At 42.1% G+C, this 72,089-nt stretch overlaps 1 protein-coding gene across 8 annotated transcripts; it reads left to right on the top strand.

Moving 5' to 3' along the window:
• Positions 1-30,803: 30,803 nt before the first annotated feature.
• On the top strand, positions 30,804-49,720 carry LOC147435177 (uncharacterized). 8 transcript variants are annotated; one of them, XM_086488280.1, is made up of 2 exons: positions 30,804-30,955; positions 49,268-49,720. In XM_086488280.1, exon 2 carries the CDS (start codon positions 49,273-49,275, stop codon positions 49,621-49,623), a length of 351 nt encoding a protein of 116 aa, XP_086344406.1. In that variant the 5' UTR covers positions 30,804-30,955; positions 49,268-49,272; the 3' UTR covers positions 49,624-49,720. The 8 variants fall into 8 exon arrangements, with proteins under 8 accessions (XP_086344406.1, XP_086344408.1, XP_086344410.1 ...); XM_086488282.1 differs by having other exon boundaries at positions 30,805-30,955; positions 49,223-49,720; XM_086488284.1 differs by having other exon boundaries at positions 30,887-31,042.
• The last annotated feature ends 22,369 nt before the right edge of the window (positions 49,721-72,089 follow it).

Raw genomic sequence — 72,089 nt, forward strand, 5'->3', positions numbered from 1 at the left:
GCATATGCATTGTGGGCAAGCTCTATGGCTTGCCATATTGCCAATGGCGATCCGTTTGGCAATACGACAAGCCATAAAGCTTGCCCACAAGGCATATGCATTGTGGGAAAGCTCTATGGCTTTCCATATTGTCAATGACTCGCCATTGTGTTGTCTATATGTCTGCGAGAAATTTTCAGGCCATAAAATCGCTTCGCAACTCTAAAGACAACACAATGGTGAGCCGTTTGCTAAATTGGCAAGCCATAGAGTTTGCCCACATCACATATGCATCGTGGGCAAGCTGTATGGCTTGTTGTTTTGCTAAACGCCTCACCATTGTGTTGTTTTTATGTTAGGTTAGGTTTAGGTTATAGGTTAGGTTATGTGAGATTATAGATCAGGTTAAAGCTATCGACAACATAATAGTCGAAAAAATATAAACGGACTTCGAATATGACTCGTGTACTTCTAAAAACGCAAAAACGGGCTTCGGTTAGGTTAGGTTATAGGTTAGGTAATGTTATAAGTTAGGTTACATTAAGTTAGATTAGGTATAGATTTGACGTTATGTTAGATTATAGGTTAGGCATAACGATTATAGGTTAGGTTAAAGCTAGCGTCAAATTAATAGTGAAAAAAACGCAATCGGACTTCGAAGATGACTCGTGTACTTCTAAAAACGCAAACGGACTTCGGTTAGGTTAGGTTATAGGTTAGGTAATGTTATAAGTTAGGTTACATTAAGTTAGGTTAGGTTTAGGTTTTATGTTAGGTTAGATTATAAGTTAGGCATAACGACTATAGGTTAAGTTAGAGCTAGCGTCAAATTAATAGTAGAAAAAACGCAAACGGACTTCAAAGACGACTCGTGTACTTCTAAAATCGCAAAAAAACTTTGATTAGGTTAGGTTATAGGTTAGGTTTAGGTTATAAGTTAGGTTACATTAAGTTAGGTTAAGGTTATGTTATAGGTTATGTTAGATTATAGGTTAGGTTAGAGCTAGCGTCAAATTAATGGTAGAAAAAATGCAATCGGACTTCAAAAGTGCACACAGACTTCAAGAATTTTAATATATAGTCATTGACCAATAAAGACAAGATTATTATCATGTGGTCCTAATCTCCATGCACCTCTAAACCGAGGTGTGCGGGGATCGGGCTTGGCTAGAGAATGTGAGGTTGTTAGAGCTAGCAAAAAATAGTTGAAAAAATGCAATCGGACTTCAAAAGTGCACACAGACTTTAAGAACTTTAATATATAGTCATTGACCAATAAAACGAGCTTAATACCTTGTGGTCCTAAGCTCCGTGCACCTCTAGACCGAGGTGTGCGGGGATCGGGCCTGGCTAGAGAATGTGAGGTTGTTAAAGCTTGTCATGTACTTAGTAGTGTGTAGCTATAATAACTAGAGTGTTTTAATTATTTGTTGCATCATTGGTAGATAAAGTATGGAAGATAGGATGGCGTGTCCTTGTGCGCATTGCAAGCATCACATCTTTCAAAAACAAAAAAATCTGTGACCAATACATACGCAATCACGGTCTCTTTTCGATAGAGCAAGTACAAGACCTACGTTATCGATCTCATGGTCTAGAGATTGAAGGTCAAAGTCCGCAAGTAGATATTGCTCCAACTTCATCCCAGAGAAGACGATTTTCAAACGAGCAGCCATCGACTGAGTCCTCCCAACGAATACCTGAAGCGGCATTTCAAGAAGTAGAGATGGAGCAGATGTTGGACGCGTTCTTTGACATGGATTCCAATATAAAAGGCGACAACATTGAACGCGGTACTGTGGACCAACCTTAGCCATCCCGTTCATATCGATGGCATGATAGCAACAATGAGGAGGGCGAGATGATGCAACGTCTTGCACGCATGCCGCTCTACATTGGTGCAAAAATCTCAATTCTCCATACCGCATTGGCAATGCTTAATTTGCAGTTTGTCTATGGTTGGTCTGACGCCTCAGTTCACATAGCTTTTTAGGTAAACATATTTATCATAAGCATGGTAAAGTGCAAATTACAGTTCATATAAAGTGATCAAAGGGTTGACTTGTTCATGTAACGTCAGGTTGCTAAATGAGCAAATCTTGCCAGAAGGGAATCACATGCCCCCTACCCGTCCAACCGTCGCTAAAAAGCTTCTTACTAATTTGGGCTTGGATTATCAGAAAATACATGCATGTCCTATTGATTGTATACTTTTTCGCAATGAGTATGCAAACTTGGAACAGTGTCCCAATTGTGGATCAAACAGGTACAGGGAGGACACACAAGGAAAATTGATCCCTGCAAAGGTCCTTCGACACTTTCCTATTATTCCAAGAATAAAGAGCATGTTCAGGTGCAAGTCCATAGCCGTTTTGATGACATGGCACTCAAATACTAGATCGACAGATGATGTTATGCGGGTACCTGCTGACTCTCGTGCATGCAAGCACATAGAAGAAAGTTGGCCTACATTTAAGAACGAACCTCGATGTATCAGCTTTGCTCTGGCAATGGATGGAGTAAACCCATTCGGATTACGGAGTGCATCATGGAGCACGTGGCCTATTTTTCTAGTTAATTATAATCTTCCACCATGGCTCGCTATCAAGAAGGGCCATTTGTTGTTGTCATTGATTGTCCCACGAAAGTACAAAGCAAAGAACATGGACGTCTATCTGGCACCATTTATAGAAGAGCTCCAAATCTTGTGGACAGGAATCGATGTGGTTGATATGTCCCAACCAATCGGACGACAGAATGTACATGTGCAAGGCATTCTCATGTGGACCATGCATGATTGGCCAAGCTTCGGTGAGTGCTCATGTAAGTGCCTTTAAAACCCTCACACACATGTGATTCATGGCTATGCCAATGCTTTTAAATATTAAGATGTGATGTTTCAGGTTTGAGTTACTCGGGCAATCATGCATGTCCGAAATGTGGTCCTCGACTTGGCTTCCGCCGCTCTAATCATTTGAGCAAGACAGTTTACGAGGAGCATGGTAGATTTTTGCCTGAAGGACATGAGCTACGTCGACCAAGCATATGCAAACATGACATGCATCCACTGAAAGCGAGCGATTGGAAAAACATGTGGCTGGAGAGGGGAGATTGGATGCCACCTGGAATGAAAAGACTTTCTATTTTCCATGATCTCCCGTACTGGAGTGACCTGTTGATTAATCATTTACTCGACCCAATGCACACCTTCAAGAATGTAGGGGAGATCATCTAGAAGACCAATCACTAGAAAAAAGGTGAGCAAGGCCCAAAGAGATGACCTGCAGGCTGTGGGTTGAATGCCAGAGATGTGGCCTCAACTTAAACCCAATGGAAAGTGGTCTATACCAAAAGGTCCATGGGTTCTGAGTCACACAGAAGAGCAACAAGTGAAGAAGACTATATCTTTATTCAAGACTCCCACAGGGTGCATGCGATGTTTGAAAATGGCTTTACGAGAGATAACAATCTCAGTGGTCTTAAGTCCCATGATTGGCACAATTTTTTATAGTTCATCTTACCAATTGCCATAAAGGGTTATTTGACAGATGACATTAGAAGAACAATCTACAAATCCAATGAGTTGGTACGCTAGATAAGTTCAAAAGAGATAAGAGAAGACAACATCAATGCAGCACGCTTAAATGCTATTGAAGCGGTGTGCATGGTGGAGAAGTACTTTCCAACAAACATTCTTACCATCCAAATGCATGTACTTGTGCATGTGGTCGATGAAGTTGTAGTTGCTGGGGTGGTCCATAGCAGGTGGATGTTCTTCTTGGAGAGATTTATGAAGACTTTAAAGGGGTTTGTTCGTCAAAGGGCTTGCCCCGAGGGTAGCATGGCCGAAGGATGGCTTGTACAAGAGTCTCTTGTCCTCATCAGTGAATTTTTTGTCTCAATTGATCCAGAGATGCCCCGAATGTGGACTACTGAGGCCAACGTCAAGGTGACAGGGGACGAGCCGCAGGGACAAGGCATCGTTAGGAAGATGGACATCACAATGCAAGAAAAGGTTATGAGATTTTGCCTTCTCAACTCAGACATCATGCAAAAGTGACTAGAGAGGTACGAAGGAGAAAAGCAACAACGTTTGAAACATCGCCTTCAATTCAATCACAACCGTGCAACTAGAAACCTTTCTTTTCTAGATCATCTTCAAAAATTGCCTGACTCGTGTGCCCCCTACACCGACGGGTGGTTCATCCTCGAGACGACGTAGGCGTCGTTCGGGAGGTGGTGGTTGTTGTGGTAGCGGTTCTACCGATGCGTCTGAAGTGCGTGAGCGAGAGCGTGTGTAAGTGTGTGCAACAATGGAGAAGAGAGGAGAAGAGGTGAGACCTTGTGTTTGCAGGGGCTAAGACTCACTCTCTACATTTGAGCCCCCTTATTCTATTATGTACATAATGAATAAGTATAGTGGGCGGACACCTGGCCTAACTGGCCACATGGGGTTTTACCCCAAAAACCTCCCACGTAAAGGCCAATGTGGCCATGAGAGAGAAAAGAAAACCATACAAAACCTGTACAAGGCCATCACAAGTATGAACTCAGCCAACGCCCACTGGCTCACTGAATCTGTGTGCATCCAGCTCTAATTGTAGAGGAAGTATAGAGCGATCAACACCATACTCCTCACCAAAGCCGCACACATCCTGTAGGTATCTCACCATACGCTGGAAAGTACCCCTATGCTCAAGGCCAATGTCAGTCACTGCATGACTAACTGCTCCCACTGCAAATGCAATGTCGGGCCTCAAGATGAGTATCTCGTACATGAGACTCCCGAATGCTGATGCAATCCTAGCAATATCTGCCAATTTGACCATCTCAGTCAAATTTGGCTCAGAACTCCACTCATGGAAATCACCCTGACACTCGAACTACGATCCTTGGAATCCATCCTCGTGTCTATTGCATGTCACATGCGCACCAAGAGCATCTGTCTGTCCTGAACCTTGTGTGGTAAGAGAAATGCCTAGCTCTAACTCACATACATCAGCCTCTGGCCTAAGCATATCCATGAATTACTGGATCAGGGTTGAATCCTCAGCACTCAAGCCATCCATATTTGTCATCGTATCCACAAATGACATGCCCTGCTGCACAAGTGTCTGCACAACTGGCTCAACATGCTCACAAACTGGAGCATCATGCAACCTATCCGCAAAGGAGACATGCCTCATCTCTCTGCATGGCTGCGTACTCACGAAAACTGTGTCGTCTCGCACATGACGTACTCACATCGCATGAATCGTGCCAACACTAGCACCTCTAGCTATGACTAGCTGTCCACGATGCAATCGAAAACTGTGCTCATCCAACACTACCTGGCATCCGCTGTCTCGTAAGTGACTCATAGAGATCAAGCTCTGCGTCAAACCTGGTACATGGCGTACATCTCGCAACACATATGATGCACCACACGGCAACGATAGTCTGACATCTCCTGCACCAACTATGTCATGCACTGAACCATCATCTAGACACACACGTCCAAGCATACCACTAGCATATGTGCTAAACCACTCACGACTCGGTGTGACGTGAAACCTAGCACTCACATCTAGTATCCAATGCGAAGGTAATGTGTTGTCAAAAACTGAAATAAGAAAGTCAAGAGTAAACATGGAACAAAGTCGACATCTCCGTCATGCGTAGCCACATACGCTACATCTGCTCCCACATCATCCAAAGTGATAGCATCCCTCCTGTGCTGTCTCTTGCGCTGTCTCATCCGTTGAAAACAATGCCTACGTACATGCTCTGTATGACCACAATGCCAACACACAACATCTCTATGTCTGCAAGATTGTCCTATGACTGTAGGCATCTCTCTAGACTCATTTGTGCCAAAAGCATTGCACAATCTTTGCCATAACTCTCTAGTTGTACATGCATCCAACCCAATGCGATAGACAGACTCACCAAGGTGTAACATGATCGTCGAAAGTGCAAGCTCATCCAAGTCCTCCCACTCATCGTCAGTCATAGACTGTGGCCTAGCATCCACGCCCTCTAGTGGAAACACTTGGCCCAACTGAGTCAATGCATCATGCATACCTGCTTTCCAATGCTTAAAGTTTGAACCATCAAACTTTGTATGGAAAAGCACAAACCTTGACAATGATGTACATGCCAAATCCATGCCGATAACCTGTGACAAGACCAAGCACAAATCGATCAATTGACAATAGCCAAAGCGTGGCTAACTCATACACCAAGTACTGTCAAAATACAACATAAGCTGTCTAAGAGAAGTATCATCAAATATGGCGATCAATGTAACGAAACAAAGGGAGCAAAACCGCTCAAATGATTCCAAAACACCCGCTCTAATCCCAAGAGCACTATGTGGTAATCGATGAAACTATCATCAACAATCTCCCTCCTGAAGAGATTACCACATGTATGTCAAATGACATGATCCGGTGAGCAAACACTCTCACAATGCGATGCCAAAACACTATGGCAAAGCAACCACTGAGTGCCAAATGCAATCAAAACACGATTGCAAACCATGCGCATAAACAAATAAACTCGCAAGAAAAATCAGGCAGAGTTTCGGCAGTATTTGGCTATCTAACCATAATAACCATACATGCCATTAACATGCTCAAAACCATGAGCAAATCATGCGCAAAATCCGCACTCAAGCATACATGAGCTGCCCCAAAGTCTCAACTCCTTAAACTTGGAAAACAATCGTGTAATCCGAAACACAAAGTGCATCGACCGCACTCTACAAGCGAAACATATACTAGCATAAACTTGGATACGAACCAACCAAAATGTGACACAAATTGATGCTCAAAGTAGCTGAAAATCAGCCCACATATGCCATTGCAAGGCAAAGAATACCATCCGCCGAAAAGCGCACATCATGTGCATCCACATGGCAATATAAACGAGCATCAAGCATGTACCAAATGTGTATCAAAGAGCATCCAAATGAGCTGAAAATTCAGCTCACAATCATGACAAAAATGCTTGCAAAACTCTCTGCAAATCTATGCACCAGACTTTCCGAAATCTGCTCGATCGCATAAGTCAATGCACATAACCTGTGATGAAACCACTCTCGAACCTGAGAGTCCACAAGAATGTTAACAAGTTATGTTATTCTTACAATTTTGCTAATTGTCATGCACTCGCTCTTTAGCATCAGCTTGTAGGTGGAGTGCGGTTGCTTGTGCACTCTTCCTTTGGGTAGAGAGGGTTGTTTTCTTTTGCTACAGTACATGCAACATTCGTTACCATCCCTCTCTGCCCAAAAAAAATTTGCAGGTTTTGATTGTCGGTACAGGTGACGATATCAGCGTCGGTAGGGACAACGGTATGAGTGTCAAAATTCACTATATAAGTACGGGTGCTTATTATGTTGCGTATTTTGACACCTATTTAAAGGTTTATTCCAACGTCCACTATACCGATGGTCATACCGACGCTACGATACCGACGTCTCTTCCAAGGCCTATTTCAACGCTTTTTTGTTTAAAAAGTAACTTCATTTCGTCGGTACATGCGTCGATTTCTACGGACGTCTTGTAGTGAGTCTTTCTTGGTTGCCTAGATGAATTAGAAGTGAATGGAATGTGCCAAAATGATGTAGTTGATGAGGGGACAACACTTGAAGACATAGAGCATGTATCATGCGGCTATGGGAGCGGCCACGATCGTCCTCCACTAAGCGCGGAAATTGTGAGATGGTTGGAGGAGAGAGAGTATCCTCACAGAGTTATAATCAAGCACCTACCGAGGGCTGCAAGATTTGGAGACATGCAACTGGTGAAGAGCTTGCTTGGCTCGGTGCCTGAATGAGCTAGCTGAATGCATGCTACTGAGTAGGAACAATACAAAAAAACCATCTATAGAGCGGGGAATGATGCTCTTTAGAGTGCTACAACATATGAACATTCGAATGAAGATGAATTTGTGCATGTAGGCATTGTGAGGGAACCTGCTAGCTGCGGGTAGAAGCAGAGTAGCTGCAAGGTTCAAGGCTTTGTGTACTGCTTTGGAGAACTATAACTTCATGATAGCAAAGGAGATATTGATGAATGTACCAGAAGTTGTGGCCATGGATAATGGGCTGCACTAAATGTCAAAGATGGTGGAGAATAGGGTTCTTAATTACAATTACAAGAAATGGGCTGAATGTACCAGAAGTTGTGGCCATGGATAATGGGCTACACTAAATGGCGAAGATGGTGGAGAATAGGGTTCTTAATTACAATTACGAGAAAGCAATTTGTGTACTCACCCATAAGACAATATAACCATCAACCTCACCATGCATAGTATTGACTAAATACTACAACATCCACACTAAAGTCATCAGTACCAATAGTGGATGTAGGACTAAGTACTAACATATGCGCTCCCAACACAATAACAAGTCTAAGAAAAACTTTTGTTTCCATAAACAAAACAAATAGTAGGAGAAGCATGGGGCACTTACCTTAAACGTTCAACAAAGCTCCCAACTAGCCCTTCTTACTTAGGATTCACTTTAGAGATTGTTGTCAACCCAACAAAGCTTCTTGGGAAGCAAAATACTCAAGTACACATTGAGCGCCAAATATGGTGCTCGAGTGCGTGTGAGGACGTGGCAACCACGTGTAGCGAGATTACTAGCTTCAAAAAAGATGGGATGGCATACAATGCCCATTCAACTCGAAACAATACCCTTTCTACAGCTCATTGAGTGCAACCAATAGGGTAAACCCCTTTCATGTCCAGTACATAATGTTTAAAATGGAAAAAGTGCCAAAATGTCCTTGAAATACCCCTCAAAATACCCAAAGTACCCCTCAAATTTCAAAAATTCCCAAAATGCCCCTCTCATTTGGCTAAAACTTCTCAAAATGCCCTTCAATTTTATCAAAATTCATTAATCCCGCATACATTTCTCAAGACATAGTTGTTTGCAAGTCTTTATAGGAATATTGGTTCTCCACTGCTAGAAAATATTAGGAGCATGATTTGTGATGGTATTGTGGGCTCTTGGAATCAAATAGTTCATTATTTGTAGACACAAATGACATTGTTTGTCAGCTTAAAATGTTTGTTTAAGAATCTTAAAGATAGATCTCTAGTATGCAAAAAGGATAAAGGTATTTGAAAGTTGGAGCAATCCATCGAAAAACAATGCAAGGGGAGGGCATTTTGAGAAATTCACAAAATACAGGTGTATTGCTTCTTTTTTTTTGAAAGATAACCAAATGTATTAAAAAGAGTAAACAGATACAAAGTACCATTGGGAAGGAAAGGGGCATGGAAGATTACAACTCATTCAAAGGAGGATAGGAAATCTTGAATGAGGAGCATTCTAGAGGCATCATACACAAAGAGGATAGACTCTCTCCACTTCTGCCAAACGGAGAATCTTTTGCTGACTTTTTACATCAAACTCTGAAACCTTTCTTACACGACTTAAAACCTTTTTCATCATAGCACCCTTGATACTAAGTGCTAAGGGCAAGTTGGAAGGAGAAAAGGATCTTCCAAAAAGAGCATTATTTCTCTCTTTCCAAATATGATAGAGAAATACCCCTTTGATGCAAGTCTACAAAAAACACATCACCAAAGTTGCATACCCCTATTAGAATTGATCTCCAAGTAAGCTTAATCATAGACACACAAAAAAACCTTTGAAATAGACCTTTGTACTGATTATTACAATGATAGAGTAAAAATAAATGGACCAGAGATTCTTTAGCTTCATTACATATGGGGCAGGTACCCTCTGATACTCCTACTTTCTTTGCTTTTGTTCCAGTCTAGATGCCTTGGTGAATGATTAACCACATTAGACAATTGTGTTTGATGTTGAGTGGATAGGCCCAAATACATATGGGGCAGGTACCCTCTGATACTCCTACTTTGTTTGCTTTTGTTCCAGTCCAGATGCCTTGGTGAATGATTAACCACATTAGACAATTGTGTTTGATGTTGAGTGGATAGGCCCAGTTGTGTTTAATGTTGAGTGGATAGGCCCAAATACATTTAAATATATAGCACCATTGCTTGGAAGACCATGAGAGAGACCACCTGAGATTAAGCTTCTTCACCAAAAGACTATCCATAACTTAAGGTTGAGGATGCAAATAAATGTGCAAGTAGACATGTGATAAAGAGATACTTTGACCCTTGAATGAACTCGGAAATCTAGTTTGAGACTCCAAACACCTTGAGAAAACCAATTCGGCACAGCCCAAAGAAATCTGAAACCTGTTTAAAATTTCTTCTATGGTGAGAAAAGTGCCATTTTTATGTACATCTTTCCAGCATCTTGATCCTAGCTTCAAAGCATTTACCTCCTCTTTTGGTTAGCCCTTGGGTAGTCTGGACTCCAGGGGTGTTGAACCATATGGATTCCATCATTAGGAACTGAGTAGAAAACAACCAGTGGTTAGGACGGTTCCATCTCTGCTTTTGAAGGTTCCAAGAATTCCAAAACTTGCATGACAAGACAGAGCCTTTTGGGGCAAAGCTAACATTAGAAGTTAAAAGCTCATAAAGTGATAGCCCTGTCCAGGCTCTATATCCTTTGACGTAAAAGGTGTGTATATTCATTTTGAGCAAGAGAGCCCAACAATCCTTGGAAGTTGCAGCTCTTGAAATCCATTTACTAGACAATTTGATGGAGAGCTGTTGAATGTTGAGAATGCCTAAACCCCCTGCTCCTTAGGGCTACAACATACTTGCCATGCCACTTTAGGTATTCAGTTTCAATAATCTGATCCCCCCCACAAGAACCTTCTAGCAATTTCATAGACTTTGTTGAGCTGGTACTGACATACGTGTAATCTAACACATGTAAGTAGCCAAAACACTGAAGTGTTTTCATTCCCTTTTGGCTAATATGCCCTAGCCGGCTATGCCACAACTCAGTAGACGACATCTTGGCAACATAAATAGAGTGTTCGTCAACACTCGAAACAAACATAGAGTATATGGATACGTTTTATGACCTTTCATCATGACAAAGTTGTTCTTGCGGATCAGCCAAGAACGATTACCAAAAACTATAGTGCAGACAAGATCATCCAATTGCACTATAGAAAGAAAGCTCTTTGTAAGCTTCGACACATGTGTGACATTCTGCAACACAAGAGTAGTGCCATTATGGATCTGAAGTTTCACATCACCAATGCCAATAATGTCAAGCTCATAGGAATCACCAAGCTTGACTATGCCATGCATGGATGCATAAGAGGAAAACCACTCTCTATGAGGTGTGACATGAAAATTGCACCAGAATCAAGAATCCAATTTTGTGCATAACCCTCATCCTGTGCAACCAAAGCATCTGGAGTGAGATCTGAATGACTCATGAAAATGAGAACATCTGAGGGATCTGTTGTCACCTCTGCTTGAATCTCTGTTGGCATAATGTTCATCACTGGAGGAGGAGCATCCTCTACTGCAGTGGTAGGTATGGGAGACTCAACCACATTGAGCTCCTCAATCTTTACCATACTTTTGCCTTTGCTAGAATTATCTTTTTGCATGTTTTTTTGATCTCTTAGGAGATTGCGACAATCCTTTTTGTAATGGCCCTTCTTATGGCAATAGTAACACTCGACATTTCTGGCACTACGGTCTTTACTTGAGTTCCTGTGTCTGCTAGGACTTCGAGGATTTCGCTCTCTACTTTTGCTTTTGTATTTGTTCCTGTTACGGCCTCTTGCCTTCGTTGAACTGCCATCCAAATATGCATCTCCATAACTAGCACCGTTGAGAGATTTACGTCGAATTTCTTCAATGAGCAATGCATTTCTGACGTCATTGAACACTAACTTGCCATTCAGAGCCAAATTGCTAATGGCTGTGCGAAAGATGTCCCATGAACTAGGTAGAGAGCATAACAAGAATATAAACTTAAGTTCGTCGTCAAACTCCTTAAAGCCCTGAGATGTCAGCTAATGACTGAACAAGGAGTTGAAATCATTCAAGTGACCAGAAATTGTGCTACCTTCTTTCATGTTGAGCTTCATAAGCCTTTTCATGAGAAAAAATTTGTTGGATGCACTTTTAATCTCCTAGGCTGAACATAAGCTATCCCAAAGTTCCTTGGTTGTTGTCTTCCCTATGATAGCGAAGAACACTGACTCGGCTAGATGTAGATGTATCATAGCCATGGCTCTCGCATCCAAAATCTCCCACTGAGCTTGCGTATAGTCATCATCCTTTGCACGCTCTTTCAACAGTTCTGATAGGCCTTTGTTTGTCAAAACATCTTTCATGTGCTCTTTCCATATGGTGAAGTTGCTGCCATCGAACTTGCGAATAAAATACTCCTCCTTTTTTGAAGAAGAAGCCATCGCTGACAAGAGGGTTTGAGAGGTGCCGAACTATGGCGAGAAGCTGCAGAAATTTGGGTAGAGTAACCTGTGTATCAGGAGTTGAATCTCAACCAAAATAGGCTCAAAGGTGTCAACAATGAAAGTCACGACTCGTGGGAAGGAAATCCGACAGAGTCTCCTCTGTATGAGGAGTCAAAACTCAACTCAAAATACGCATAAATATGCAACTGCACTAACTGGGCATAAAAAACTGATACTTTCACTGCCAATGTAATCACCAACTCGGCGTCAGAAGCATATAAAACCGTCCAGATACATTTCCTATGGCGAGGGTACCGAAAGTGGGGAACTCCAGCTACCTGTATCATTGAAGGTGTCTCAACACTCGAGCACACCCTAGCTCAAAGAAAACCTCACGCTATCGACCCTCCAAAGGCTAATGTAGACACAAATGGACTAGCCATAGTCTCAGAAAGGGCTCTTCCGGTCCGAGTCTCAGAAATGGCCCAGAAAAACTGTCAAAATAGCCAAAAATGGCTCCACACATAGTATAGTGGGCAGTGTCCGCAACTCAACGTACATTGCACCAAGAACTGTTGCATGTAGTAAAAGTGATCCTTGCGGGGATATCTGCTCTCAAAAGAGCTCAATAGCACTAGATGTGCTCACACAAAAATGCATTTGTCCGCTGAGAAATTGATGTCAAAAAGACTGCTAAATCGCTTGTGAAAGCGTTGTGTCTAGAAACCTGGAGAATCTGTCTGTAAACTGGCTAAAAAGCCCCATGTACAATGTAACCTGCATGTCGATGTCGCTATGTGCCGATTTCCATCATCAGGCAGAAATGCGCTAGTCGAATAGCCGCCAAAGGTGTCGTAGCCGAAAATCGTGCCATAGAGTGTGATCTGTGCTCTTGGTGACGATGTCGGGTGTCACTCCTCTATGGTAGAGGTACCTTATCCGTGCGTGTGGCAAGCATAGCTATCGATCGCGAAAAAATGTCATCCGCACGAAACCGGTGTTGGGTTGGATATCAAGAAATTCACCGCAATGTGTAAAGATGTCGAGCCGATGCCGAAACGTGAGAGTCGGTGTCGAAACGGCTCTAATCGCCGATGTCGATGTCGTCTCCCACCGTCGAATAGGAGTGGCTAGCCGAATAGCCGTAGACGCGTCGAGGTCGAGGTCGTCGATGCTCAAAGCAGCCGTCCGTGCTCTCTCTCTCTCTCTCTCTCTCTCTCTCTCTCTCTCTCTCAATGCCTGAGAATGGTGTCAGAGATGCCCATTCAATCAATCACTCTCTCTCAAGAAAAATCTCTCTCATAAATCTAGCTCTCTCTCTCTCACTTTTTTGCAGGTCTGTTTAAGATGGTCGAGGACTACTCTTTACTCAAGCTCGGAGGTGTGTGAGTCGGTGTGAGAGCCGGGGTCGGAGGATCGGGGAGGTTTGTCGAGAATTCTTTGGTGGGATGCGACTCTTGCACACACAATAGTTGTGTGTGGTTTACAGTTTAAAAAAAATTCAAATTACTGCAGTTGTGTCTAATTCGGCCAGAACTGACGAGCCATGAGGAGGGTTTTGAGGCACTGTGTGTGTGTATGTCGACCCCGCTCTCGATTTCTCATGCCCGAGACTCTGCAAAGCTTCAATTCTCTCTGTATCTAGTTGTTGCTCGCTGACTTGCTACTGCTGCATTTCATAGCTTTGTCCCGGTTATGGCCCTGCGCGCGCGCGCGTGTGTTTTCAACACAACCACACAATCAACTCCCGACTGCTTCCCAATTAACGGCTTACTACCCGACTGTGCCCTCTATGTTCAAAGCCCTCCTTGCTCGACTCGTTCTGCCCGCTAAGATGCCGAGACATGCACTTGCTGCCTTGCTTGCAATTGCGTGAGCTGCTGTGCCAAGCTTTTTCAATTCGCTTGCCCTGAGATGCTACCTATGCTCGATTCCTTCTTGCCTTCAAACTCATGATCTACCCTCGATTCCTTCTCCAGTTGCTCATTGTCCAACTGTGCAGACGCTCCAATTCGACTCCTTGCTTTGTTACACTTGTTGGAATCTGCTAAAATTCAGCCCAATTTGTTCCACTCCATTGCTCGCTTTGCTATGCAAAGCTTTAATTCCCCCTCCAGCACTGCATACGCGGAATGGATCTGAGGTCCGCCGAGCTCCCTGAGCTCCTTGATTGCCCTGGACTGATTCAAGCTTTGCCTTCTTGCTCAAAAATTTCCTTGCACTCTCAGATCTACCAAATGCTTCAAGCTCAAAGGCTTCAATAGTCCAAGTAGAGTTACACACGAAGGGGGAAGCGTGGAGCAGCAAGCCCAGCTCTGATACCAATTTATGGGTGTTGCTATGGAGCATGCAAGAGAGGGAAGGAGAAGAGGGAAGGGGATGAAGCACAGACAGACAGAGAGTTGGGTTAGTGGAGAGGTGTAATGGAAATAGCCTATGAAATTTGAGAGTAGTGGAATTAAGAAATTCGGTGAAGCACTTTTGTGAAATTACTTTGTGAGCATAGCGGATGAAATTACTTGATGGTAGCAACATAAACATGGTACTTAGTTAACTTGGCATGAACAATACTTTTGCAAGAGAGAGAGAGAGAGAGTTTAGAGAACATGACAATATTTGAGGACCGGATTCATACGGAGCCGGTCCCCCCTCCAATAGGCATTTGTATTATATTTTCTCCCATCAAGAGAGACTTGGTACAATACAATTTTTGTGTTCCTTGTGACCTAAGTGATTCAATGAAGATGGAAAGCTTCATGCATCACAAACATAACATAAACTTTGTAGAAAGCATTATCTATCCCAAACCTCAATCCCAAGGCTTCAAACACCTTCAAAGGTGGAGAGAGGTAGCGGGGAATGAAGATAGGGAAGAGGAAGAAGAAACATTCCATAGGAGAAAGAAATAGTTCCTCACTTATCATCACTCTTCTTGCTAGCATACATAATAGCATAATAATGAAGATGAAGAAGATGGCAAGCTTAAGCATTGAAGCATGGCTCTTGGTTGGATTTGCATTCCATAGCCAAGAGTGTTGGTATAAGCTCTCACTTCTCACAAGGTTGGAGAAGGAGGTGGAGTTCCTCAACTTTCACCGAGTGAGAATGAATCCACAAAATGAGTGTCTGTGTGGTGTATATCCCCCGAGCACCCCCCTTGCTTGCTTGGGGCGAGTTGTAGCTTTTACACATGTTTCAAGCTCATTGGACCCCTCCCCCCCCTAGCCAATCACATGCAGCATGCATTCAAGTACATGGGTAAGTCTTTGGACAAGTGTCCTTCTTACCCCTTAGAGAGAGAGAGCTTGAAAATATCTAGACATTTGTTTGGTGAGACTAGAAGCTCATTGGACTCCTATTTAGCTCAACCAATAGCATTCAAGCACACCATGTGGTTAAGCATAGGGAGACTCTGACATGTGTCCCATGTGCCCTTTGAGAAAAGGGGTCCCTTTGGGTGAGTGGAAGGTTAAGTCAAAGATTCTCTTAACTTTGAAACTTTCTAAATAGGAAGCTTCTCAAGCACCTTCCTCATTAAGTTTGTAGGGTCTCTTTTTGACTCAAGCACCTTACCCCCCATGCATAGGAAGCTTCTCAAGCACCTTACCCCCCATGCATAGGAAGCTTCTCAAGCACCTTCCTCATTAAGTTTGTAGGGTCTCTTTTTTGCTCAAGCACCTTACCCCTCATGCATGGGAAGCTTGTTAGACCAGTGGGCAGACAAACATGCGAATAACCTCCCAACCATCCTATATATAGGCCCCTGGCCCTCTTCCATATATAGACCCCTTTACTGCATGTGTGTCCGGCACATTGCCTAGGCCGTGCCCGTCTAGTCCTACCCTTGGTATGACATTACTCCCCCCTTGGAAAAGCGTTTTCGTCCTCGAAAACACAAGTGGTGGTATCTTCATAAGAACACTAATGTTTTCCACCGTGGCATCCCTCATGGATCCAACAGTTCGTTGAATCGGAACCCGGTTCATTGGGAGGTTCAATGAAATCAAGAGTAACATCTTGTCCCTGTGCAACCGTCTTGGTTAACCGACTCATAATTAAAAGAGCGTGAAGGCTCCATTTAGAACTCACTTGAGAATGCTAAATGAGTTATCAAAACTAAGAGGTGTTTAAATGCATACCTAGGTTTCAAACTGTCTGAAGGTACTGGAATGTGCAATATAACCTCGGCTCATCTTTCCGTGAAAGTACTATGCTGACATACTCATTAGCAGCAACCAAGTCCTTGACTTGCTGTGGTTTCTTGCTAGTAGCTAACCTCATGAAAACTGATGATTAAGGTTGATAACTTGAGAATAACAGGCAGAGACTAAAACTAGCCGTAACCTGCCTTTCATCATATGAAGCAAAATTCAAACCAGAAAGGTAACTGATCCAGTTGTTTCACTTCTTGCTAACGTATGCACTCAGCATATCCTTTAGCGTAGTTTACTAACGTATGCACTTTGCATATCCTTTAGTACTATATAGAATGCTTGTAAGTTGCCCATCCTACGCGGGATGAGTAGCAACAGTAAGAGTGAGGTGCTTTCCCCCAACCACTTACAGACAGTCGCCCACGACTGACGACAAACTATGACTCAATCATTGAGTATCCAGCCATATACTCGATATGGAATGGAGACAACCAACTAGGTTGAAATCAGATTGGAGTTTCAAGCAACCAATCACGAACACCCATACTCAGCCATCACCTGGTATGGCAGGGTTTAAACTCATACTAAATCTGCAAGAGAGATTGCAATGGCAGTGCAAAAAATTGCAGAAACAATAATGTCCATGAATTTGCATGCCGCTCCGAATAAATTTGTGTTAAACACTAGGGCCCATAACACCTAGTGTGCATGCATTTAACACAAACATATTCAAACCGCAATTCCATGACGAGGAATTTCCATGGTACATACGTGAAAGTCTTGCAACAAATTTGGATCATAATAGAATGTGACAACCCGATCACACCTAGGTACCAACCCTGAGACATTCTCATGAATATAGCATATTTTGCAACAAAAGTTGGACCGTGATAGAATGTGACAGCCCAGTCACACCTAGGTACCAACCATGAGACATTCTCATGTACATATTATACTTAGCTATATGTAGAAACGACCCTCCGTTAAGGTGGTTTCACAGCACTGAAACCACCTTAACGGAGTTTGTACTTAGTATCAGACAATTGATGGCCACTGAAATTGCTCCTGATACTGTGTGCTTAAAAGGTCGAACCAATGGATGCGACTAGCACCTAGGGACTTCGTCGCGACACATTGGTAAAAAGTTGGCACCAGTGTCAGTCCAAGAGACTCATATTCTCCACATGTGGAATATGTCTCAAACAAGGATATCAAGAAAAGCGACATCCATCAAGTACGAACTGGTACTTGTGTGTGGAGGTAACTGCAAACACTCCCCGACAAGAGTGAGAGGAACCCTCATTATCATGCTCCACACCGGCTAAACTGAACTCCTTGAGTTCCTAGGCCATGTTGTATCCCATGTGACAACATGTGCCAAATCGAACCCTACAACTAGGTTCGTAACAGCATAAGGTATAATGGATGCTACGGTCCAAAATACTCTGTTCCAACATGCCCTTGGCATGGCTTTGAAACATTCAAGCGTATTTATACGACTTGCACTGGGAACCGTGGGTGTTGCCTACGCAATCCAACCCCTTTGGTTAACATCCATGTAGTCAAACCCCTTGGTAAGACCCTCTGTAGAAACTGCTGAACTAGCAGGCAACGGTAACCAACATAGTTAACCGTGTACATAATGATCGGAATCAACTCGAAAAGTTGAATTCGTCCGCTACCGTGTGGTAGATTGCGGAATTCTTTCTTTGAAAGTTTAACTGGGAGAGATCAATTTGTGATCCTCAATGTCTATGGGGTGATTTAGCAGTCACCCTCCGGGTCGTACCCCAAACAATATGTCCATATACACTCCGTAGTACTATAGAGAGAGCAAGAAATCCACACAAGTGAATTGCCTAGCTCTTGTGGACCGCCATGCTGTCTTAACTAATTGCTGCATCTATACTTCCTTGTAGAGATCAACTGTTGTGAGTGGAAGATTTATCAAAATCTCAACTTGAGTGTCGCACTGAAAACTTGTAGTGCAAAAATGACACTGTAAACATCCTAAATGACAAGACCCTTGCTTGTCCATTAACGTTAATGTATACTTCCCTGGGTAGATCCGTTCACTCTTGAAAACAATCACCCAAAGAATGCCAATAGTTGGGTCTTACCCTTGGCCTGACAATAGCTCTTAGCCTGTGTGGCTCATAGCCCTTGTGCAAATTAGTGTTCAATGGGCGAACCGATGAAGACTAATTTGAGTAGCATCTTAGCCACGTGCTAGCTGAGAGTTAGAGCACCTTGGCTCAGGCTGACTCATGAGCAAAACACGTATCAAAAGCTTCTTAGAAGATTTTCATTATTCCCTTAAAGAGAGAGAACGAGAGAGAAGAAGAGCATTCTGGGCTGCGGAACTTTCCTTGAACGACTATGACGTGTATAGTTGATTGCCATGCTCGTGTGCATCTTATGCCGAATGTGCAGCGTATCCTATAAGCATGCAACAAGTTTCTGCTATGACTCTCTCATTGAGAGAGGTAACAGAAAAACACAACCACATCTTGATCTACCTGCCTTGCAGGGTCGTGATTGTATGAAAATGACTTAGCATTGGCACATTGCCCGTGAAATAAGTCCTAGATTTAGGTTCCTTTTAGTGCTGTTGGGTGTTGATAGCAACCAACTATCAGGTTCAACAATCCATCACTTAGTCTGTCCTTGACAGAGTTGCGAGTGTGATAGCGGAAGCATAATGTATAAAGTGGTGGAATGCATGCCACCTGCTTAGCATGCCTTGCATGCAAAAACTTAAGCCCTTGGCTACTATAACGGTCTCAAGCATGAGAACCAAAACCATAAGTGCCTTGCACAGAATAAACTGGTAGGGATTCTGTGAGCTGACATTCCCTATTTTGCCAGTTCCCCAAACTTGTGTGCCAAAGCCCTTGATTTCAAAGCAATGGCAGTATCTCGGCACAAGGGAGAAGCCGTGCTTCATGTAAAATTGCCAAAGAACTTTGCTTTGCACAATGACAGTAATTGCCAAGTAAAGTGTAAACATGGAAGAAAAAAAACAAGAAAAACTTAAACTTGGCTAACCTGGTAGGTGTTGCTGCAACCAGTTGTCATAAAATTCCAAAGGAAAAGCTCGCGTAAAGGTGGCTCATAGCCAAATCTGCCGTGCGAGAGAGAGTTGTCGCATATGTATATTCGCCCTCTTGTATCATATACATCCGTCCCCAAGTTTGTATGCTCATAGCATATGCCAAACGTGGGGAGTCTGAATGCAAGATGCATAAATTGAAGCTTTGCTTCATAGAACTACATCTGGCCTCATTGCCTGCAAATGTGATGGACGGCAGATGCCATAGCAAAGAGAATCAACCTTGTCGATCATGTACAAAAAATTGACCTTGTCAAAATTTCATAGAGAAACGGCCTTGCCAAATTTTGCTACTGATTGAGAATCATAACATTTCCCGATAGTGAGAAAGATAGCATCTACAACTGAGCTATCACATGTTAGCGATTGCCCAATACTGCTTGTTCAAAGCAACCTTTGCTTGACGAAATTGCATATGGTGGTCAACATTGCATTCAACTCCTAGCTGTGGATGTCAATGTTGCTATATTGCCTGCTTCTTAGCAAGCTGCAATGGCTTGGAAATGAGTATGCATCCAATTCATGGAGCCGTGCTCCTAGAAATCTTGCTTTCTGGCCGCCTCGAGATAGCACAACGAGGGGAGATCAAAATTGAACAACCGACGTAAGACTCAAACCGGTTTATTGGAGTGGCGCTCTATGGAGCCTTGCGCTTGGAAAGTATCGGATGGTAAACAGTTACTTGAAATTATACTTACCGGTCGGCCTTGCCGAATACCGTAATCGGATATGTCACAGGCCCTGCCTGAGTTGCCTTTGTATCAACATTCAACCTTCGACCAACGTGGGTTGTCAAAGTATTGTGTACTCAAGCCGTGCTTGATGTTGATCCCTCAATCAAATAGTGGTTCTAAGCAAATAAAGCAGTTAACAAAAGTTGAATGCGTACGGAACTGTCACAAGCCTTGCTTATGCTTGTATGCAAGAGCTACATAGAATGCTTGAAAACGTGATCAAACCAAAACAAAAGCTACTGCATACCCGGTTAATCATGCGAATCGACCTGTCAGTCAATGTGTCCATGGACCTCAAACCGCAGCCGAGCTTACATGTGATAGCTCAGCTGTAGATGCTATCTTTCTCACTATCGGGAAATCTTATGATTCTCAATCAGTAGCAAAATTTGGCAAGGCCGTTTCCCTATGAAATTTTGACAAGGTCAATTTTTTGTACATGATCGACAAGGTTGATTCTCTTTGCTATGGCATCTGCCATCCATCGCATTTGCAGGCAATGAGGCCAGATGTAGTTCTATGAAGCAAGGCTTCAATTTATGCATCTTGCATTTAGACTCCCCACGTTTGGCATATGCTATGAGCATACAAACTTGGGGACGGATGTATATGATACAAGAGGGCGAATATACATATGCGACAACTCTCTCTCGCACGGCAGATTTGGCTATGAGCCACCTTTACGCGAGCTTTTCCTTTGGAATTTTATGACAACTGGTTGCAGCAACACCTACCAGGTTAGCCAAGTTTAAGTTTTTCTTGTTTTTTTTCTTCCATGTTTACACTTTACTTGGCAATTACTGTCATTGTGCAAAGCAAAGTGCTTTGGCAATTTTACATGAAGCACGGCTTCTCCCTTGTGTCGAGATACTGCCATTGCTTTGAAATCAAGGGCTTTGGCACACAAGTTTGGGGAACTGGCAAAATAGGGAATGTCAGCTCACAGAATCCCTACCAGTTTATTCTGTGCAAGGCACTTATGGTTTTGGTTCTCACGCTTGAGACCGTTATAGTAGCCAAGGGCTTAAGTTTTTGCATGCAAAATCGCTTCTCTAACAGTTTCCCTCTGGAGACTTTAATATGGTCACTTCATTGAATGACAGGTATAAGCTCTTGGTCAGGTCATTCAAGGCTCTAAAAAACAAAGATGGGATCATCTACCATATAAGTTGACTTTGGTGGATTCATCAGAAGAAACTGGCTTCACTTGGCCTAGTAATCAACATGGTTCTTACTTCAAATTTGCGAGGTTTGATAGACTATACATGTCAGCCAATCTCAATCTCCTTCATTCTCATTGGCGGTGAGTTGCAAATCTAATTCTTTGTTATTTGATCATAAACCTCTTGTCTTTGCACTGCATAAAGAAGAACATGTGTTCAGAGCTGGCTGGCCTCATCTTGACAGTTCACTGTTTCAGCTTACTGCAATAAAGTTGAAAGTCAAACAAATCTTTGAGGAAGCTTTCAATAGTCAGACTAATGTCTTTTTGTCTTGGGAGGATGCTATCAAGAACACGCAAAAGTGTCTTATTTTGTTCAGGAACTTAGGCTAAGGAATTAAGATCTGGCAGAAGAATGATGATATCTAAGCAGATTTCTCTACTTGCATCTGACCCCATTAATGATAGGTCATCCCTTGAGCTTTTAGCTTTGAAAGACCAGCTTTGAAAGGAGGAGCTTCTTGAAGCTCAGGCAGGCAAATTAGATAAACCTAACTCTGAAATGTTTACTTTATTGAGAAAAAAAGTGTAGAGACTTTATTCCTCTTTTGATTGACATAAATGGCAAACAAGCTGCCTCACAGAAAGAAAAGTTGGAGATAACCAGAGGTCTTATTTTTCGAATATTTTCTATGTATTCCCCCAAAGAAATAAAAGCATCATTAATGCTAGAGCTAAAATAGCTCAAGTGAGGAAAAGAACAATGCCCAACAAATATAGCCAAACTGTTAGACCTCCCACTCACAGAAGGGGAAATCAAAGAAACTGTTGGAAAGTTAAAACCTGAAAAATCTCCAGGTTTAGATGGAGTGCCTAATGAGTTCAACTGCATGTATCAAGACTTCCTATCTCCATACCTCTTAAGGGTCTGGCAAGAATCCCTGATCAAAGGAGCTCTCTCCCCTTTCATTAATGTTGGTGTAGTTAAATTAGTTCATAAAAAAGGCTCAAGGGATGACCTTTCAAATTGGAGACCTATCACTTATCTGACTTCTACCTACAAGATCTTTGCTCTTTCCTTAGCCAAGAGACTCGGCCCTTTGATGGATCAGTTTATTTATAAGAGCAAAAGTGTTTATCAAAGGAAGATTTATTCTTGATGCAATCATAACTTTATGGGAAGGGATGGAGCATGCTGAGGAGTCTCATCAGGAGTATATCTTTTTCAAGATTGATTTTGATCAAGCCTATGATAGAAAAGAATGGGAGTTCATCTTGCAGAGTCTCTTTGATATGGGTTTTGGCAAAAAAATTATCATATTTGTTCACATTTGTTTGGCAATGCTTCAGCCAGAATTTCAGTCAATGGTTCTCTCAGTGATATTATCCCCCTTCACAAGTCTATCGGGCAGAGCTATCCCCTCTCCCCACTTCTATATGCAATAGCATCAGATGCTTTGGGCTGGCTGCAATCAGTCAAGGTAAGTTGGAGGCAGTGGATATTCCAGGATTAGAAAACCAACCGTGTCTGCAACAATTTGCTGATGACACCAATGCCATGGTAAAAAACAATCAATAGTCTGTTGAGAGCTTTTGGATTTGTATGAATACTTTATGTATTGCTAGTGGATCTGTCATTAATCATGAGAAAACTGGTTACAAATCTTAAAAGGGCCCCTGTCCAAGCTTAATCACTCAAGCATGTTGTAAGCAAATAGAGGATGGACACATATTTAGGCTCCTTGGAATCCCAATGGGCTTCAAGGTGTTGGGATGTAGGCCAGGTGGCCGTGGGAAACCACCATTTCTCTTTTTCTTTCCTATTCAATATAGGGAGAGAAAGTAAGAGTTGAGGCTCTCACACTTTCCTCTTGTCATAAAATATAATATCTAGCTTTACCAAATGATTTTCTCATATTAGACTGATCATTCAATGTGGGAGAATAAACGGGAACAAGAGTTAGAATAGAGACATGTGCTCTAGACCTATCTCAACACGGGACCAAAAGGAGAGATGGTTGCATCTCAATAGGGGTCCAAAAGGAGATGGTCTACCAAAGAGCAATGTGCAATAAGTGCTTCTAGACTTATCTCAGTAGGGGACCAAAAGGAGAGATGGTTGCATCTCAATACGGGTCCAAAAGGAGGTAGTCTATCAAAGAGCAACGTCCATCTAATGGAGTTTAAAAGACCTTAGGGTTAGCATCATTAAAGACCTCCAATAGTTAGTGCTAAAAGTCCTTTGACCTTAGGCAAGCTAGGGTTGAGCTTGAGGTGGGAACCCCACATAAGCTTGAGGTAAAAAATAGACCCTACAAACTTAACGAGGAAGGTGCTTGAGAAGCTTTGTCATGCCAAGGGTAGGACTAGATGGGCACGGCCCAGGCAATGTGCCGGACACACATGCAGTAAAGGGGTCTATATATGGAAGAGGGCCAGGGGCCTATATATAGGATGGTTGGGAGGTTATTCGCATGTCTGTCTACCCACTGGTCTAACATTGGTATCAGAGCTTAGGGGCGAAGGGCATGGAGGAGCAGCCATGGAGGAGGGAAATAAGCATGGCCTCCTTTCTTGTTCTCTCGCTGTCTTGATTTCTCTCTCTAGAAGAGCAAGGCTATGGTGTGCTCAAGGAAGAAGAAGGCACGGACGGCTGCTTGAAAGCATGCATGCAGTCGTGGTGAAGCCATGCAAAGGAGTCGAATCGAGGGTGTGCAGGACTGTTACGCAAGGAGAAGTCGACGGATACCCACGGTCCTTGTAGAGTCGAGGAGGTGGTGTGTGAAGCCAAGCTTGCACAGAGAAGGGGAGCCCGTCGACTTGCACAGTTTTTCATGAGGTTAGGCTTAAATGGTGTGCGCCGGGCTGAGGAGAAGAAATCATTTCTTTAGCAACTTGATCCGGGCAAGCATACAAGTGCCCATGTCTTTTTCTCCTGTGCGTAGCCTGCTAAATTTGTTCCGCCATGCTTTCATGCAAGAGGAGTTCATATTGTTTTAAGTTTTGGGCGCCCTAGGGTGCCCAAGGAGCCATCCTAGGGGCCCCTCCCACCACGGGACTCTTTATGGGGTACGATCGTAGCGACCGTGGCCTTTTACGCCACGGGATTTTGGATTGCAGCAGTCGAAGCCATGGCAAGGGACATAAAACTTCCGATTTGCAGCAGAACAGGCCCAAATGGAAGCATTTATGAGGAGCTCCGCTCGCTTGTTTTTCTTGTCCAGGGTGTTGTCAAGGGCGAGCTGCAACCGATCGGCATGTGCTGAAAGGCTTCTCCGTAAGCTCGGCTGTGGTTTGAGGTCCATGGACACATTGACTGACAGATCGATTCGCATGATTAACCGGGTATGCAGTAGCTTTTGTTTTGGTTTGATCACGTTTTCAAGCGTTCTATGTAGCTCTTGCATGCAGGCATAAGCAAGGCTTGTGACAGTTCCGTACGCATTCAACTTTTGTTGACTGCTTTATTTGCTTAGAACCACTGTTTGATTGAGGAATCAACATCAAGCCCGGCTTGAGTACACAATACTTTGACAACCCACGTTGGTCGAAGGTTGAATGTTGATACAAAGGCAACTCAGGTAGGGCCTGTGACATATCCGATTACAGTATTCAGCAAGGCCGACCGGTAAGTATAATTTCAAGTAACTGTTTACCATCCGATACTTTCCAAGCACAAGGCTCCATAGAGCGCCACTCCAATAAACCGGTTTGTGTCTTACGTCGGTTGTTCAATTTTGATCTCCCCTCGTTCTGCTATCTCGAGGCGGCCGGAAAGCAAGATTTTTGGGAGCACGGCTCCATGAATTGGATGCATACTCATTAGTCCTACCCTTGGCATGACATTACTCCCCCCTTGGAGAAGCGTTTTCGTCCTCGAAAACACAAGTGGTGGTATCTTCATAAGAACACTAATGTTTTCCATCGTGGCATCCCTCATGGATCCAACGGTTCGTTGAATCGGAACCCGATTCATTGGGAGGTTCAATGAAATCAAGAGTAACATCTTGATTTGCTACATTGTTGTCCCTGTGCAACCGTCTTGGTTAACCGACTCATAATTAAAAGAGCGTGAAGCTTGAGAATGCTAAATGAGTTATCAAAACTAAGAGGTGTTTAAATGCATACCTAGGTTTCAAACTGTCTGAAGGTACTGGAATGTGCAATATAACCTCGGCTCATCTTTCCGTGAAAGTACTATGCTGACATACTCATTAGCAGCAACCAAGTCCTTGACTTGCTGTGGTTTCTTGCTAGTAGCTAACCTCATGAAAACTGATGATTAAGGTTGATAACTTGAGAATAACAGGCAGAGACTAAAACTAGCCGTAACCTGCCTTTCATCATATGAAGCAAAATTCAAACCAGAAAGGTAACTGATCCAGTTGTTTCACTTCTTGCTAACGTATGCACTCAGCATATCCTTTAGCGTAGTTTACTAACGTATGCACTTTGCATATCCTTTAGTACTATATAGAATGCTTGTAAGTTGCCCATCCTACGCGGGATGAGTAGCAACAGTAAGAGTGAGGTGCTTTCCCCCAACCACTTACAGACAGTCGCCCACGACTGACGACAAACTATGACTCAATCATTGAGTATCCAGCCATATACTCGATATGGAATGGAGACAACCAACTAGGTTGAAATCAGATTGGAGTTTCAAGCAGCCAATCACGAACACCCATACTCAGCCATCACCTGGTATGGCAGGGTTTAAACTCATACTAAATCTGCAAGAGAGATTGCAATGGCAGTGCAAAAAATTGCAGAAACAATAATGTCCATGAATTTGCATGCCGCTCCGAATAAATTTGTGTTAAACACTAGGGCCCATAACACCTAGTGTGCATGCATTTAACACAAACATATTCGAACCGCAATTCCATGACGAGGAATTTCCATGGTACATACGTGAAAGTCTTGCAACAAATTTGGACCATAATAGAATGTGACAACCCGATCACACCTAGGTACCAACCCTGAGACATTCTCATGAATATAGCATATTTTGCAACAAAAGTTGGACCATGATAGAATGTGACAACTCAGTCACACCTAGGTACCAACCATGAGACATTCTCATGTACATATTATACTTAGCTATATGTAGAAACGACCCTCCCTTAAGGTGGTTTCACAGCACTGGTAATCGTAACGGAGTTTGTACTTAGTATCCGACAATTGATGGCCACTGAAATTGCTCCTGATACTGTGTGCTTAAAAGGTCGAACCAATGGATGTGACTAGCACCTAGGGACTTCGTCGTGACACATTGGTAAAAAGTTGGCGCCAGTGTCAATCCAAGAGATTCATATTCTCCACATGTGGAATATGTCTCAAACAAGCATATCAAGAAAAGCGACATCCATCAAGTACGAACTGGTACTTGTGTGTGGAGGTAACTGCAAACACTCCGCGACAAGAGTGAGAGGGACCCTCATTATCATGCTCCACACCGGCTAAACTGAACTCCTTGAGTTCCTAGGCCATGTTGTATCCCATGTGACAACATGTGCCAAATCGAACCCTACAACTAGGTTCGTAACAGCATAAGGTCTGGTGGATGCTACGGTCCAAAATACTCTGTTCCAACATGCCCTTGGCATGGCTTTGAAACATTGAAGCGTATTTATACGACTTGCATTGGAAACCGTGGGTGTTGCCTGCGCAATCCAACCCCTTTGGTTAACATCCATGTAGTCAAACCCCTTGGTAAGACCCTCTGTAGAAACTGCTCAACTAGCAGGCAACGGTAACCAACATAGTTAACCGTGTACATAATGATTGGAATCAACTCGAAAAGTTGAATTCGTCCGCTACCGTGTGGTAGATTGCGGAATTCTTTCTTTGAAAGTTTAACTGGGAGAGATCAATTTGTGATCCTCAATGTCTATGGGGTGATTTAGCAGTCACCCTCCGGGTCGTACCCCAAACAATATGTCCATAGACACTCCGTAGTACTATAGAGAGAGCAAGAAATCCACACAAGTGAATTGCCTAGCTCTTGTGGACCGCCATGCTGTCTTAACTAATTGCTGCATCTATACTTCCTTGTAGAGATCAGCTGTTGTGAGTGGAAGATTTATCAAAAACTCAACTTGAGTGTCTCACTGAAAACATGTAGTGAAAAAATGAAACTGTAAACATCCTAAATGACAAGACCCTTGCTTGTCCATTAACGTTAATGTATACTTCCTTGGGTAGATCCGTTCACTCTTGAAAACAATCACCCAAAGAATGCCAATAGTTGGGTCTTACCCTTGGCCTGACAATAGCTCTTAGCCTGTGTGGCTCATAGCCCTTGTGCAAATTAGTGTTCAATGGGCGAACCGATGAAGACTAATTTGAGTAGCATATTAGCCACGTGCTAGCTGAGAGTTAGAGCACCTTGGCTCAGGCTGACTCACGAGCAAAACACGTATCAAAATATTCTTAGAAGATTTTCATTATTCCCTTAAAGAGAGAGAACGAGAGAGAAGAAGAGCATGCTGGGCTGCGGAACTTTCCTTGAACGACTAATACGTGTATAGTTGATTGACATGCTCGTGTGCATCTTATGCCGAATGTGCAGTGTATCCTATAAGCATGCAACAAGTTTCTGCTATGACTCTCTCATTGAGAGAGGTAACAGAAAAACACAACCACATCTTGATCTACCTGCCTTGCAGGGTCGTGATTGTATGAAAATGACTTAGCATTGGCACATTGCCCGTGAAATAAGTCCTAGATTTAGGTTCCTTTTAGTGCTGTTGGGTATGATAGCAACCAACTATCAGGTTCAACAATCCATCACTTAGTCTGTCCTTGACAGAGTTGCGAGTGTGATAGCGGAAGCAAAATGTATAAAGTGGTGGAATTCATGCCACCTGCTTAGCATGGTCCTCGCATAAAATAGCTCTTGTTGAGTTGGAAGGAGATTGACTGAGATGTATAATCTATCAAGCCTTGGAGATTTGTAGTAAGAACCATGTTGATATTGGCCCAAGTGAAGCAAGTTTCTTCTTATGAGTCCACCAAAGTCAACTTATGTGTTTTATGATCCCATCTTTGTTTTTCAGAGCCTTGAATGACCTGACCAAGAGCTTTCTACCTGTCATTCAATGAAGTGATCATATTAAGGTCTCCAATAATCATGAGGGAAGATTTTAGAGAAGCAAGTTCCTCCCATAAAATAGCTCTTTCTAAGATGGAAGGAGATTGACTGACATGTATAATCTATCAAGCTTTGCATATTTGTAGCAAGAACCATGTTGATTATTGGCCCAAGTGAAGCCAGTTGCTTCTGATGAGTCCACCAAAGTCAACTTATCTGCTAGATATCCCATCTTTGTTTTTCAGAGCCTTGAATGACCTGACCAAGGACTTTATATCTGTCATTCAATGAAGTGACCATATTAAAGTCTCCAATAATCATGAGGGGAATTGTTAGAGAAGCGAGTTCCTCCCATAAGATAGCTCTTTCTGAGATAAAGTTGGAAGCATAAAGTTTGGCTACAGTGTAGTTGAAAGGTTCTTTTAGAGAGATAGCAACCCAATTGTTTTTAATCCCCCTTTGAACTTCAACAAATGAATTTTCATGCTTGGTGTGAATGCCTATAGAAGCCCCCCCTCTACTTGCACAGTGATTAGTATAAAACCATTTGTGTTGTCTATTGAGTTTGAGCAGGTTGTTCTCCATAGTAAACCCAAAAGCCTTCATTTCTTGTAGGCAAATGAAGTCGTCCTACAGATTCAAATCAAACATCCATTTCTTAATGCTAACTGCTTTGGCAGGATTTGAAAATCCTGTACAATTTAGAGAAAAACCAGATATGGATGTACTCATTTTCTATGAGTTTTCGGGGGTTTGACATAAGAGATAGAGGCTCTATTGGGATCAATGCTCTTTTCTTTCTTTCTTTGAGGCTTGATACCAAGGTGGGGCAATGTTTCTTCCTCTGCCTGGGTCATCGAAATATCAACATAATTTCTAGGGGATTAAGACAGTCTGTTGAGTTCGATGTTGTCCTGTTCTTGCAATTCATTGATGAAATTGTCTTGGATTGCCTCAGGTTGGGAAGTGAGGTAATGGTGTGGAAGCAATGCGTGGTTCATTATCTAAAGATTTAGAGTCTGAATACATTCCTCTGGTGTTGTCAGCAGGACTATCAGGTGGAATGAGCTCCTCTTTTTGAGAAGGTCCATCTGCCCTACACTTTTGGGTACTTTTCTCTTTAGGACTTTCAAGAGAATTCTGAGGAGAGGATTCTTTGTCTCCTGGATCCTCCACCTCTTCTAAATAGGATGTATCAAATACGTCATCAAGGAGGGCCCCAAATTTGTTTACATATGTAGGAGGGTTATTTCTATTGTGGTTTCTATTTTTGAAATTGCCCCTTCTGTTAACCTGTTGAAACTCGCCAATGATGTTGCATGCCCTCGTGCATCGAGCTAGTATGGCCGCTCAAAGGTCTTTTCCCATCTCTGCCTTCCTCATACTTCTCTAGATGACTCCCAATACAGGTGTATTTTGGTAATTTTCCCTTTCAAAATATATTCTTTAGCGGTGTATGGCCCTCCGCTCAGTGTTGTATGGGATTGGCGGGCAGAGATCTAAGAGCAGCTCCCACACGATACCTTTCAAAAAGGAACAAGGACTAAAAAGGGGTTGAAATTGTGAATATAGGAGGTCTTTGTTCCTTTTGTGAAACTTTTGCATTTTTGCAATAGTTTAAATAGTTTGAGCGTAGTTTCATAAAGTCTCTCTTGCTATTGGTTAAAAGAAAAAGTAGTATTTCTATAGTTGGGTCTTGTGCAAATAAAGGGAATTCCTTTATGTGTGTGGGAATGCAAAATCAAAAGAGTATGGCGAGTTACTAAGAAACTCACCGTGTGGAGCCTTCTAATAATGTGTAAACACCCTAAAACATCTCTCTCTCTCTCTCTCTCTCTCTCTCTCTCTCTATGGCTTATGATGTGTGCACACTCTAAAACGTCTGTCCGATTTTTAACCAAAGCCCTCCCTCAGCACTAAAGGGCATGGGTAATTTAATAAAGCCCATGCGGTGGGATCTACGACAACGAAGCGAGGACATCGGGATCGAGACACGCACAGCTGTAAGATGGCCATAGTAAAGTAGGACACGAAAAAGTAAACTTGGACAAGCATGGAACCTGTCCAAGTTTATTTATCATTTTATGGTTTGCGCACATGTCAACTTGTCTCTCGCAGGCGTAGCGATTAGTGCAATGGGCTCTCATGGCAGTGGTGAGGGTTCGAGTTCCCGTGCTTGCAAGGGGCGCCTATTTTTTACCACCCTCCATTTGCCTCCAGATTCCCCCTTTAGAGGATCCCCTCTGTCTCTCTACCCTTGCCCTTTAGTGTTCAGGAAAGCCCTTTCTCTCTATCTCCCTCTCGTTCTCGTGCACGCACACTGTTTCAAAGGCTGCTACCTCTACGTTCGTCTCCAATGACGGCGTAACAATTACTTATCCACGGGGTATGCTACTTAATGCTCGCTCTCTCTCTGTCCTACAAAGAAATAAGAGAGAGAGAGAGATGTGGTCAGTACTTTGGCATCTCTAAGGTATAGCTTCTCACCGTAAGTACGCGCTCGGGTGCCACAGGCCAGCTAGAGTGAGGAAGGCTGTAGCACTGCGCAATTTGGAGAGCAAGCACTTATAAAACTGCAGAAAATCTGTGAAGGCCAGCGTATTGAGATTGCCATTACTTGAAGCCTGCTATTGCATGGTACCTAACAGTAATCAAGCTGTAGTGTAGCTCCAACAAAGTCAAAGCTAAAAAAGAGCCAACTATCAAACTCCCAATATACTCTAGCATCAGTTTTATGGTTTTCAAGGAGAAAGTCTTAGCCTCTTCAAGATAGACCGAGAGTAGAGTCTTAGCCTCTACTCTGGCTCGCCATTTGCAGCACTTGGATCTTCTTTCTGACCTTGTTGCCCAAAAAAACTGCTCCAGTAGGGGCGATGGCAGACTTGCAATAGGCTGATCTCGGCTGACTCTGCTGTTGACAGGAGGTGCCACCTTTGAAAAAATGGTAGGGGACTTTGTGGATGCTTGAACGCTCCAACTTCTACATCTCTGCTTCTATGAGGTTCTCCGGCCTAAGCTCAGCTAGCTCTGCAGCTGGTCGATCGTGGCTTAGTCTTGAGCACATGGAGGGGCGACCATGAGAATCAGTGAAGAAGAGGGAGATGCCTGTAACATTTAAGACGGGAGCTGCACTGAGTGGACGCCAAGCAGTGAGCCGGCCAGCCGTGGAGGTCAAGCCCTAGCTCTTCTTGGCCTTCGGCCAACAAAAAGGTGAATTCTACGTGGGCTCACGTCCCTCTCTTCAGCAGCTGGCCGGTGTTGTGGCACCTATTTGCTCATTACAAGAGAAGGTGTCTTCCCTTTAACTTGAATGGATTGCCAAAAGTACCTTAATAAAACACACACGAGTGATGCCATTATAGGGTAAGAAGGATGGATAGAAAAGAAGTTGGGTGCCCAAAAGGCCCCAGTGAAGAGTCTTCCTTGATCTACTCGCACCTACATGTGGGACGAGTTTCTATGCTAGGATTACTGAATGATAGCTTCAAAAACGCAGATTTGCAATGCTGAAAAGAAAACAAATCTATGGGGATGCAACACTGGAAGCGTAGCTGAATGATGAGCAATTGATGGGTTGTAGATGGGCCGACTCTGCGAGCGATGGGTATTTGCAAGAGGAGGGCGATGGCTACAAATGGGGCGAACAACAGACTGCAAAAAGGGGGGTGGTTCTAGGAAGAGACACTGCCAAAGAGAGGGAGCGCTTGCAGCCAACAAATGCCAGAGAGAAGAGATCGCTCCAAACTAGAAATGCTATTAGATTTTGAGCGCCAAGTTTTACATGAGTCTATGCAGAGGTTTATGGTGTGTATATATTACAAGAGGGGCTTTAAGTAATTTCTAAGCCCTAGGTTGGCCAGTGACTTTGACATGGCTGAAAAGTTAAGTCCTTTAAAGTCACTTTTTTATTGAGTTATTGGGAGGGTTGATTTGTGGGTGAAACTGCTATACACCTCCCAACTCAAGAATCCGATTGTCATGGAAACTGACCTGATGGGTTCTTCTAACTCAAATCTATATGCTTGTCATGCCCACCAAAGCTTAAGAACATTTGTCAAAACATATGGACAAACCGTTTATGCAAGAGGGTTTCAAAATTGGAAAACATAATCTAACGGACTTCTCTGGGTATGGAGGTCTTGCAAACAAGCTCACAAAATTGTTGGTACTAGTGGAATGTACATCAATGCAATACCCGGCTTGACTCAAATGGATGATAAAGCTGTGGCAACTCTCCCATACGAAGCACCTTTGGGGCCGGTTTTGCACCTTTGTAATTCGGTGCAACGTAAGTTGCAGCCGGCCACTGCGATGAAGATTTGGGGCTACCTGATGTGAGAGGATTTGTCACAAATTGTTGACATATCAAGCCGCTGAAGACCCAGAGGCTTAGGACTTCCCAAGCCTAACCCTAGCTAACCTGCACAGTGCAGATTCCGACTGAGGGGCCTAAACCCTAGAAGAAGAAGAAGAAGAAGTCCTCACAGGTTCCTGCCGAGTGGCCTCATTATTAAAACTGGGTTAGGATTAAAAACCCTAACCCACAAACACTCAATTGCATAGAGAGATGAAGATGTGGCAGGCTATACAGAAATTCACATTTTGTGCTGATTGTGGTGACATGGCATGCTGTACGGACAACCCCAAAATGTGCTAGGCTTTTGGGACCAATAGCTTTTTGATTTACTGGTTTTCATTTGAACTGCTTTGGGGGGGCTGGGGCCTTTAAATAAGCCGTGTGGGCTTTCACTTTGGCATTCTATCGGTGGGTGAAGCGGAGTAGAGCCATAGGCATTGTACCTTGTTGAAGCAATATAAAGCGGGACGCCACAGTTTGGGGCGACTACATCCTGGGGATGGAACTTTGCCACTTGGCGTCTTGTGTGGACTGTCTCTTTTAGTTCAGTGTATTGAAGCTTAAAAGTTTGCTCAATTTGTTCTTTTCAGTTGGCACGTGGTGCTATCCTGCTATCTATAGGATTTAAGGGCTGAATGCAACTTGCAAAAACACACATTTGCAATGTTGCAAATCCATCGCAATGTAATGCTAAAAGCACAACTAAATGATGCTGCAATAATGGGCACTAGATTGGCCTGCTACTCGAATATGCTACCAATGGGCCATGACACTCAAGGGGAATAGCCTCATCAATCTCCCTCATATGCGCAGCAACCCCTTTGTTACCATATACATGTGGTAGTGATGTGTGAACACACTAGGACCGCTGGGGCATTTTTTTCCCTCTTTAGGAGGTTTTTCCCCCCGTGCATTGTATATACGCCCATCACTCTAGGGCTATCTATCTTTCCATTGCACACTAAGTAATACACTCTCTATTGTGTGCCTTGAGCTTCGTCTTCTCCAAGCTGTGTGTTTCTCTGCAACCCTAATTTCAACAATTGGTATCAGAGCAGGTCACGTCCTCTCGGGCTTAGTCGCCAGCTGCTCCAACACACGCCTGCTCACTTTCTCTGATTTCAGTGAGCTTTGGCAAGCGTTCGCAGGTCGACAAATATTTTGGGCTCGAGCTCGGTCTGCTCAAAATTTTGATTTGGGCTCATTTCAGCCTCCGTTTCCACTACATGCAATACTGCACAGGCTATTTCGTCATTTTGTGCAGAATTTCTGTTAGTGCCATTTTCTGCATAACAGGTGCCTTATAGTCTTCTACGGTTTGTGCTATATAGCACAGGTTGTTCCCGCTCCGTTTCTCCTATTTTCGGGCAGTTTTCACATCAGGTGCAGCATTTACCATGGCTGCTGCTGAGGACAGGTTGGATGGGGACAACTATCCTATGTGGGCTTATATGATGCAACATGTTCTTGTGTCAAAGGATGTCTGGAACATTGTGCAGGGCATTGATGTACGTCCTGATTTTGAGGATGTAGGCGATGTTGAAGATGTTGTAGGTCTTGCTGCAAGGATTACAGCTGTTAGAGTTGTTTTGCCTACGGCAGAACAAGCTCGTTGGGATGTTAAGGATGTGCAGGCTCATGCATTGATTGCGTTGTCTGTGAAGCGCACCATTGTTCCTCAAATCCGTTCAGCAAAATCTACAAAACAGGCTTGGGATATTTTAGCAGGTCTTTATGCAAGCCGCAATGAGGCTAAAATTGCTTTGCTGCGTAAAGAGCTGGAGTCGAAGATTATGCATGAGGAAGATGATATGGACACTTTCCTTGCTAGTGTCAAGGATATCAATGAGCAACTTATTTCTGCAGGTGAAGTTATTTCAGACAGTTCCCTTGTGCAGACTGTTCTTGATGCCTTACCAGATTCTTACCAGACTTTTGCTAGTACTTGGAGACTTATGACCCAAGGAAATCCAGAAGTTGTCAAGTTTGATGCATTATGCACATTGCTGTTGCAAGAGTCACTTTCCAGAACAAACAGGACTAGACAACGAACAGGCTTTTATTGCTTCTCAAAGAAACGGCTGTAACAGCAATGCAGCCACTTCTTATGGTTCTGCTACGAGTTGCAAAAATTATGTTCCTAATGCTTCTGCTGGCAACAATTCGTCAGGAAATTCTGGTGATAAGGGCAAAAAGAAGATGCGTTGCCATTATTGTAAAGCCAATGATCATTTGATCATGTCGTTTCCTAAGTTGAAGGCCAAACAGGCTAAGAAGAAAGAGGGTGGTTCCACTGCAAATGCTGGTTCCACTACAAATGCAGCCATTGTTGAGTCTTCCGTGAAAGGAGATTGTGTTGCTGATATTGATGCAGAATCTGCTTTTAGCGCAGAGTGCACTTACAATCCTGTTGTCCATGATGCATGCTTGTCAGTTGCTGCAGATTCACATGTGTGGTATTTCGACAGTGGTGCTACAAAGCACATTACCTCACATTGTGAATTGTTTACCTCTCTCGAGTCTGTCCCTCATGGGAATTCAGTCACTTGTGCCAACAACGCCTCTTATCCAGTTCAGGGAGTTGGAAAGATTGTGCTTACTGCTGCTAATGGCAGTTCTTTCACACTTGTTGATGCACTTTATGTACCTGGGATCAAGAAGAATCTCTTGTCTGTATCCGCACTTGCTAGACTTGGACTTGTAGTCAAATTTATGGATGACAGATGTACATTTCATGATCTCAGTTTTGGTGATGAAATTGTTGCATCTGGGCTTTTGTGCCGTGGGCTGTATAAGCTCACTTTATATGACAAGTGTGGACAAAATTTTGCAAATGCTGTTGCAGATTCAAGGGCTATTTCAGATACAAAACTTTGGCATGCACGTTTTGGTCATCTGAATTTTGCCAGTTTGGTGCGTTTGTTTGCAGAAATCTGATATGGTTGCTTCTTTGCTGCCTCTTGAAGCACCTGTCAAACATGTTTGTGAAGGTTGTATTTTGGGTAAGATGCAGCGTTCTAAATTTCCAAAGGATGGTTCAGTTCGGGCCACATGCAGGTTGCAGCTTGTGCATAGTGATGTTTGTGGGCCCATGCAAACTCCGTCCTTGGGCAATTACCTGTACTTTGTGACTTTCATTGATGATTACTCCAGGCATGCATGGGTATTTCCGCTTAAAGCGAAGTCCGAAGTTTTTATGTGCTTTAAACAATTTTTGGCTATGGTTGAAAATGTTTCGAAATGTACTATGGGCACCCTCCGTTCCGATCGAGGGGGGGAGTATATGTCTCATGAATTTAATGCATTTCTGGCTAGTCGTGGGATAAAACACCAATGTACAGTGCCTTATACACCTCAGCAAAATGGTGTTGCTGAGAGGAAAAACAGGTCACTGACGGAAATGGCACGATGTATGGTCAAAAGTCAAGCTTTGCCTCATTCTTTTTGGCTTGAGGCCATCATGTGTGCCACTTATGTACTTAACAGGTGTCCTACGATAGCTTTGCAATCTATTACTCCATATGAAGCACGGCATGATAGAAAGCCTTCTATTGAGCACATGCGTGTTTTTGGCTGTTTGGCATATGCTTTGGTGCCACAAGTGCAGCGCAGAAAATTGGATAATAAGGCTGTCAAATGTATTTTTGTTGGTTATAGTGCTGAAAGCAAAGGTTACAGGTTGTATCATCCGCAAACAAAACGTATTCTGGTTTCTCGGGATGTAGTGTTTGTGGAAGATTCTGTTTAGTCCTTGCTGTCATGTACTAGAGACAGTAATGTAAGCTCACAGGACATTTATGACACTTTGTTGCCTCTTTTCGGTGGTGGAAATACGAATGTAAGTTCCAATGAGGCAAATGTACAGCCTATGGGGGTTTCTGAAAATGTTCTAGATCAGCCTATTACTGATGCAGATGTACATGATGTACTTGATGAGGAAAAGGCTGAAAATGAGCAGGCTAGAGGTATGCCAAAATGGCTGGTACACACTTTGCGTGACAGTAAATTGGATGCACCTTTGTCTAGTCGTACTCGTTCAGGCTCTCGCCATGCATCTTATGTATCAGATTGTTATGCTTTGGCTGTGTCTAGCTTACATGATGTTGAGGAGCCTCTGTCTTTTGATGAAGCACAGAATTCAAAAAATTGGATGGCTGCCATGCAATCAGAATATGATGCACTCATAGAAAATGACACATGGACTTTATGTGATTTGCCTCCTGGCAAAAAGGCCATTGGTACGAAGTGGGTTTACAAGTTGAAACGCAAGCCGGATGGTGAGATTGATCGCCATAAGGCTCGACTTGTTGCAAAGGGTTATGCACATCAAAAAGTCATTGATTATGAAGAGACTTTGGCTCCCACTTGTCGTATGACTATTGTGCGTTTTCTATGTGCATTGACAGCTCACTTTGGTTGGGATGTACATCAATCAGACATTGTTACTGCTTTCTTGAATGGTGACATATTTGAGGAAGTTTATGTAACGCAGCCTCGCGGTTTTGTCATAGAAGGACAAGAGGACAAAGTGTGCAGATGTAAGAAGGCTTTGTATGGGTTGAAGCAATCTCCTCATGCTTGGTATGAGAAAGCTGACACTCATTTGGTTAAACAAGGCTTTCGTAACAGTCCAACAGAAAGCACATTGTATGTAAAGCGTGAGGGTGATGTACTTCTCATCGTGGTTCTTTATGTTGATGATTTGCTGATCACTGGACCAAATGAGAGACATATTGTTGAATTTAAGGCTGATTAGAATGCTACTTTCAAGATGAAAGATTTGGGGCTGTTGCATCATTATTTGGGTATACAGTTTAAGCAGTGTGATGGTGGTATTGCCTTGTGTCAGAAAAGTTACATAGAGACATTGCTATGTAAGTTTGGACTTGAGGATTGCAAACCTATTGCCACTCCCATGGAAACAGGTTTGAAGTTGAGTCTACATGATGCTGGCGATCCTGCTGATGTCACTCTTTACCAAACTGCTGTTGGCTGCCTCATTTATGTATGCAACACGAGGCCAGATATTCAGTTTGCAGTCTCACAGGTCAGCAGATTTATGCATAGCCCAGGGTCTAAGCATTGGCAAGTTGTCAAGAGGATTTTCCGCTACCTTAGTGACACTTTACATCTTGGCTTGTTTTATCCCAAGGGGGGATCATTGCTGCCAGACTTACATGCTTTTTTGGACTCAGATTGGGCTCGTTGTTTTGACACGCGAGTGTCCACAAGTGGTTTTTGTTTCATGCTTGGCAGTTCATGTATATCATGGTTGAGCAAGAAGCAACCTACTGTGGCCACTTCGAGTTGTGAAGCTAAGTACAGGGCAGTCTTCACAGCTACGGTTGAGTGTGTATGGCTCAAACGCCTTATGGCTGATTTGGGTGTTGGACAGGACACTGCCAACACTATCTACACTGACAGTCAGAGCGCATTGGCAGTTGCGAGGAACCCAGTTTTTCATACTCGCACAAAGCACGTTGAGGTGCATTACCACTATGTCAGGGAGAGGCTCTCAGCAGGAGAGATCAGCTTGGCTTATGTGCCAACACAGGACAACCTTGCAGATCTTTTCACAAAGGCATTATCTCGTGAGAAGCTTGAAGCTTTCCGCAAAGCTTTGGGCTTACTCCCCTTTGTGGACTGATCATGTCCTTAGGGCATGGCACTTCCCTTTACTCATGTGCCAGCTCTCGTTCACCGCATCACTCCAGGGGGGATTTGTTACCATATACATGTGGTAGTGATGTGTGTGAACACACTAGGACTGCCGGGGCATTTTTTTCCCTCTTTAGGAGGTTTTTTCCCCCGTGCATTGTATAAACGCCCATCACTCTAGGGCTATCTATCTTTCCATTGCACACTAAGTAATACACTCTCTATTGTGTGCCTTGAGCTTCCTTCGTCTTCTCCAAGCTGTGTGTGTTTCTCTGCAACCCTAATTTCAACACCCTTTACGGATCTTATAAGTAGCACCAATGACTGTGCACGAATCAATGAAGCATCTGACCAACTACTTAAGTGTTATGTCCTCAAACATCAAGAAGGGTGCCTGTGGTCAAGTGCGAACATGGCCCTATGGTTAGGGTGATTAAAAATTCCTATAAATAGGACAAAGGTCTTATTTATGAGATATCTTGTGTGATCACCAAACTTATAGGCCCTTAGTAACTCTACCTGCACACCTATATCCATGTGCTCTTGGTGCTATGGGACACAAGTCCTTGTGGTAGAGGCTAGGCCATTGGCTACAGGCTCCCTGGTTTATTTCTGATTCGGGCTCATTTTGGCCTCCGTTTCCACTACAGGCAGGCCGCAAAACTGCATAGGCTATTACGTCATTTTGTGCAGAATTTTTGTCAGTGCCGTTTTTTGCATAACAGGTCCTTTACAATCTTCTACGGTTCGTGTTGTATAGCACGTGTTGCTCCCGCCTTGTCTCTCCTCTTTTCAGGCAGTTTTCACATCAGGTGTAGCATTCGCCATGGCTGACAACAACACAGATGTGTTCAAGATGTTTGATGCTGAGGACAGATTGGATGGGGACAATTACGCTATGTGGGCTTACATGATGCAACATGTCCTTGTGTCAAAGGGCGTTTGAAACATTGTGCAGGGCATTGATGTACGTCCTTGTTCTAAGGATGTTGCAGGTTTTGGTGGCAGGATTGTTGCTGCCAGAGCTGTTTTGCCTACCGCTGAGCAAGCTCGTTGGGATGTAAAAGATACGCAAGCTCATGTATTGATTGCGTTGTCTGTGAAGTGCACTATTACTCCTCACATTCGTTCAACGAAATCTGCAAAACAGGCTTGGAATATTCTGGTTGGTCTTTATGCAAGTCGAATGAGGCAAAAATTGCATTGCTGCGTAAAGAGCTGGAGTCGAAGATTATGCATGAGGAAGATGAAATGGACACTTTCCTTGCTGGTGTCAAAGATATAAATAAGTAACTTATTTCTGCAGGCGAAGTCATTTTTGGCAGTTTCCTGGTGCAGATCGTTCTTGATGCTTTACTAGATTCTTACTAGACCTTTTTTAGTGCTAGGAGACTCATGACCCAAGGAAATCCAGTAGTTGTCAAGTTTGATGCATGATGCACATTGCTGTTGCAAGAGTCACTTTCTAGAAAAAACAGGACCACACAGGGTGCAATTGAACAGACACTTATTGCTGCTCAAAGAAGAAAAGGTGATAACAGCAATGTAGCCACTTCTCATGGTTCTTTTGGGAGTGGTAAATCACCTGTTCCCAATGCTTCTGCTAGCAGCAAGTCGTCTGGGAATTGTGGTGATAAGGGCAAAAAGAAGATGCGTTGCCATTGAAACCGGCCCGTAGGGCGGTAGACTTTGGGGCCAACAGGTGTCGGCGTCTGCTTGGTAGCGCTCTAGCTTCCAAGCCGTGTGTGTTTGAAGTGTCAATTCCCGTTACAGGTTTTTATTTGCAAAATTTCTTTGTGTCATAAAGTCTAAAGTAATGTTTAGGGTAAAAGCCAAAGTCTACCGCCCTACGGTCTAGTTTTCATGGTTCCGTCGTCGAGACAGAATCACTTTTTCCTCAAGAAGTGAGCCTTGGTTGGTTTGCGGCGAAGACATAATAGAGGATCGCGGGATTACTCTATGGCTGACAAAGGGAAAGGCATCATGGAAGAGGGTTCCTCTTCACAGGACAGGCAGGCAATTCCTACAGGGTTTGAGGTTGGCGAGAGTTCACGGCCACGTCTGTTTGTACCTGTTGTGAATGCTCCACGAGTGTAGGGCTTTATGATTGGGCAACTTGATGATGATGCGTTCAAGACTCAATTAGTTGCCGTTGTGAATGTGTTTTCTCGAATGGTGCAAAACCCAAGGTTTATGGAGTTTTTGTAACCTCCACCAGTACCACATCAGACAAGGCAACTCACATAGCCGGTAGAGCCCGATGAGGCTCAAGCCCAGGTACTTCATGCGTCCTAGCAGGATAGGGAGCACTCGCACGTTGCAGAGTCAGGGGCTCCAAGATAGGTTCCTTTTGTCCATGAACAGGTGGTTAGGACGCCAATTCTACAAGTTTTGCCAGTTCAGCCCGCCACCTTTTAGAGTCTACATGTTGCATTAAATGGATAGGGATCCAGTTTCCAGGCAATGCATCAGGTTTTTCCACTACCCACGGTACATCCTGGGTATTTCGGGGATGGATCTGTGTTCCAAAGTATGGCCGGTTATGCGCCTGGAAATCAGCAGTATATGCCAGGAGCAGTGTTTGGGGAAATGCAAGGCATGATGCCAAATTCCATGTATGGTAATATTGACATGCAACAAGGCTTTCAGAGCCAGTTTGGGGTGCCACAAGGCAATTTTGGCATGGCTGGTTTTTCTGGATAGCAGCCAGACATGGCACCTACGACAGAAAATGTCAATGGCCAAGGAATGTGTAACAAACTGCTGACATGTCAAAGCCTAAAAAATGGAGCCAACTTACAGATGTGGCCGAGGGGCCTAAACCCTAAGAAGAACAAGTAACAAAAGAAGTCCTACCAACTTAGGGGGACCCCGTCCGATGGGGCCGCAAGTGACATAAAGGATTAAAATAAAGCAGGACCCGCACACACACAAATATTGATGACGTGGTAGATTTCCGAAAATTGCACTGGCATGATGACGTGGTAGGCTGTACGGATTTCCGTGTTTTGCAATGGCTGATGACGTGGTAGCTGTACGGATTTCCGTGATTTATGCTGGCAGCTTTTTTTTTGGCATTGCTTTTGCATCAAATGCTTTTGAGTTGAAAGGCTTTTCATGAAAAACTCCTTTTCAGGCCAAGGACCTTTTTGCAGATCAGCCAGCGTTTTTGCACTTGCAGATTCCCGGCGATAGTAGAACCACAGATCAGCCTAGCGTTTTGCATTTGCAAGAAATCCGGCAACAGCAGAACCAGCAAAAGCCCTAGCGTTTTTCCAAGAAGACTTCGAATCAGCCCTAGTGTTTTTGGTTTGCAGAGCAGCCTCGGCGTTTTGCAGATTCACCGCGACGGAACACCAAGAAACCCAAGCGTTTTCAGTTTTCAGCCTTAAGCACTCGCAGAACAAGTCCCGAACCTCGCAGATCTCACCTTCCCGCAACAGTTCCTCGTCGCATGGTGGAATACGAAGTTTGCAGTTTCAGCCCGGAAAACGCAGATTTCAGCATCTGCGTTTTCAGCGAGTCGTCGTTGTACCGTCGCCATCGACATCGTCACTGACATAGAGTCAGAATTCAGCAGATAAAGATTTGCAGTTTTCAGCCCTTAGTGTTTTCAGATTTCATCCCGTCAACGTCGTCATCCATATCGTCGTCGACATCGTCGGCAAGTCCAAGCATTGTAAAGATTTGTGCAATCAATAGTAGACCACTCTCGCCAACGAGAGTGGGGTCTTCGGAGGAGGGTTTTACGTCTCTGGTGTCGTATTCTCTTCTCTCTCTATCTCTCAGTCTCATACACTTTCACGCATAGTGTCCATTCACTTTGTTTGTGTTCATTGCACTCTCTCATTAAGAACGGAAGGTTCTCCCTTCCATAAGAACAAAAGGAACCTTGAGCATAGTTCGGAGCATTCATCTTGAGCAAAGTTCAACATTTATTCTGCTGCACCTTACATTGGTACAGAGCTTTGGCAGTGTTCTGTATCATCAAGGAAAGAACCACAAGAACCATAGAATTTTTTTTTGCTTGTTGAGGTCGCACGAACCCAAGTTCGCTTGGGCGTGTTGATTCCTAATCGTGTTTTTGAAGAGTGACAGGAAACCCAAGAAAAAAGGGCTTGTCCAGCCTCCCCATCGTGCCTCTTTTCACTCATTGAGAGCGGACCGTGCACTTAGCGGCTGGCTAACTGACGTGAGGTGGGAAAAAGCAACCTTGGTGTGAGCGCAAGGCCGCCAAGGGGTGTGTCCGCGTAAAAGAGCAGAACTCGGGTGAAGAGAAGATCCTTCTCGAACACAGATTGCAAGCGAAAGAAGAACCTCAAGAACCTCAAGACCCTCAAGAACCTCAAGAACTCAAGACCCACAAGAACCCAAGTTCCTTGTGAACTTAAGAACCCAAGACCACAAGAACCCACAAGAACCCACAAATTCAGTGGATGGTCATCACTCAAAGCGGAATGGATACTTCGCTTAGAGGTGATGAGCATGAGAGAGGCGAAGAAGAATTTTCCCCACCAGGAGGTTTTTTCGACCTCCCCCTTCCCCATCTACGCCAAGGATTGCACTAACTCTTATGGAGGCTTTCGACAAAAGGATGATGGACAAGGAGTTCGCAGAAAGAATGGCAGCCATAGATCGTGACTACGAAGAAAGAGTGGCAGCCATAGAGCGTAAGTACGACTTGGAAGCCAAAGAAAGTCAAGCCAAAATGGATCGCGAGAACAAAGAAAGTCGAGCCAAATTGAATCACGAGAACAAAGAAAGAGAAGCAGAATTTGATGGCAAGAACAAAGCAAGACAAGAACAGAGCAACCAACACATAAAAGAGTTCTTGCGACTCTTTTCTATTCTGCAGGCGCAGTTTGCACAGAATCGGAAAAAGAGACTCTCTCAGTCTCTTCTTGTCTCAAGCATGACCCACATGATTTGCATGATGATGATTTGAATGATAATGATGAGCATGATGATTTGCATGATGATCAAGATGTGATTTCTCACAAGCATGATGATTTGCATGAAGATGATGTGATTGTTCACAAGGATGATGTGTTAGTTGATACTTTCTCTAGTGAAGCTAACCTCATTGCAGATTCGATCAATCACGAAGAACCGATCTTGGTTCTCGAGTCGAGATTCAAAGAACCCCCTCAGGAAGAACCGATCTTGGCTCTCGAGCCTAGGTCCAAAGAAACCTTACAGGAAGTACTATGTGTTCGAATGATTCGTCAGCATGCATTGTTCGAGTGTTTCATTCGTGATTGTTTCCTGTATTTTAGTCAGCGTCTTTATGTGATCCCTTTTCCTAGGCATGACTTATTGTACGTTGAGCACGATTCACTCATGAATGAGCACGGATGTATGCGAATTACTCATGGAAAAATGAAATGTTTGCAGTCATAAAAGTCACATTCCATGTCTCTTCCGTGGCATGACACATTCGTAGCAAGAGCATAAGAAAGTATGAGCACCAAGCATGGGTATTTCCGCTATGAATTGCCACAGTTGATTGATTTAGATCAGCACGACAAGATTCGATCTCATTGTTTGCGTGTGTGTGGTGAACGGTTTGGCACTCCGTCTCTTTGTTCATGTACATTGCATGCACAGTTTTTGAGGAAGACAAGATTTTTTCCAGTCACTTTACATGGAATAGGCATGTTCATGTTTTTGTGTTGGAAGTGGTTTCAGGAATTTTTAGCTTCGGGGATTCTTGAAGAAGGTAGACGCATGACTATGGACAAAGATGAAGCATTGAAGCAGTCTCATATAACTTTGTGTCGCTTTCGGCGTGGCCCAAAGAAGCAAGCGTTGCAGACCTTTATGAAGTTCAAGTATTGCATGACCCACACATGAGAGTGGGCGAGAGAAGAGTCCTTTCGAGGATTCCGGATGCTATTGGCGATCTCCCTCGACGCCATACAGTTTGGTACCTGTACCTCACTTTGAAAAGGAGGGGATGTCACGGGACACATCCAACCCTACGTGTCCGTGGACAAGCTACAACATGATTAGGGTTCAGTTCAGTCAAGTCAGTCTAGAATAGGAAGTGATCTGGCACTTTTGTGAGTCTGTTCGTAGACCGTGGATGTCCAGACACTTAGATTAGATGCATATCCTCTGGTTTTACACAACATGACCATCAGATTCCAGTTACATCCCATCAGTAGCATTTTCACAGTGCATAGACCTATTTTCCCTATTTTTGACATTTTTCACTTATTTTTTTTTAGTGACTTTTGTTGGAAAGTAGGTAGGGCAATTTTGCTAAGTTAATATATAAGCAAACCAGAGTTAGCACTTTCTGGCAAAAGAGGCAGTAGGAGCTTCGGTTCAACAGGCACCTTCTCAGCAGGAACCCCCGGCAAGGCCTAGCGTTTTTGCTACAAAGGAGCGAGGCTAGTGTTTTTGCATCAAGAACCCAGATCAGCCAGCGTTTTTGCACTTGCAGATTCCTGGTGATAGTAGAACCACACATCAGACTAGCGTTTTGCATTTGCAAGACATCCGGCAACAGCAGAACGAGCAAAAGCCCTAGCGTTTTTGCAAGAAGACTTCAAATCAGCCCTAGCGTTTTTGGTTTGCAGATCAGCCCCGACGTTTTGCAGATTCACCGCGACGGAATATCAAGAAACCCAAGCGTTTTCAGTTTTCAGCCTTTAGCACTCGCAGAACAAGTCCCGAACCTCGCAGATCTCACCTTCCCGCAGCAGTTCCTCGCCGCACGGTGGAATCCATCGAAGTTTGCAGTTTCAGCCCGGAAAACGCAGATTTCAGCATCTGCGTTTTCAGCACGTCGTCGTTGTACCGTCGCCATCGACATCGTCACCGACATAGAGTCAGAATTCAACAGATAAAGATTTGCAGTTTTCAGCCCTTAGCGTTTTCAGATTTCATCCGGTCTCGTCGTCGTCGACATCGTCGGCAAGTCCAAGCATTGTAAAGATTTGTGCAATCAATAGTAGACCACTCTCGCCAGCGAGAGTGGGGCCTTTGGAGGAGGGTTACGTTTCTGGTGTCGTATTCTCTTCTCTTTCTATCTCTCAGTCTCATACACTTTCACGCACAGTGTCCATTCACTTTGTTTGTGTTCATTGCATTCTCTCATTAAGAACGGAAGGTTCTTCCTTCCATAAGAACAAAAGGAACCTTGAGCACAGTTCAGAGCACTCATCTTGAGCAAAGTTCAACATTCATTCCTCTGCACCTTACACTTTTCCCATTGTGAGCGTTGATCTACTTCTGTAACATTAGTCTTTAGTAGATCGAGTATCGTAAGATTGGCTATCTCACTTTGGCCATCCGTTTGTGGGTGATAGGCCGAAGAGAAATTCAATCTTGTACCTAGATTTTCAAAGAGACCTTTCAAGTTTCCAGAAATTACTAGTCATTCTAGGATCTCTATCTGACACGATGGATGTTGGCAATCCATGGTTTTGAAAATCTGAGATATGAAGAGAGTTGCCATTTTGTGTGCCTTAATTGTCACAAACTGGTGACGTGGCAACACACTCCTAGAGCAGGGCAGCAGGAAAAACAACCCAAAAAACACGTTGAATTGTTGACGTGGCAGTGTACGGACCTCCATGATTTGCGCGTAAATTGCGGAAGCTGTTGACGTGGCAAGTTGCGTACGGAAATTCTGCATTTTAGGCTGCAGAATTCTACGCAAGAAGCTTTTGAAGCTTTTGGAGCTATTTGCTTTATTTAAAAAGAGCTCCCTATTGTATCGGCTTCGGCCGTTTCAAAATTAATGAAATCCAGTCTGTTTGTTTACTCGATCTTTTTGAAAGAGTTGAATGATGAGGATAGGACAAATATGTCTAAATTTGTTAAAGAACGCCAAGATTTTCTCCACACTCATGCCGATTGCTTTTCAGAGGGCCTGCCAAGCGCGTTACCACTAGCCTGTCGTGAGGATCATACCATTGATCTGATACCTGGAAGCACACCACCAACTGGCCACCTTACCGTGTGAGCCGAGCCCAGAACGAAGAAATTATGAACCAAGTGAAAGACCTCTTGGAAAAGGGTCTTGTCCAGCCTAGTACTTTACCGTATTGCTCTCCAGTGTTGTTGGTTTTGAAGAAAGACGGATCTTGGAGAATGTGCATTGATTATAGAGCTCTCAACAAAATCACCATCAAGAACAGATTTCCAATTCCTAGGATCGATGATATTCTTCGACTACAGGGATCCTCGTGCTTTAGCAGGATCGACTTAAAAAGCGGATATCATCATCCGAATCGCGTCGGGAGATGTCTACAAGACAGCTTTTCGGACGACTTTTGGGTTATTTGAGTTTTTGGTGATGCCTTTTGGCCTAACCAATGCTCCTGCGACATTTAACTGGATGGTGGACACGATTTTTCAAGAGTACAGACTATTTGTTGGCACTTTCTTTGACGACATCATTGTTTCCTCCAAGGATGAGGCAGAACATAGACAACATCTGCTACAGGTCTTTCAGGCATTACGAGATCACAAGCTGGTGATTAATGCAAAGAAAAGTGAATTTTTCCTACCCGAGATACACTTTTTGGGACATCTAGGACCATTGTATCAGCATTTGTGCAATCTTAAGCAAATACCTCTCCTAGCAATAGAGAGGGGGGCCCTTGGAGGGGGGTTTGGGACCCCATATGGTGCTTGTCTCTCTCTCTCTCTCTACTGTCAGAGAGCTCCATTGTATCAGCTCACCTTTGTATCAGCTTTCATCCCACCCCTACCCTCTATTTTCTTTTTAGTTCTTTGTACTTTTTGTACCCAGACCTGGTATTAGATTCACCACATGTAACCTTTTGGTTTCATAGGTCATTTTGGCCTTTTGAAGACGTTAATATTACATTTCTTTTCATTTCATCTCTCTCTCTCTCTCTCTCTCTCTCTCTCTCTCGTCTTTGCACATCTCTCATCAAGTAAAAGGAACTATCTTGTTCAGTAAAAGGAACCTTGAGTACACACTGAGCACTCATCCTGAGCATACACCATCAATCACTTCCGCTGCACATTACAGTCAGGCAGAAGCTGCATGGAACCTTCCTCGCAGCGCCTATTTCATGATCTCTACACGGCTGACCAGCTGGAAAGGGGGAGCCTCTCAGAAGTTTCATGGGGATTTCCAGCCACCTTCCTCGCATGTTCTACGTAGACAGTCGTGGGCAGCTGCTTAAGCGTCTCCTACCACAAAGAAGCTTCCTCTTCAGCTCCAAAAGGTCAATGGGGAAGGTGCCCATGCAACTTCTTTGTGGTTTCAACTTCCAGGAAACTTCTCTTCACCCTATTTCAGAACAGCTGGCCAATCAGATATGCTGTGCTTGCCAATTGGCACTATTTGACTGAAAATTGCAGATGGCTGTCAAATAGGCAGGTCTTACCCAGGGTTGACATGTTCAAATGTCCTTCGCTAGTACAGTCCGAGCCTCCGAGGTTAGTACGGTACAAAATGAACTAAGCCAAAGCTAGTACGATACAGAGTCTAGAAAAGAGCTTAGGATACCAAAGTTGAAAGGGCCCAAATAGCATCTTTGCAGCACAGGAGGCTTGAACTTTGGCCCCACATCCTTGAGCCTTGGGCCTTGGCTCATGGGCCAAAACTTGCTCAAAACAACAGCTGGCCAGTCAACGGTCAAACTGCGGACGCCTAACATACTAGTTTATAGAGGACTAGACGGGTTGGACGTAGGGTTGCGCGGGCTGAGGTGGACAACTATGGTCTGACCACAAAACCAGGGGCGCCCTTGCTGACTCATCAAAGGTCAGTCAATCAAGGACACTCCTTGTGGGAGGTGGCACTTTCTTATTGGGATTATGTGCTGAAGTTTCCGTGTAGCTTCTTTAAAGACCGCCTCCTCAAGGAACCTTGAGAACTTACATTGGGGCAGCCAATGCTAGGAAAGCCCCTCAAATCTCCAGCACATGATAGATACTCATCCAGCCGATAAAGGAGGTGCCAGCTGTCAAGTGGATGGATGGACATGGCACTCAATAATTTTCACAGCAATGACAAGTCAACAGGGAGGTTATGAGACTTCCCATCCTCTGGCTAAGAAGGCCATTTCATGCTTGCCACCCAGAAACTCGTTTTCTAACAGCTTCATACCTTGCCTTGTTCAAGTTGGGGGTACCCTGTAGTTATCACATTTCAAGGGCCAGCTGTGATCATCAATCAACTGGGCTTTGGTAACCCATGACTCTTGCACATAAATGGAATGGCCATCCTCATTTTTTATTCAGGTAACAACAATGAGAATAATTTACTAATCATTTGCGTTGCTGTGCCTAAAGAGGCTTGAGAGGCTTGTCAGTGTACATGAAGGTTACACTCAAATGTACATCAGTAGGGAGGTCTGAATAGTCTATGAGCATTATGCTTGATGAAAAGCAGAAGATTAAGGAAGGCTAATTTGGACTGGGGACTCAGAAATTTGTGGAATTTGTTGTACTAAAATGGGCGTAGTGTTTATTGCTGTGCGTACATGTGAACCACAATGTATGATCCCTGATATCCATTTTTATATGCTCACTAGATGTTGGTTTTTTATCATTTCAAGGAATATTACTAGATGAGAGTGTGATTGCAGAGAAGGGCTTCTTCTTTTTCAAATTTTAACCCTCAAAAGGGTTTAAATTGGTCAGCAGGTTATTTATAATCTGAAGGGTTTCTGTTGCTTGGGGTATGTGTAGCCACTATGGCAACCTTACAACCCATATGGATGATGGGGAGTGGACCAAGGACGCACCTTGGTGGTGTGCCAGACAAGGAATGGAGGCAGATGGAGAGGAAAAAACTACTAGCCATTAAGAGGGAGAACCAGCAGCAGCGCCAGCAAGAAATGAGGGAGCGACGTGCCATGTTCAGGGCCCTTACAGAAAGATTGAAGCAGGATGATGGGAGTCCACCTGAGGAGCAAGATTTAGTAAGGTTCGAAACTCAAGATGGCACGCCTTCGCAAAGATTCTTTCCTCCACATGCAGTATACAGTACCCGGATGTACAAGAAACTAGGTATTTTTGCTCTCGAGCATTCAACAACTGACTGACGATCTAAATTAAGATGTATACATGTTTCAGAGGATTGTCTTGCTCCTGTGCTATGAATTTGAAGTAATGAGGAAGTAGTGGTCCCTTAGAAAGAGAGTGCGAATCTTGTTAATCCATTCGTGTGTGTCACTAATTATGGCGAGGCATTTGGCTACCTAATTAGATAGCAATCAGTTGTATATACACAGGTCACTTTGCTTGCTATGACTGTAAAATTATTGTTTCTCTTGAGATGTGCATTGTTTTGGGAAATTTGTGTTTATGCATTCAAAGAACAAGTCCATTGTGTCTTATCTTTTTGTGATATGTTGCCTGGTTCCAAAGCATCTCATAGAGCCAACAATAGGTAGCCCGAGTTACAGCATACCACATAAATGCACCGGTAGGATTGCTTGCTTTCTAGAGCAGTGACAATTACTGTGGTATCGTGGATCTTTTTTGCATGTTCTCAACAGGACCTGGGAAAATGTACATTTTGTGCTGTCTCATCTACAAAACACAAAAACGTACAGTTTACAAGAGCATGTCTTTATGCAACGGCAAACATAAGTAACATGGTCTTCCTTAGAAGCAAGGAGAAAAGTGACGGTGAATTCCCATTCGTTAAGTGTATCTGCCACTCCTAAATACAAGGGAAAATGTTTATATTAGTAGCTTTATAACTTTAAAGTAAAACGTCTCAATAGTACTAAATTGTTTTTTTTTTTTTTGTGTGTGTGCGAGTACGTACTAGTCAAAACGAATTCTAAATCGATAGCAAGACTCGGCTCTTACCTTGTGCAGTCGCAACACTATACGGCACGGGCTCGTTTCAAATGAAAAAATGGTGAGGCGTGTGTGTGCCTTATCCCTCTATTATTACAAACGATGTGTACTATGATCCCACCAAGGCTCCTAGCTCTCAAATGCCATTGGTTATGGCTACAAGAAACAAAAAAAAAAAAGCCAAATTGACATGAACAAAAGCCCATTGTGACAAGTCTCTGTATAAAAGGTTCATTTGCATGGACGTCACTTCAATTGAGAGAAACATTAGCTGTTCGCTCCAACTAGTTTGCTTTCCTTGCTGGCAAAGTTTGCGTTTCGAAGTAGCCAATACCAACACATCCCACCCAAGGTCCAATTCCAAGTGGCATCGAGTCTCTTGCTTCACCTCCATTAATCCAAGGTGAAGGAGAGAGCTCCAAGCCCCTGCCTTTTGACGAAAGCAATTGGCGTACTGTCCCATACTCTAAAGAACAACTTCCTTTGTTCTTGATAAGTGACATTTGTGTCTCAAGCCCTCTGTTTTCTATTGACGGCCAGATTTTAAATTTGCATGGGGTTGGTATTCATAATTAGATATAGTGGATGTGGAGTCCACTGACACTCTTACAGTGGTTTTGAATGACCCATACTTTTAAGTACTTTTGTGGACAAGCTCCATGTAGGTGACTTTATTCGCATTGATGGTCTTGTGGTGAAGCATAAACATCCAGGAGAGGGGAGACAACTCTCTTCTCATAGCACCTCGATGCATCTGGTGCTATCCACCTACCTCATCCATTCCTAGTGTCTTTGGCCTTTTCTCCAGAGTCGAGAGAGAATCACACATCAACCACCTAACACTCACTCTAAGTTGACCACTTGTCCTTTGTAGTCTTGCAGAGCCACAATGTGCAATCAAGATTTGGTGTGAGATTTGGGGACTTGCTTGTTGCAGATGGACCTATGGCTTTTGATAGAGCAAATGTGAGTAATTCTTGCTGGCCAAACAAACATAGTCTTTGTTGATGCACTTGATTGGTCCCTGCTCTATGCTATATTTTTTATATCTCATTAACTCTTTCTTTGTTATATTGTATGTAGGTGAGTTTTCTCGCAAACATGACTGCCAGCATCAATTGCTTGCCAAAATGCAAAGTGAAAGTGTTGTGATGTGTATGGCTCGAAACATAGGCTGCTTTCTTGGTAAAGCAAACACCTTGTCCATCTTGGACATCACTATCTTGGTCCCAGTGTGCAATCCTCGCTTAAGGGAGGAGCTTGAGAATGTTTTTTATTTACAGACGGTGTTTTTTATTCACAGACCGACACTTTGGGTTACGGACGTGAGGTTCGCTCTCTTGCTTTTTGTGATACATTGATTGACAATCTTGCTTGGTCTCTCACTTTATTTTGTAACTTTGGTTGGTGGTTGACACTCTACATCTGTAAACATCAATAGTGTGCTTGTGGAGAAGCTATGTGAAATTTGCAAGTCAGCCAAAGTTCATAAACTTGCAAAGGCACATACTATCTTTTATGCAACAAAGAAACAAAGCTAATTCTCACACCTAAGTTAGAAGCAAGCATCACACCTACCGCTTCTAACAAGACCATTTTCAATGTCAAGCTCATTGGTACAGTAGCGGACTTGGCGCTAGGGCTACAAAAGCCCTTCAAAGACATATACGTTGATTCGGTTGCAATTGCAAGGGACACCTTGGCGACTATCACTCATGTTGAAATCTTCACAACTAATGGTAGTGGACACATAGTAGAGTACAATGACAATGTCTAGTGCAACTTTTAAAGCTTTGTATGGACGTTGAATGAAAATCTTTCTAAAGATGTCAACATTGCAAATCTTCTTAATCAAGACTTGTTTATGGCTCTACACCTTATGCTTCAAACGACTTTAGCATTCCAATTTTTCAAGTCTGTCATGCTTGGATTTTTATTTGGAAATTACTCTTTTGACATAAATGATAAATCATTAGCTGTAATGTTCTTTCCATCTACATTAGATTATGCAAGTGAAAGCATTACACGCTTTTGTGCTTTATATGACACTTGTAAATTGTCTATAAGCTTGACAATGGAAGTCATGAATGCATTTGCGGTGGCCAAGTTCGAAAAACAACTTAGCTATGTGTTTTATGACCCAATATCTTGTGAAAAGAATCAACAAACCATCGGTACATCACATGCAAAATGTAATAAAGGTGTGCTTATAATCAACACAAGATACATGGTTTTGATATATCATCCTTTTGAAAATCCACAAACTACACATAAGAATATACGATGGACAATTGAAGAAAGCAATGCTCTTCTCAACTTGTAGAAAGAAAACATTAATAATCTGCCAACAAAAATTGCTAAACTTTTCTTGAGTTTGCAACCTCTCTCTACTCATACCTTAAATGCAATAACAAGAAAATTAAAACGCATTAGATTGACAACACCATCAACACATATTACTCCATAAGAAAACACTCTCTCAAGTCAACATCAGCTATCTGATGCCATTCAAAAATACAATAAAAGAATTATTGGCACACAATTAAAATATTTATTCCTTCAAAATGATGCACAATTTGATAAAAGAAAGCGTAAAAGATCTACTACTTTGTATTGTTGTCGGACATGCAATTAAAAAAAACACATGTCTAATATGTCTCTTGAAACCTTTTACACAATAGGGTTTAATACACCCCTAACTTCTGTGATTACCTAGAACAATATCGAAGCATGTTTGTTTTCAGGCTCACGAAGCACTTTACATTCCTTGAGGGGTATCTCTATGAGATTGTGGATCTACCAATTACCATAAGAGGTCATTGCTCCATGTGGATGCTTGTAGATAAGCTGATTAAACTTTGTAAAGTTTATTCCCATCACTATTCAATCTCTCAAAGTAACCAAATTGGTTGTTTATGATATGTATAGATTACTCAAAATATTGGGAGTCATTATCACCCACGTTTTCCAGTCATTTTTGGAGGATTGTTTGTAAATTGGGTGGGAGAAATAACTCAATATTAGTAATGCCAATCATCTAGAGAGAAGGACATGAGGTCTCCACTAACCCACATAGTCTCTTCCTCACCGCACCGTACCCACACACTCACACGCTCCGCACCGCGCACTCACAAGTGGTATCAGAGAAGGAATTAGAGCGGCGGCGGCTTCCCCATTGTGACGTGTGCACCAGTTCTAGTACAAACTAAGGTTCAGAACCTATGGTAGATGAGCAATGAAAACTCTATGTGAAAGTCTGTAGAAATAATAGGGGAAGTGGAAGCTCTCTATGTGTGTGAAGCTCATACACGAGCTTTGGAAAATTGAGGCACTGAGGCTCTGGGAACCTTGCAATAAACGATTACAAGCATAGATTTTGTGCATCTTTGAGTGCAATTTGAAGCGCATTTATTGCTCATGTTTGAGCTTGGCGGCTCGTTGGTTATTTGGGTTTGATAGCCATTTTACTATGGGAACTCTCGAAAATTTACCCAACAGTATTATGCGTAGAATTTGATGCAACCTAGGTCGTGATTGTAGGTTGCACTCAAGGATTTCATGAGATATTCTATGCAAGTGGAAGATTAGTGCATGTATCCCTCGATACCGCACTAGGTGAGTTTGGAAATTAGCTCACATGTATGCAGTGTCTTGTATAGTGGGTACAACTCATGTATTGACACTGTGGGAGGTTTATGCTCACTGATTCCAGTCGAGGGATTCCCTGATCATTTGCCATTCTGTTTGGCATTGTGCCAAAATGTTTTGGCATTGTTTATTTTATCATTTTTTGGTGACATTTTTCTCCAGTTATACAGAGGCGACTCTGCAAGGTTTTTGCTGGGTTTTACGTGCTTTGTGATAGGTGCTAGAGAGCTAATTTAGCCAAGTTTTGGCTTGTGCCTATGTGGATGGTCATTTTGCTTGTGCTCTCATTGCAATGGCCACGATTTATGCATGATTGGTTCTTGGTTTTGGCAAAGGGTTATGCACTTTATGCGATCTTTTCCATAGTTTTGGTGGTAGGTGTTTGATCAGCTGGTTTTCTTTTGCATTGTGTTGAGTGGCTATGCTCTTGTGGACAATTAATTTACACTTTGTGTAGGCTGATTTATAGACTCGTTTTGTGTTGAATTGGCATCTTGCAGTGACATTTTGCCATTGGATACACAGGTTGGTGTATCGGACATATCTCAGAGGTGTAGACATGTGGTTTGCTGGCATTGTGGCAGACCAGGGCACATGAGGAGATGTTGTTTTAGGCATTGGAGACCAATGGAATCCTCCACTATCTCCAATGCTTGAAATAAAATCTCCTCATGTGCCATGGTCTGCCACAATGCCAACAACCACATGTCTGCACCTCTAAGATCTTCTTGATACACCAGCCTGTGTGCCCAATGATGATTTGTCACTACAAGATGCTAGGGGGTGGGTACGGAGAGAGCTTTTGAAGGAAGCTTTTGAGGGAGCTTTTTCATGTTCTTTTACTCGGGTAATATATTCCAGCAAAAAGCTCCCTCCTCTGTCGCGTTGAGAGAGCTTTTTGGAGAGAGATTTCTTTGTCATTTATCAATCCCTCAGAATTTTCAAACTATGGTTGTCTTTGATAAAACTTATGCTACAACCATATTCGAAGGACAATATGGTACAATCCACACTTTCAGGACATGTGAGTCACTACACAGATCCCAATTTTAGTTTAGTACACATCATCTATTAGCAAAGAAATATGTTATGCACGAAGCAGACGAACTGCAAAATGACTTCAACCTAGCACATAGCATCTTTAAACAAAGTAATATGGTAAGATCCAAGTAGACAAAATGCAAGACATTTAGTGCCAACCAACAAAGAGACATGTTATGCACAAAGTCGACGATATTCCAAAAAAATGAGATGACATAATCTTGTTGGAATTCTCATTAAAAGAGTTTCAATACAAATTCAGTCCTCAATTACATAAAAAGTCACAAGCGCTCAATGGCTATTATATTGCACGTCTACAACTGAACACACGCAGTAGATCTTCATTTGTAAGCTTGCTTTGATGGACGAACATATTGTGGTTCAAATCCAAGCCAAAATAGCGTAGGAAAATGCAGTATGTGCTAACACGCCATATATGGTTTACTTTGTGCTACTCGGTCTGCAAAGTCTCCACATGTACACATCGGACTACTCGCAACATGCACTTTGTCTCTCTCCTCAATCTTGAGAAGAAGACGTCTCCAACATGAATTTTTCATGCATGCTTGCCTTTACAACAATGTGTTGAATAACATGTGCTTCCATGGTTATGGTTGATTCAGTTCTCTTAGAGGCTTGATTTGATATGCCTGGCCGATAGCGCACATTGCTGGTTGTCCTTGCTGCGATCTTATTTACTGTGAAGTCCCCTCTCTCCAAATCCAATAGCTCCAAGGCAATTATGTTTGTTCCCTTCTCTCCACAAGCCAAGTTGTAGGTACTCTTGCAGGGCTTTGAGTAATTGTCTTGCAGATTTTCCACGTGTGATTCACACTATCATTGCAAAACCACATGAATTGTGCCTTTGAAGCGCTTCCCTGACCAGTGGAATCTCCTCTTTTCCATGTACGAATCCCCCAAAAGGATGGTGCAATCGCACCTGCACCAATGTTCTTTATGTTTTTCTTGCATTTACCAATTCTAGAACCCAACCACCCTTGACATTGAACTCTACTACCCTTTGGTATACGACGTAGTGCCCACATTGTCTTATGAATATCTATCTCTTCTACAACCAGACCACTCTCGTTATCTTCGACCTCCTAAGCTGCCATTGTAAATGTTGTCTGTGTTCCTCGACAATTGCGAGGAACGTTCTGTGTAATATATTCATGTCAGTGCGACGCGTTCTCCTCCTCACAATGTATTGTACTAGCTTTTTTGAGCTTTTTGGCTACTGTAATATTATCTCCATTCAAGGCTTGTCTTTGATATAGGGGCGTACCTCCCAGACCATCTTCAATATCTTTAGTAATGGCTGCCAGACCTGGTGCTTTTCCTTGTTGTGCGTGCCGACCAAGCTTTTCTGCTGATGGACCTGCTCCATTATATCTACCTTCGACAAAAGCAAGCAACTTTATAGTTTGCAACAATGAGTTTGATAGATCGAAAATGCATGCATCGTACAAGCTCAATAATTCTTTGTTTCCCTAGCCAGCTGGCACGCTTTGTTTCTGCAAGGTTTGTACTTGGAATGTATGACAAATCATCTACTTCCTGCAACCCAAATAATTTTTCTAGTTAATACATTGAAATAAATAATTTTACTTGCCACTAATTCATATTCTACATAGTTTTACCCCAACAAAGTGCTTTCTCCAGCGAGGGTAATACACTTGCCACCAACTGAGCCAACAATCAATTTGGGATAAGTTATAGTAGGATACTTTACCAGTTGCCCACCAAGCTCGAATAGTCCTATACAAGCTTGTTCTCTCATCCTCGCTCCTTGCACATTGCCAAAGTTCACAAACGCTTGTGCTCGTCTTGGAAATTTTTATGCACGTATTGCATGGTGTGAATCTGCAAACTTTTATCCCAATGAAACAAGCAAGAACGTTCTCTTCCCTCCATAATATTGTTAGGCCCTCTGTTGAACACAGATCCAACAACTCTCCAATTTCTCCCAGCTTCATCTACCATGAATCCTCTAAAATCTGCTGGAAGGTGCCCACTTTCCAAAAGCACTTAATTCATCATTTCCGAAAACATGGTTTGTGCCTGTGTGTCTTCTTCTTTCATCTCGCAAATGGCTATTGTCTGCATTTTTTGGATCCTATAGAGTGCAATGATTAATATTTGTTACAAACAAACGAAAAAGAATAGGGTCAATATGTCAATAGGTCTTACACAGAGTCGTAATGCCTTGATTGACATGTATGCCAAATTCAATGTGCTTCAAAGAGCACAAAAAGTGCTTGAGGAGCTACTTGTCCAAAACATCGTATCCTAGAGTGCACTAATTGCAAGACATTCCCAATAGGGGTAGGGCCAAAAAGCGCTGAGACATTTTCAGTAGATGTAAAGTGAGGGAATCTCTCCCAATACATATCTTGAAGGCATGTGGCACTACGGAAGACATTGATATGGGCAAAAGAATTCATGATTCTATTAAAGTCAAAGACTATTGGAAGAAAATGTCCAAATTGGCACTACCTTGGTTGAAATGTATGCCAAATGTGGTTTACTTCAGAAAGCAAAAAAAGTTCTTGAGGATCTTCTCATTGTCGGGGGAAAAATGTTCGTGAGGTGAGCCCGGTCAGCATCGGGCTGCTCGCTATGGAAACCACAAAGAGAAAGTTGCACAACACAAGATAATATGGTACAAAAGGCATCTTGGAAACCTTAAGTTGATATACTTAATGAACTTAAAATCTGAATACAAAAAAATTGACCGCCGTAATAGGCACTGAGCGCTCTTATCTCTGTCTAGGTCGTGAGAGGAAGCACGAACGTCAAATCCTTACCCGCTTTAGTTCTCTTCCCTTGCTCTTCTCGACCACCTTTACGATGAGCACAAACTTTGCTGTCACTAGCTTTGGTCTTCTTTGCATTGAAAAGAATTTGTGAAAAATTTCTTGTGCCCAACTGAGCTAGCCGTGAAAGCACATGCGCTTGGGTGTCCTAAATCTGGGTTTTGCTTTTGATAGTTTAAGGGTCCGCGGGGCCTTCAAGAGGCACCCATCCCATTATTGGCCCTTTTACCCTAATGATTTGTCCCCAAAGAGTTGGTCTAATGGTAAGACTTTGACCTCTCAACCTATGGGTTGTGGGTTCAAATCCCTCGTTGGGTCACCTTGAGAGAAACACCTTGTGCTCACCTAGTGTTCACATTGCTAGGGCTCTTGCCCTTGACAATCGAGTGCATCCTCCTCCTCGGGTGGGTCACCCAAGGAGGAGGTTCCTAGCTTGTTGCTACAAGTTCTCTCCGTCGTTCCTAGCACATGGTGAACCAATTATGTGGCCATGGTGATGCTTACGTGTGGCTCTTGCCTAATGGTACGCAACCCTTGCCCTGACCATGTTTCATGGTCTAATATTTGGAAGGGATAAGCACCTCCCCTTGTGGGCCCTTTGGTGCGTCGAAAGAAAAAGATCTTTTAATGATTTTGTAAGAGCATCTCAGTTGGCATAAGTATTGGCCAAAGCATTGGCGAGCACTGCATTGCTAAACTCTAAACACCTCTGCCATTGCCATGTCGGCAATATCCTACTAGCAATATATCGTAAAAGACGCTATCCTGTCCAATAAATGCCTCAAGCGTATATCAACCGAAGCATCCTTTCCACCGCCATGTTGGCCATTTACTATCAACCAAAACAGTGCTTGTCGTATCAATAATCATGACAATTGACAATTTCCCTCAGTAGGATATATCCAAGCAAATAAGAAGTATACCATCCATAAAATGTGTGTGTGTGTGTGTGTGTGTGTACTATTCTCCTTATGGATGCATAGCATCACGACACCATCAGAATGTGGTCCCTTGGAATGTATTGATCGCACGACTTGCCCAACAAAGGTAGGACCGAGAAGCACGGGGCTGTTTTTAGCCTGACAACGTTCTACATGAAATAATCGACGCTTGCATCTTGAAGGCATGTGGCATCACACAAGACGCTAATATGGTCAAAACAATTTACATTGATATTGCTAGAGCCGGATCCCCCTTAGTACTAAGGTACTTATCTAAAATTGCTAAATTATGGTCTCACAATTGACTTATGATTTTAGGAGCATGAAGGGAACACGTTCCTCATCCTTGACACTAAGTGACACCGTGCATTTACTAAGGGGGGGTGAAGGGATCGATGGCCCGAAAGTGGACGCGAGAAGGCCAAGGCGAATTAAACCTAGACGTGCGAGAATCGAGGCAAAATGGGACCCGGGTTTAGTGAAAAAATAGACCCATCGTCGACCCGATTTGAACCCATTTCCTCGTTGCCAATTGAGACGCATGGGCTAACCATGTCACCCGCGCGCACATGTTGTAACTTTGGACTGTTTTACAAAGTTTTATTATTAAAACACAGGCACTAGTGGGGGTTTATTTGTGACCGGGTTTAGTTTTTAAATAACATGGACGGCTGCGATCACCCTAGATTTCGTGCCTGAACGTCCCGATCATGAATCCCTTCACCCCACGTGGTCCTGAGGCATTCCTTATAGCTAGCAGTACTCATTAGCGACTTCAAAAGTTACTAACGAATGAAAATTCAACCTTGTTCTTAGGCTTCCTTGCACGTTCTTTTCTTTATACACTTTTAGTAAGCTTTTCAAGATTTTCCTCTTATGTAGCGACTGCAATTTAAACCCCTTAAATTCAGAAATGCCCAGCGAGACTTGGCCCTTATTTAGGGGCTGTTGAAAAAAGACATCGTGCTTGGCTATGTCGTCTCTTGGAACGCACTGATTGCAGCCTGCAAGATATGCCCAACAGACACGCTTGGCTGTTTTCAAAGCGAGGGCATCTTGTTTGTGATTCGATCCAGGAGAACATCACTAGTTGCAATATGTGACTAGATCCGCATAGATACAAAGAAATCCTTTGAAGGCATGTGAGCGATTGCCCATGCACAGTACTTCGATCTAGGACGATGATGGGCCATAGAAGATTTCGCTATTATGAGCAACGATGAGGAAGTGAGAGAAGAAATTTGGGAATAAGCTCAATCTATTAGGAACCCCTTCCCTCGTCCACTCCCTCGATGAGACCTATGTTGCTATGACCCAATTTCCACAATGCTGAAATGAGGTGTTCCATGACATTAAATTATGTGATGATAAGGATTCATGATTATTTGAAGCAGATGCACTCTATCATGTGGCATCTAATGGGCTCACTTCAGAGGCAAGTTATGACAACATTAGCACCCAATAACGAGGAACTCAAGGAGGTCGGACAGGAGAACTGTTATGGTGTCAAGAAGGGCGCAGTGCGACTAGGAAAGCGTCGGGCCTCTGACTGTGAGGATTCGTAGTAAAATCAAGCAAGACATTGATGATTTGAAGCCAAAAACACACTCAAATAGAACAAAACTTCAGCCATGAAAGATCCACTTTCAAAAAGAACCAATACTAACTCAAAACTCTTGTGTGTGAAGATTAGGTGTAGCCTCGCTGCCAATTGCATAGATGTAGTGCTCATTACCAGTTAAAAACCCTAAAATGACGCTTCAATTTCTCATCGCGACCATTTCATGGAAGCTTCAGTACTTCATTGGAGAAGCCCAAGTAGTTATTTGAGGAGGGGAAACCCTAATTGGAACCCTCACAGTCTCAACCATGTAGTGGAAGCAGTACGGGACTGCACTAGCACCATGTGAAGGAATGGTTGTATCTCCTTGCTTATATGCCCAAATGAGCTCATTCTTGGCTCTAAAACTTACCCCCTGGATTGAGCAACGATGGCATCATCTTTGATGTGAATTTTGAGCTATTTTTGATCATTTTATGGCCATTTTTAGCCCAAAAATGTCCCCCTTTTTCCGTAAAAAGCCCAAACAGTTGGAAAAATCCCTAGATTTGTGGAAAAATCCATTGAGATCAAATTTCATGTTGAACCTCATTTTCCCACTTGATAAGCACTTTGGACACGTCTTTTACATCCATGCATGAAACCTGCTATTTTTGGCCAAGATCGCTCGCATTGAACTTTCTAGACAAAACGAGCGTGCCACTTCGAAACACTTGACATTTGTACATTCCTAAAGCAAATTAAGCATTCTTTAATGTCATAAAACATGAAACTCTGCCACGTCCCTGGCCTCGCCTGCCTGGCAAGGTTTGTACATGCCTGCAACCATGGAATCCGTTTTCGCATATATCACACTATGTCATTGTAGCATTTGGTCCCACATATTAAAAACATAAAGAGTGAGGTAGATATTTTTACTTTCGCATTATGCACGTGTCACGGCACAACATCCACCCCGTCTAAACATGCATATCCTCTGGCGTGTGCCACACATATCTTTTTACAGCAGGTTCATTCTTCATTTAAGTCCACATACATGTCGATTTTATCATCGCTTTCAACAAAATCTAACGCATCATCCCCTATTTCTTCATCCACATCCATACCATTTTCATCATATCCTTCATTATGACTTTCCTGTGAATCAAAGGAATCTGTATCACCTCTTCTTTTGAATAACTTGATTCTTTTTCGTGTGATGGGAATCTTCATTTTTGTACCATCTAATTCATACAAGGTATAGGTTGCATTCCCATGTACATGCTGAACCACATAAGGAACAAACCATCTCTTTGCAAGCTTTCTAATTGTTGAATGATGGTTGTCAAGACTGCTGTCATACACCAACACCCAATCACCTTCCTCAATAGCTTTAGGTCTGAGCCTATGCCTCTTATAAAATTTGTCTTTATTCTTTAACCTTGAATCTCTCAATCGTGCTACTGCATTCTCAATATCTTGAGGCCTTCTTTGCAACTGTTGTATGCATAAAGCAAGAAGGTCTTCCCTACTCATTCCATCTTCCCAAGGTAATACATTCCATGTGGGAATTATATCCTCAATTGGCATTATAGGTTTTTGACCATACATCAACTCAAAAGGCATACAACGAGTAACTGAGCTATGAGTTGTACGATTAGCCCATAAAGCATAAGGCAATAACCTAGGCCACTCTCCCATTTTACCTTTGTAGGCCTTAGCCAAAGCTTTAATGATAGGAGGATGCCCCCGCTCTGATTTACCATTTTCCTAAGGATTATATGCAGTAGTGAGAGCAAGTTTAATGCCCAACCTAGAGAAAAACTCCCTTGCTTTGTCAGCATCCAATTCACGGGCCTATCCACTGTTATTTTTCCAACACAATCATAACGGCTAACTATCATCCAAGAGGAACTTACATACCCCTTCTGTGCTTTTTTTTCTTAGAGAACGGCCTTCAACTTGGTTGGTTAAATCTTTCCATGCAAGCACTATGTATCTCATTTGCCATAAGCCAATGGCATTGTAACGAGATCTACTATCCACTTATGGTGCATGGCTAATGGGTAAGTAGGGTGCAATCCATCACGATGACGTACATTTGAATACATTTGACAGGTTTCACAAGAGTCCACAAAGTGAGATACATCTTTATACATACCTTTCCACCAATACCTCTCTTTCATTTTAGTAAAGGTGGCCTATACACCTCTATGTCCAACATAAAGACTCTCATGAAACTTTTTCATAAGCTCATTTTGAGCGTCCTCATCATTCACAACTCTCAACGACATTCCATTTCTTTGTTTCGAACGCTTCCATAAGTACCCATCTTTCAAAAAGTATAAATAGGCTTTTCTTTGTATTCTTTTGAACTCTTGATCAGTCCACCCTTCTTGCCTTGTCAAAGTGCTCAGATAGCATCCAATGAGCAACCAGTCACCTTGATATAGATCCTTTGTAAATGACTCAAGTGCATTTGACAGGCAAACATGATCGCCCTTGGCATGAGAGATACTATAGAGCCTTGTGCCTACATCATCGCCCTCGACAACCATGTCTCCTTGATTTTCATACCTTGCTCTTGAAAGCATATCCGCAACTAGATTATCTTTCGCTGCAATATGATTAAATTATGGATTTAAGGAGTTTATGTAGGCAATCCATCTCAACATAGCAATGTCGGGAGTTGAGCAACTTGTGATCATTCCAAGAAGGGGTAGACAATCAGTCTCTTCTATCAAATACTCTTTCTTACATTTAAAAGTTGTGACTACTTCCCATAACTCTCTTTTTAACCGTGGATAGTTGCGTTGACGAGCACTTATGAATTTTGCTCCAAATCTCTCCACATATCGCTTGCCATCATCATCATCTTGCCCATTCGCCCATCCAATTCCTGTGGGGCTAGTATCCACTGTCACACTTACATATCTTCCACATTCATAGTTTGCTTTTATCAAATTTGGAGACATAAGCAACAACTTCTTTAATTTTCTCATGGCATGGGTATGCATTTCTTCCCATTGAAACTTTTGGTTCTTTCTCAAAAGTTGATACAAAGGTTCTGCCACATGCGCATAATGTGGAATCCAGATAATATAAAAACACATGCACCCAAAAACCTTCGAACCTCAGTTATATTAATAGATGTCTCTTTCATCCTTTGAATCACATTAATTTTTGCTGGACAAGGCCTTCTACCATACGGCCCACACACATGTCCCACAATAAGAACTTCGTTCACACAAAACACTGACTTTTGCCCAGACAAGGTAAGGTTCACTTCTTCCAATCTTGACAAGATATTATCACAATCATTGATATGGTTTGCTACATACTTTCGGCACCCCCTCAAGTCCAAAAACACATCTATATCACTTACATCACATCCTTTGATTGGCACATCATCAAGGAAAGGCATTGTAGTTTGCGGTATGAAGTCACATAGGACTTTTTTCATACCATTCATCATATGTGCAACTAAGTTAGTTGCTCCCTAAGGTAAGGTACACATTCTTACCAAACCCAAAGGTGTTCTCATGGTAGTCATGTCCTTTCTTTCCATTGCTAGTTGGAACTGATCATTCCCTGAGTACAAATCTCCCATAGAATATATTGCCCTTCCTGCGAATGCCTCTGCAAACTCATCTACAACTGGCCTTGTACCCACATTTCTGATTGTCACCTTATTTACAAGTTGCATATCCTAAATAAAGCATAAAAACCATTTTTCTTTGGAATTGTGAACCATTTGTTTGAATATGGAGCACAAGAAGGCTCCAAAATACCATCTTGATCTTTTCAATGTAATGGAATTGGCCTATTTAACTTGAGAGTAGCGAAAATTATTGAGAGTACTTTTGAGAAATTACTTTGTGAGCATAGCAGACATAATTGAAGATAGCATCATAATCATAGCAATTAGTTAACTTGGCATAAACAATACTTTTGCAAGAGAGAGAATTTAGAGAACATGATAGTTGAGGACCGGATTTATGTGGAGCCAGTCCCCCCTCCAATAGGCATCTGTATTATGATTTCTCCCATCAAGAGAGACTTGTTACAATACAATCTTTGTGTTCTTTATGACCTAGGTGATGCAATGAAGATGGAAAGCTTCATGCATCACAAGCATAACATAAACTTTGAAGAAAGCTTTAACTATCCCAAGCCTCAGTCCCAAGATCTCAAAAACCTTCGAAGGTGGAGAGAGCAAGTAGGGAATGAGGGTAGGGAAGAGGAAGAAGAAACATTTCATAGGAGAAAGAATTAGTTCCTCACTCTTCTTGCTAGCATACATAATGGCATAGTAATGAAGATGGAGAAGATGGCAAGCTTAAGCATTGAAGCATAATCCTTCAACAATCTCCACATTTTGTTGTTTTTTCTCCCCTCTTCAAGTTTTTAGCATCTATTGCTTGATGCTTCAGTTTTCAATCTTCCAAGGAAGGTTCAAAGATGATAATACAAGCTACAACCTGCTCTCTCTACATTTTGACCCCATCACGGCCTCGTATGATGCGAATCAAATTGACCCAAAAACACCAGATCCATTGCAGTCGCTGCCAACTACCAAGTTCAACCTATAATATCTCCCTAACCCAGGCTTTGTTTGACATGATGTCACTTCTTGTGGCCTTCATATACTGCATACTTCATATACAAATCCTAGCATAGCTGAAAAAACTTCAGATGGCACATCGACCAAGGCAACCCAACTTGCATATAACTAGCCCCCGGTGAAACTTTGACTGGCCATATCTTGGCAACTAGGACTTCAAATGACAATTTGAAAAGACCAACATGATCCACATCATAAGCTCTACACATCCGCCACTTCAAACCGGCTTTGACCGCCTATCATCACTTGCCCTGTCCGTGTTGGATCTGCAAACACCTCCAACTTTGAACTGACATATCTTTCACTTTGTAGCTTTGTTTGATGAGCCATATGGACTAGCTTCCTCAGCACTTCAAGCTCTCCATCACCAAGAAAAAAAAGTTCCCTGTTAACCTCCTTCACTTGCCATCCCATCTGGCCTTTTTTCGGACCCATCTAGTTTAGAAAACCACATAAAGCATACATCTTTGCTGCCACTTGCCTACCCAGGTCTTCCACATTTGCTTTAGCATTTAGCCATGTACCTATTAGCATACAAAGCAGTGCTTGTGCACTTTGCTAGGTTCGACACACTTTGGTTGCACCAACATTGTAGCTTTGCACAAAGGGCCAAAATTGGATGATATTGGAGTCACCTACATGTAATGTGGGACAACATGAGCGTGCTAAGAGAGAGAGAGAGAGAGAGAGAGAGAGAGAGAGAGAGAGAGAGAGCTTGCCAAAAATATTTATTTTAATCAAAGAAAATTTCAAATAAATAAGGGCACTTTAATTTTTTTTAGATTTTAGGTCAAAATTAAAAGAATTGATGGTTTACACTAAAAGTGGATTAAATTACTGATTTTCTTCAAGGCAAGCTTGGGATCTAGCGAAGAATTTCCAATTTTAGTAGTAGAAATACACTAAATCCTGGTTTATTATAAACATTGGGAAGTTCAATAGCCCCAAAATAGGACATGATGGACATAGAAAAGTTGAATCCCTAGTATATCCGCAACCACTCTCTCACCACCTTGAGGACATGCTATGCCAAGAGAGGAAGGGTACACATGTTGAAAATCTGCTACACCCTTTCATGGAAGCACCGATGTGTGTGTGTGTGTGTGTGTGTGTGTGTGTGTGTGAGAGAGAGAGAGAGAGAGAGAGAGATGAGCCTTGGAGGAATCCATGTGTCATTTAAAGGGTGACTTTACTTTTCCTTTTGAAGGCCATAAAGAAACTCATTTCCTCAAATTTTTTGGGTGGATCTACTTTGATGCTTTATCTTAAAAAGCTTGAGGATATCCGAGCTCTTGACGTTTCCATGCATTGCACAATGCGCGCACACACATATGCGCGCACACACACACACATACACACAAAGAGAGAGAGAGAGAGAGAGAGAGAGAGAGAGAGAGAGAGAGAGAGAGAGAAAGAGAGAGAGAACACATCAAGAGACCTCAAAGCTCTATCTTACAAGTCTTGAACTTAAGATCTGGTATTTAAGAGAGATCTGTGATAACCAATCTGCCACACTCAAAGGTTATTATAATTTCTTTTTTATTATTCACTAAGAGAGATCCAAATATCTACCCAACAACTATTGAATTCAAAACTTTGTGTGTGTACATGTGCACGAGAGAGAGAGAGAGAGAGAGAGAGAGAGAAGAAAATTTTTATTTTCATAAGAACAATTTAAACAGATATAAAGATAATCGAGGAATTTGATTTTAAAATCTAATAAGAAAGAGAGCTGGAATTGCCATCTTCTTGAGGTAATTACAAGGACTAAAGCACACCCTCCTCACTTGTGTATATATACACACACCTACAAATATGTATATCTGTGTGACCCAATGGCCATGCTTTTTTAGGCCATAGCAACACACGGGTCACACACTAATAGGAAAGTAAATCTCATTGTCTTGTGACTTGAGGCTTGTAAACACGTCAAATTTTCTTGAAGTCTATCAATTATGAGATGTGTAATACATTCATCAAAGAATGTACAATGAACCTCAAGCACTACATGTGCCTTAAGGGACCAACATTTCCAAAAAATGAAAGCCACACCCTACCTAGAACATGTTAGTTGTGTCATAACAACACCAGAGGCCTCTTTTTGTAGAATTTTTGCTAGAATATGACTTTCGCGGAATGGAACCCACGGTCTTTTTTTTAGAAATGAATTTTGAAAAAGAATTGCCCTTTATGGACATAACTTTGTATCAATTATGTACACTATAACTTTAGAAACATTCATTGTATGGGTTTTGTAAAGGTCAACTTTTGGACACTTGCATATCAGTATATTTGATAGGACAAACTTTACAATTTACTATACTACTTGAAAGTATATTTTGATAGGAAAAACTTTACAGTTTACTATACTACTTGAGACTATGTGTGTAGACTTCACAATCACAGTAAATGTGGTCTAATATCATCATAACCTTAGAGAATATGTGATAGTGATCACTGATCACCCATGTATCCTAGTTTGGACCAATGGCCATGGTTGTAACTTTTTGCAAAACAAGGTGAAGAGGCACAAAGTCCTGCTAAGTTAAGGAAGGAATGAGATTTATGGAAAGTAAGTTTAAATGAGTGCTTACAATCAAATGAAATTTTTATCGTGTTCTAATATAGAATTAGATTATCTATTATACATATATAATCACATATAGTTTATATATGAGAAAAGACCCCACTTAATAAATAAGATGAAAGATACACATTACACATTATCATTTGAAAACAAAATAAAATGAAAAAAATAATAATAAAAATATACATTATATTATTAATTATACATACATTATGTATACACAAGCTAGATTCACAAGAGTCGGTGGCAAATACCTTGTACTCTTTCTTCCGTCTCTCTCTAGGGACGGAGGTAGCTCTATAAAATTTATTGTGTACAATTTTGATGTTCAATGAGCTGTAGTGTGGTGGTAGTGTTGTTGAGTACGTAGCTATTGTATTTAATCCAATCACACCGATCCATGTTTTGTGTTGAAAAGTGGATGATAGAACTGCTCTTCCGAGGGGGGGAAGGCATGCTAATTCTTTTGTGGATCCCAAGAAGTGTAATTTCCTTTTGTGTCAATGGACAGCCTCCATGGTGAAGGGATATTCCTTTTTGCATGTCCTTTATTGGCTCTCGTGAACCCAACCATAATCTCAAGTGGTTTATATATTAGAAAATGCTACACTTAAATAACAAGTGAAAGAATCACGGTGGCTTTCTATAATAATTTGAATGCGATAAAATCATTAGGTTGAGTTTAAGTAGAATCAGTAAGGATTGCCTCAGCTTAGCCTTGAGCTGGTTGAAAATGGAGACTACTTAGTTGCAAACCATGGTAAAGGGAAGAAAAACTGGTGAAATATGTGAGAAAATAGTTCAAAAATCCTGCAAATTTTAAATTTATGCTAGTATTTTTGGTTCGCTTCTTTGTGGGAAGGAAACTCAGTCGACGGTCGCTTAATAAAAGAGACTTTCCTGAATATTGACTAAAATTAAGTTATAGAATGTAAGAAAAGTCAAGCCATGTGAGGCTGTGAAATGAAATGTGAAATTAAAAAAACTCATATATATATGTGTGTGTGTGTGTATCCGTAGAATTTACTAGAATTATGCAAGTGAAGTTTTACTTTAACATTCTAAAACAATAGAATGCAAATAAAGTCAAGACATGTCACGACATGAAATGAAAGTGAAATAAACATTTAAAGTAAGTCTCCATCATGCACTGAAAACAATGAAAGTCTCCCTAACCCAACACAACACAAAGGTTTCTTTTAGAGAGCAATAAGGTGAAAAGTGCACATTACACATTACTATTGGAAAACAAAATAAAAATGATAAATAAATAAAATAAAATCAATAAATATAACACATTTAAAATAAAAACAAAAAATAATATTAATGTTTCTATTAAATAAGATAGATTTAATAAGTATAGAGAATAATAAATCGATTTAATAATTTAATAAATTGAATCTTTGTAAAGTCTTTAAATAAAAGGACTCTTTACACGTAGGGGGTACCAGCTGGAGAAAGCTGGAAAAATGGTGGTATTAGTTTGATATGAAAAAAAAGGGTTTACAAGGGACTTAGGGAAGGAAAATGGAAGATGAGGAGGTAGGTAGGCCACGTGGAAATGGGGCATTCTTTCCCTTTTTAGATCTCTCTCTCTCTCTCTCTCTCTCACACACACACACACACACACACACACACACACACACACACACACACACACACACACACACACACACACAAAACAACTAACTCCTTTGTGCAGCCCGCGCTTTGTAGTCCCACTACATAACTTTTTGCGTAAGAAGGGCAATCATTATGCAAATATTGTGCGAGAGAGAGAGAGAGAGAGAGAGAGAGAGAGAGAGAGAGAGAGAGAGAGAGAGAGAGAGAAGCCTGCAAGAGAATTAAGAAGAAGAAGAGAGTTTTAACGTCGTAGGAAACTATCCCAAGAGACCTTAAAGATCTAGCTGACAAGGAATTGAACTCAAGACGTGTCATGTGTGTGTGTGTGTGTGTGTGTGTGTGTGAGAGAGAGAGAGAGAGAGAGAGAGAGAGAGAGAGAGAGAGAGAGAGAGAGAGAGAGAGAGGGGGGGGGGGGGGGGGGGGGGGGGGGCAAATGATAATATTCTCTCTTAATACATTTTTCATTCGTGTGAGCGAGTATGTAGAGCCAAGTATAGTGTGTGTGAGAGTGTCCCTACTATATTGAGAAATAAATTATGAATCAATACTTCACATTATGGATCAAACTCCTATGAACACTCTTTAATCCTTTGTTCTTTAAAGTTTTTTTCAGTATGCCAAAAAAGATGAAAGCAGCTTTGAAAAATAGCATTGGAAAGAAAATGCTTTCTTTCTCTTCAATTTTTTAAGGGACACATGTCAAGCATCACTATGGCCTGAATGAGGCTATTGAGAGGGCTTTAATAATTATAAGAGAGTTCTTTGTGAGAGAGAAAATGAGAAAGTGACTAGCATTTTAAGAAATTTGTTATCACAATATGGTATTAGATTATTGAAAAGAAATGTAACAATGAACTTTTAGATTACAAAAGATTAAACAAGGTGAAGAATCACACTGGCCTATTGGCATGCTAAGGAAATGTAATGCAAAAGTAGATGAGAGTTGTATTTGTACAATTTATTTTTTCACAACAAATATTGTGAAAGGTTGTAGAGAGGGCATATTATAAAATGAGTAATAGATATATAGCAAAAGGTGACTAATAGATCAAGTTGTTCCGTGTGGTAAACATGGAGAAGTTACTTGTTGATCAAATTTGGCTAAACTTGAAAGTTTAGTTTATTGCTTTATGAGATAAATGTGGTAGTGAACTATGTGAAGAAACCAAGGTGATTATTTTAATATAGGTTGGGATTTTAGAGTTAATATTAGCATTTAAATGAACTCAAAGTATGATCAAATGACATTGATCATTGGATTATAGAGACAGTTCTAAAGGAATGATGTGCCTCAGTAATTTTGTGTGAAAATTTAATCTAATAAAAATAATATTTCATGAAAAAATGGCACTAACTAGTGGCTTTTTTTTCTTGCAACATTCTCTTGATCAAGTGTTACATGTGATATATATATATATATATATATATATATATATATATATATATATATATATATATATATATATATATATATATATATATATATATATATATATGTTTTTCTTTGAAATGTATTTATCGATATTAGGAATGTCTAAGTCTAGTCCTTAATAATGATACATGTTACACAAAAGTAACAAGGTGACATTTGCATATTGAAACCAAAAGTTTGCAAAAAGTTCTTACTTATGAATTAAAAAAAAAACTTTTTTACAATTTATAATTCTTTCATTTTTAGTTGTGAAGAATTTTTATTATTTAAGGACAATTTACAATTTTTTGGTTGTAAATGGTCTTCAATGAAAGAAAAATTTATAACTAAAAATGTATGATAAAAAAAATAATGAAAAGAAATTCATTAGATTCTTAAATAAAGGGACCCATTCACAAATTAAACAAAGATAAAAAAGAAAAAAAGTCAACAGAGCATTAAACGAAAGGACCAAGTTACAATGATGGAAAGACCCATATACATTATAAAAGAAAGATATAATCTTTATAAAACCTTCCTTTTCAATCATAGAAGGACACTTGTCCACCATTTAAAACGGCTCAAAAATTGCAGATTTTCTCAACCTTCCCCTCTAACTTCTACATGCCAAAAATGATGGATGAAACAAAACTTGGAAGCATTATAAGAAATTGAGAAAACAAGGTGAGGAGTCACGATGGCCTACAGAAGGTAAACGGTGAGGAAGATTATCAAAAGTAGGTCTTAATCAGTGCTGCAATTGTATTATTTTAATATAAAATTATATTATCTACATACACATATAATTACAAACTAGCGGTTTCAAACCAACCTAGCGATCGGTCTAGCCCCCACCACTCCTTTCAATGAAGGATTATGGATATGGGAAATGTACTTTCCCTTCGTCCCCAATCCCCCACACACAAATACACACACATCTACATAGAGGTGAAATGGTCTACAAAATAGTAAGATTAAAATTTGTGTAAATGTAAAAGAAAAAAGGAGTTTTTTTAATGACCATCAAAATGAAAAAAGTTGAGTCACCCTTAAGCTGGCACTTGGATACTTGATGCCTCACCATTTTTCCCACTTGGATACATAAATGTGGTTAGAAGTGACAAGAGAAACCATGGGGTGTACAACAAGAAATTGGACGTTCTCAGCAAGAGGTGGTAGTGGTCCTTTCTATCATTGCCAAATTGCATGGACCATTGTACCATCTCGTCTTATGATAATTGACAAATTGCATGAACCATCGATGATATGCTGGCCATTGAAGTTTTGTTGCTACCTACCAAAATTTGTGTGGTGAAGAACTATGTCGAAACCTACCCGCTAACATCATAAAGTTGACATATACAAGCTTGTAAAGCTTCCTTCTTCAATGGCATGAGCTATCAACGGTTACACTATATGCCTTGCTCTTATTTATTTTCAACATATTCTTCTGTGATGTTTTATTAAAG

This window comes from Adiantum capillus-veneris, chromosome 18 (assembly GCF_014529385.1).
Source record: "Adiantum capillus-veneris isolate H3 chromosome 18, ASM1452938v2, whole genome shotgun sequence".
NCBI lineage: Eukaryota > Viridiplantae > Streptophyta > Polypodiopsida > Polypodiales > Pteridaceae > Adiantum > Adiantum capillus-veneris.

What these genes read in the sequence shown, in the direction of transcription:
- LOC147435177 (XM_086488278.1), top strand. Translation starts at nt 48,793, where the DNA reads ATGGCCATCCTCATTTTTTATTCAG. An exon ending in CATCCTCATTTTTTATTCAG is followed by an intron (nt 48,818 to 49,267) that starts GTAACAACAATG and finishes GGGTATGTGTAG; the next exon opens with CCACTATGGCAACCTTACAA.